Source organism: Tachypleus tridentatus, chromosome 9 (genome assembly GCF_004210375.1).
Source record: "Tachypleus tridentatus isolate NWPU-2018 chromosome 9, ASM421037v1, whole genome shotgun sequence".
In the NCBI taxonomy this organism is placed as follows: domain Eukaryota; kingdom Metazoa; phylum Arthropoda; class Merostomata; order Xiphosura; family Limulidae; genus Tachypleus; species Tachypleus tridentatus.
The window spans coordinates 18,547,548-18,619,636 of record NC_134833.1 but is presented as its reverse complement, the minus strand read 5'-3'; the positions used below and the strand labels follow the sequence as shown (position 1 = coordinate 18,619,636).

General features: G+C 36.8%; 1 pseudogene across 1 annotated transcript; it reads right to left on the bottom strand.

The window, feature by feature from the left end:
- Positions 1-22,208: 22,208 nt before the first annotated feature.
- Positions 22,209-64,356, bottom strand: LOC143227293 (uncharacterized; annotated as a pseudogene). The gene is made up of 6 exons (XR_013014985.1): positions 63,120-64,356; positions 30,561-30,745; positions 30,213-30,233; positions 27,348-27,450; positions 25,588-25,777; positions 22,209-25,160 (listed from the first exon to the last, which is right to left on the bottom strand). The product of XR_013014985.1 is annotated as an uncharacterized LOC143227293 (transcript).
- Positions 64,357-72,089: the final 7,733 nt, after the last annotated feature.

The following is a 72,089-nucleotide window of genomic DNA, read 5'->3' as shown; positions in this document are numbered from 1 at the left end:
CTTTTGTTGCACAGTTCCCTTGTAGTCTGTGAGAAACGTGTTAATACACTGTGGACAACCGTCCCTTGTAGCCTGTGAGAAATGTGTTAATACACTGTGGAAACCATCCCTTGTAGTCTGAGAGAAATGTGTTAATACACTGTGGACAACCATCCCTTGTAGTCTGAGAGAAATGTGTTAATACACTGTGGACAACCGTCCCTTGTAGTCTGAGAGAAATGTGTTAATACACTGTGGACAACCGTCCCTTGTAGCCTGTGAGAAATGTGTTAATACACTGTGGAAACCATCCCTTGTAGTCTGAGAAATGTGTTAATACACTGTGGACAACCGTCCCTTGTAGCCTGTGAGAAATGTGTTAATACACTGTGGACAACCGTCCCTTGTAGTCTGAGAGAAATGTGTTAATACACTGTGGACAACCGTCCCTTGTAGCCTGTGAGAAATGTGTTAATACACTGTGGACAACCGTCCCTTGTAGCCTGTGAGAAATGTGTTAATGGACAACCGTCCCTTGTACTGTGTGACAACCGTCCCTTGTAGTCTGAGAGAAATGTGTTAATACACTGTGGACAACCGGCCCTTGTAGTCTGAGAGAAATGTGTTAATACACTGTGGACAACCGTCCCTTGTAGCCTGTGAGAAATGTGTTAATACACTGTGGACAACCGTCCCTTGTAGTCTGAGAGAAATGTGTTAATACACTGTGGACAACCGGCCCTTGTAGTCTGAGAGAAATGTGTTAATACACTGTGGACAACCGTCCCTTGTAGTCTGAGAGAAATGTGTTAATACACTGTGGACAACCGTCCCTTGTAGTCTGAGAGAAATGTGTTAATACACTGTGGACAACCGGAGCTTCGAATCATACTTTTATCATTAAATGATACATTGTTCTAATTTAAGTTTTGAACAATAAACATGAGTTCCTCGTATTGCTCTGATATCTTTGTGCCGGTTCGTACCGGCCTACATTGGCTAGGTGGTTAGGACGCGTAACTCGTAATCTGAGGGTCGAGGGTTCGAATCCCCGTCGCACCAAACATGCTCGCTCTTTCAGTCGTGGGGGCGTTATAATGTAACGGTCAATCTCAGTATTCACTACTAGAAGAATATCCCAAGATTTGGCAGTGAGTGGTGATGACTAGCTTCCTTCCCTCTAATCTTACACTGCTAAATTAGGGACCGCTAGCGCAGATAGTCCTCGTGTAGCTTTGAACAAAAATTCAAAAAACAACCAGGATCTCTTTCGACCACCAGAGAAACTCATTTCAGTTTAATAATTTAAATCTGACGAGAAAAGGGGCGGGGTGATTGGAGACCTCCCTTCCACACCCTACAGCTGTCCTGCTCACTTCTATTAACCACCTTCCTCACCCATGAATGTAATAATATAGTGTCAGTCGCTCGTTCTTTGACGCAGGAAAAAAAATCAGGCTAGGTCCTAAACTTTGACGGTTTAATAAAGACACCAGCAATTTGACACATGGTCGAAACTTCCTCTCTCCGACCATTCTGACCAGCAGTCTTCGTTAGTGGGTGGGAACTTCGCATTTCATAACCACTAGACTAATTAGAGTCAACGATGTTTCCATCTGTTAGAGGACAAGTAGACCAAATCCAGATTTTTTTGCTGTAAAACAGTGATTGTTGTTGTTGTTCTTTCGTTTTGAGCACCCTTAAAAGTAGAAGAGCGAACAACGAAACCATATACTGGTTACCCATTGGTCGGATCAGTGCAGCGTAAGTTAAAGGCTAAGAAAATCATTGGGAATTAGTTTTATTATTCAATAGACGTATGTAAGACAAATATAATACGTTATAGTTAGCTACTTTGCTCACTGCACTTGTTAATACGTGTACATAAGACAAGAGATGAACGGCACTACTTTGTTGTGCTTGTTTATACGCGAACATAAGATAATAGATGAACGGTACTTCTTTGTTGTACTTGTTTATACGCGTACATAAGATAATAGATGAACGGCACTACTTTGTTGTGCTTGTTTATTCAAACGTACATAAGATAATAGATGAAGGTTACACTACTTTGTTGTGCTTGTTTATCTTTCTTTGTACATAAGATAATAGATGAAGGGCACTACTTTGTTGTGCTTGTTTATATTGTTGCGTTTTACATAAGATAATAGATGAACGGCACTTCTTTGTTGTACTTGTTTATACGCGTACATAAGATAATAGATGACCGGCACTACTTTGTTGTGCTTGTTTATACGCGTACATAAGACAAAAGATGAACGGCACTACTTTGTTGTGCTTGTTTATACGCGTACATAAGATAATAGATGAACGGCACTACTTTGTTGTGCTTGTTTATACGCGTACATAAGATAATAGATGAAGGGCACTACTTTGTTGTACTTGTTTATACGCGTACATAAGATAATAGATGAACGGCAATACTTTGTTGTACTTGTTTATACGCGTACATAAGACATAAAGATGAACGGCACTACTTTGTTGTGCTTGTTTATACTTGTTTATACATAAGATAATAGATGAACAGCAATTCTTTGTTGTACTTGTTTATACGCGTACATAAGATAAGAGATGAACGGCACTTCTTTGTTGTACTTGTTTATACGCGTACATAAGATAATAGATGAACGGCACTACTTTGTTGTGCTTGTTTATACGCGTACATAAGATAATAGATGAAGGGCACTACTTTGTTGTACTTGTTTATACGCGTACATAAGATAATAGATGAACGGCAATACTTTGTTGTACTTGTTTATACGCGTACATAAGACTAAAGATGAACGGCACTACTTTGTTGTGCTTGTTTATACGCGTACATAAGATAATAGATGAACGGCAATACTTTGTTGTACTTGTTTATACGCGTACATAAGATAAGAGATGAACGGCACTTCTTTGTTGTACTTGTTTATACGCGTACATAAGATAATAGATGAATGGTACTTATTTGTTGTACTTGTTTATACGCGTACATAAGATAATAGATGAATGGCACTTCTTTGTTGTACTTGTTTATACGCGTACATAAGATAATAGATGGACGGCAGGAACAACACTTGCAGTGAGAAACATGGTCATAATGTTTTCTAACAGAATATTTTCCAATGGTGAGCCAAACTTTAGAAGTTAGGCTTTACAAGTTGAAGTTTACGATGAGAACAGTCTCGTTTTCTTTCCATACCAACTCGCCAGAGTTGTGGATAAACACTCCAGCAGTGTTTGAAATAAAAACTCTATGGGCGATGCAGTTGTCGTTTTAAGAATAACTTTCTGCCACGTGACAGTCACGTGTATGAATACTCTGGCAGGTGATTAAGTCTATTATTGCGACACAAATTTATGCTTGAAACTGACGTGGGAGTTTTCAAAAGAAACTATGAGATAGCTGTACATGGCTAGAGGTGTGGTGAGTTTTATTTGTTCGTAAGTAAGCACAAAGCTACACGATGTGCTAGCTATCTGTGCTCTGCTGAACATAGGTGTCGAAACTCAGGTTTTTAGCGAAAAATCGAGTTTGTTTTTTTCAAGGGACGTCACTAGATAAAGCTGAATGAGAAAATAAACTAAATTAGCACAACAAACAGTGTGTTAAAATTATTCTTATATTAAAGATATATATATATGTTAACACAGTTTAGATTATAATACATATGCTAGGTTTTAACAGCCCTATGAAACACACGTTATTATAACCACTTAACTTGTGAATGACATTATTAATTTCGAAACAAAGTTTCAACTCGGAGAAATAAGCACCTATAGATCAAAGGTAACACCAGAAAAGATTGGTTTATAATCATGTTTTTCCCACAGCTCAGTGGTAAGTCTAAAGGCTTATAAGATTGAGTTTCTATAATCGTTATGGGCACAGCATAGATAACCACCCCATTGTGTAGCTTTTTAGCTTCACAATAAGTAAATAAAAACAACTTGTAATCGTCTGAACAAACGTTTTTTTAGCATCTCATTATTTTCGATGCAAGATGTACAAGAACTATTATTCAATCGTTCTGAACATATGAAATGCATGCTTCACCTTTAAACAAGACTTAATTTTGACCGAACTTGTTTAGGCTAAACTGAAGTGTATATTGCAGCATGTCTAATTAATAGTGCAAGAGTAAGTCATGAAGTCAAGTGCGTCAAAGAGTAAGTCATGAAGTCAAGTACGTCAAGGAGTAAGTCATGAAGTCAAGTGCGTCAAGGAGTCAAGTCATGAAGTCAAGTGCGTCAAGGAGTCAAGTCATGAAGTCAAGTCATGAAGTCAAGGAGTCAAGTCATGAAGTTAAGTACGTCAAGGAGTAAGTCATGAAGTCAAGGAACCAAGTCCTGCTCGCTGTGAAGACTAACCTTCAGTCAGAAAGAGTTTGAAACGACAATAAATAAACAAACATAAAATTCCACGTAAGATAACAACTGTATTATTGACTATTGACTTCCAGGGCAGCTGATAAATGGAAGTGTATTCTATACTGAAAACTATCGACAAGTCCATTGTAAATCACGGTATGTGCGCCAGCTGCGTGTAGGTCCAGAATAATCAAGGGATGTGCATCAGCTGCGTGTAGGCCCAGGATAATCACGGGATTGTTACCATCTGCGTATAGGTCCAGGATAATCAAGGGATGTGCATCAGCTGCGTGTAGGCCCAGGATAATCACGGGATTGTTACCATCTGCGTATAGGTCCAGGATAATCAAGGGATGTGCATCAGCTGCGTGTAGGTCCAGGATAATCAAGGGATGTGCACCAGCTGCGTGTAGGCCCAGGATAATCACGGAATGCCCGCCAAGACTGGACGAGTGGAACTTGAAAGAGCCCTAGCTGTAGACAAAACTGGTTTTCACAATGATTTGACAGATGTGTTTGATATCTGAGATCATTGTGAAAGCTGATTTTGTTGTCCCGTCATCTTACGGTTCACAGAAGCCTCTGAAAGTGGAAAGTTGTAATTTCTGTTAACGAACTGGAATAACAACATACAAATATTAAACGAAGTCAGGACCTTTCAAACAGAGGTAAGTCCAACTAATCCTTGTTTTTACTTTGTTATTTATGCTGTAACATATATGGTTGCCTTAGAGATCTTTACGCGAAGTATCAAACGTTTTTTTTTTTTATGAGTATCAGCATTTGTTCTGAAATATTTGTAATCAAATCTTTGACGTGGGTTTTTTTAGTTTGGACAGCATTTTTACGAACCTCAGGCTAAATACTGACTTTTGTTTTTGTATTTATTGATTCTATTTTAACTCACAATTGTCTCTTTTTTTTAGTCTCAATCCTATCAACTTCAGAACTTCGCTTCTGGACAGTTATTTTTTAAATATTTTTTTATAAATTACCATTAAAAATGAAACGTTTTTTACTTGGTAAAATTACAAACCACCTCCTGTATTTCTGGCTACTAAGGATTCATTTTAAAGTGAAGGATAAAACATAACGTGCCTTTTTGTGATTTTTTTTTACGCTAAAGATACGCAGAAAATGTAAGTGATGTACATGTTAAAACAGTAGGGACTGGTTGTAAACAGAGACGTAAATAAGGCGGGGAAGTTGCCCCGGGCGCAAAACAACGAGGGGCGGCAAAATGAGCAAAATTGCTTTCTCACAAGGAGGGCGCAAATATCAGGGTTTGCCGTGGGCTTTACATTGCTTAACTACGGTTCGAAGTTGTTATATATATATATATATTCATTATATAGATAATGCTTTGAGAATTTCAGACATCAGCGAAAGAAACAACACGAAACATCAGTTATGCCACTCTAATGTTCTACATAGTTAGGAAGGATACATTAGTGTAAACTCTTTAAATATTATTCAGTAGGCTTTTACACGAATTATTTCTTATTACATTTCATAATAACCTATTTGTTTTAAATGTAAACCGTCCTAATATTATGATTATTTTAGTTTTATCATCAAAATTATGAATTTTCGACGAGAAAGAAACATGGCGAGTAATGGACAAGCCATCGTATCCATAAACCAGAAATCACGTGTAAAAAAAAAAGGCCTAGTCTTACTGCTCTCCGGTTTTCACTTATCCAGGGTTACAAGTTAGCAATGAAATTTACCAAACTCAGTTGAAGGCAGTGAATTCGAGAATAAACATTTCTCACGTTTCCTTCTTTCTCGATTAAGTTCGCCCTCTGGTGTTACAGTTGTAAGTCTGAAAGCTTATAACGCTAAAATCCAGTTTTGATTTTCTCGGTGGGCACAGCATAGGTAGTCCATTGTGTAACATTGCGCTCAACAAGAAACAAAGAGAAACTCGCATAAGTTCACAGTTTTGGATTCTAGAATAAAAATATGTTATCTTGTCCGCTGATGAGTTCATAGGAACAAGGAAGTAGCATTCTTGTTACTTGTTCGTTAAAGATGTGTACAAATTTGTTTTCACGTAATAAGTGAAAGACATCTAAATACAGGATCTCAGATTCGTCCATATTAAGTTTGATTGCAACAATTTAAATACGTAACAAATCTAGTAGTATGAATAAACGAGGATTCCACTGTTTATTGGAACTTGTATACAAAGATTCCGTTAAGAATTTCGGTACATTCACACATTCACGTGTCCTCATTAATCAGATGGCTTTTTACAGTTTCTGTGGTGTGTGTGTGTTTTCTTATAGCTGAGCCACAGTAGGCTATCTGCTTTGTTCACCGAAGGGAATCGAACCTTTGATTGTAGCATTATTAATCCGAAGATTTACCACTGTTTCACCGATGAGGGTCTTCTGGGGGTGAAATGTGATCCCTAATTTTTTTATTATGATAAACGACTTGTAGATTTTAGTTTAATTGTAACTGATACACGTTGTATTGTGTACTCATCCCTAGTACACCGAGGAATCAGGTTGACAGGTACGTTGTATTGTGTACTCATCCCTAGTACACCGAGGAATCAGGTTGACAGGTACGTTGTATTGTGTACGCATCGCTAATACACCGAGGAATCAGGTTGACAGGTACGCTGTATTGTGTACTCATCCCTAGTACGCCGAGGAATTAGGTTGACAGGTACGTTGTATTGTGTACTCATCGCTAATACACCGAGGAATCAGGTTGACAGGTACGTTGTATTGTGTACTCATCCCTAGTACACCGAGGAATCAGGTTGACAGGTACGTTGTATTGTGTACTCATCCCTAGTACACCGAGGAATCAGGTTGACAGGTACGTTGTATTGTGTACTCATCCCTAGTACACCGAGGAATCAGGTTGACAGGTACGTTGTATTGTGTACTCATCCCTAGTACACCGAGGAATCAGGTTGACAGGTACGTTGTATTGTGTACTCATCCCTAGTACACCGAGGAATCAGGTTGACAGGTACGTTGTATTGTGTACTCATCCCTAGTACACCGAGGAATCAGGTTGACAGGTACGCTGTATTGTGTACTCATCCCTAGTACACCGAGGAATCAGGTTGACAGGTACGTTGTATTGTGTACTCATCCCTAGTACACCGAGGAATCAGGTTGACAGGTACGTTGTATTGTGTACTCATCCCTAGTACACCGAGGAATCAGGTTGACAGGTACGTTGTATTGTGTACTCATCCCTAGTACACCGAGGAATCAGGTTGACAGGTACGCTGTATTGTGTACTCATCCCTAGTACACCGAGGAATCAGGTTGACAGGTACGTTGTATTGTGTACTCATCCCTAGTACACCGAGGAATCAGGTTGACAGATACGTTGTATTGTGTACTCATCCCTAGTACACCGAGGAATCAGGTTGACAGGTACATTGTATTGTGTACTCATCGCTAGTACACCGAGGAATCAGGTTGACAGGTACGTTGTATTGTGTACTCTTCCCAGTACACCGAGGAATCAGGTTGACAGGTACGTTGTATTGTGTACTCATCCCTAGTACACCGAGGAATCAGGTTGACAGGTACGCTGTATTGTGTACTCATCCCTAGTACACCGAGGAATCAGGTTGACAGGTACGTTGTATTGTGTACGCATCGCTAATACACCGAGGAATCAGGTTGACAGGTACGCTGTATTGTGTACTCATCCCTAGTACGCCGAGGAATTAGGTTGACAGGTACGTTGTATTGTGTACTCATCGCTAATACACCGAGGAATCAGGTTGACAGGTACGTTGTATTGTGTACTCATCCCTAGTACACCGAGGAATCAGGTTGACAGGTACATTGTATTGTGTACTCATCGCTAGTACACCGAGGAATCAGGTTGACAGGTACGTTGTATTGTGTACTCTTCCCCAGTACACCGAGGAATCAGGTTGACAGGTACGTTGTATTGTGTACTCATCCCTAGTACACCGAGGAATCAGGTTGACAGGTACGTTGTATTGTGTACTCATCCCTAGTACACCGAGGAATCAGGTTGACAGGTACGTTGTATTGTGTACTCTTCCCTAGTACACCGAGGAATCAGGTTGACAGGTACGTTGTATTGTATACTCATCCCTAGTACACCGAGGAATCAGGTTGACAGGTACGTTGTATTGTGTACTCTTCCCCAGTACACCGAGGAATCAGGTTGACAGGTACGTTGTATTGTGTACTCATCCCTAGTACACCGAGGAATCAGGTTGACAGGTACGTTGTATTGTGTACTCATCCCTAGTACACCGAGGAATCAGGTTGACAGGTACGTTGTATTGTGTACTCATCCCTAGTACACCGAGGAATCAGGTTGACAGGTACGTTGTATTGTGTACTCATCCCTAGTACACCGAGGAATCAGGTTGACAGGTGCGCTGTATTGTGTACTCATCCCTAGTACACCGAGGAATCAGGTTGACAGGTACGTTGTATTGTGTACTCTTCCCTAGTACACCGAGGAATCAGGTTGACAGGTACGTTGTATTGTATACTCATCCCTAGTACACCGAGGAATCAGGTTGACAGGTACGTTGTATTGTGTACTCATCCCTAGTACACCGAGGAATCAGGTTGACAGGTACGCTGTATTGTGTACTCATCGCTAGTACACCGAGGAATCAGGTTGACAGGTACGTTGTATTGTGTACTCTTCCCCAGTACACCGAGGAATCAGGTTGACAGGTACGTTGTATTGTGTACTCATCCCTAGTACACCGAGGAATCAGGTTGACAGGTACGTTGTATTGTGTACTCATCCCTAGTACACCGAGGAATCAGGTTGACAGGTACGTTGTATTGTGTACTCATCCCTAGTACACCGAGGAATCAGGTTGACAGGTACGTTGTATTGTGTACTCTTCCCTAGTACACCGAGGAATCAGGTTGACAGGTACGTTGTATTGTATACTCATCCCTAGTACACCGAGGAATCAGGTTGACAGGTACGTTGTAGTGTGTACTCATCCCTAGTACACCGAGGAATCAGGTTGACAGGTACGCTGTATTGTGTACTCATCGCTAGTACACCGAGGAATCAGGTTGACAGGTACGCTGTATTGTGTACTCATCCCTAGTACACCGAGGAATCAGGTTGACAGGTACATTGTATTGTGTACTCATCGCTAGTACACCGAGGAATCAGGTTGACAGGTACGTTGTATTGTGTACTCTTCCCCAGTACACCGAGGAATCAGGTTGACAGGTACGTTGTATTGTGTACTCATCCCTAGTACACCGAGGAATCAGGTTGACAGGTACGCTGTATTGTGTACTCATCCCTAGTACACCGAGGAATCAGGTTGACAGGTACGTTGTATTGTGTACTGGTCCCTAGTACACCGAGGAATCAGGTTGACAGGTACGTTGTATTGTGTACTCTTCCCCAGTACACCGAGGAATCAGGTTGACAGGTACGCTGTATTGTGTACTCATCCCTAGTACACCGAGGAATCAGGTTGACAGGTACGTTGTATTGTGTACTCATCGCTAGTACACCGAGGAATCAGGTTGACAGGTACGTTGTATTGTGTCTTCATCCCTAGTACACCGAGGAATCAGGTTCACAGGTACGTTGTATTGTGTACTCATCGCTAGTACACCGAGGAATCAGGTTGACAGGTACGTTGTATTGTGTACTCATCCCTAGTACACCGAGGAATCAGGTTGACAGGTACGTTGTATTGTGTACTCATCGCTAGTACACCGAGGAATCAGGTTGACAGGTACGTTGTATTGTGTACTCATCCCTAGTACACCGAGGAATCAGGTTGACAGGTACGCTGTATTGTGTACTCATCCCTAGTACACCGAGGAATCAGGTTGACAGGTACGTTGTATTGTGACTCATCGCTAGTACACCGAGGAATCAGGTTGACAGGTACGCTGTATTGTGTACTCATCCCTAATACACCGAGGAATCAGGTTGACAGGTACGTTGTATTGTGTACTCATCCCTAGTACACCGAGGAATCAGGTTGACAGGTACGTTGTATTGTGTACTCATCGCTAGTACACCGAGGAATCAGGTTGACAGGTACGTTGTATTGTGTACTCATCCCTAGTACACCGAGGAATCAGGTTGACAGGTACGTTGTATTGTGTACTTATCCCTAGTACACCGAGGAATCAGGTTGACAGGTACGTTGTATTGTGTACTTATCCCTAGTACACTGAGGAATCAGGTTGACAGGTACGTTGTATTGTGTACTCATCGATAGTACACCGAGGAATCAGGTTGACAGGTTAAATACCGAGATTCACTCTTTTTATGTCAATCATTCATGATGACAGATATTTATATTGATATATAAGGAACGGATGGTGTTTTGGTATGATGACATCAGCACATTTACTATTTCTCTATACGCACGATAGATGAAGTCATTATTCGTTGTAATTTAACACACAGTAACTTTTTAATACTATGGAGACGATTCAGAGTAAATGCAGTCAAACTTTGTAATGAACGTAATTTATAGGTTACCTTTGAAGCTTTGCAATGGCATAATTAGAGGTTACCTTTGAAGCTTTGCAATGGACATAACACTATGTAACACAAATCTTGTTCCTGGATAGTATGTGTTATTTCCTAATTGCTAATGTTGTAAAAGTACAGAAAATGACCATTATTCCCTTCAAATTTTGCTTTTTTGACCTTGATAATGAAATTTAGAAATTAACCTATTTACTATGTAAAAACGGACAAATTTCCACATTTTCATTTACATAAGGTCTGAATAAAACAACATACGAATCAAGATTTACATGTATTTATACTAAAGTTATACAAACATGAACAAAAATGTTTAGAAGTGAGTAGTTTTTTGAGATTTGCAACAGTAATGTGAATCACTTTCACGTATCAACCCCCAAATATAGTCTCCAATCATGGTTTCGTTATACGCCCCTTGGTAAGAGCATTCAAAGTCCAGTATATCTTGGTGGAAGTGCTCGCCTTGCTCCTCTGAGCATGCTCCCATGTTCTCCTTGAATTTATCAAGATGAGCGTCAAGGATATGGACTTTCAGGGACATCCTGCAGCCCATTTTGCCATAGTTCTTCACCAGAGCCTCAACCAGTTCCACATAATTTTCGGCCTTGTGATTGTTCAAGAAGCCTCGAACCACTGCGACAAAGCTACCCCAAGCTCTTTTCCTTTCCCACTGAGCTTCTTGGAGAATTATGTGCACTCGAGGATCTTTTTGATTTGTGGTCCAACGAAGACACTAGCTTTCTTTGCCTCAGACAGCTTAGGGAAGAAGTCACAAAAGTACTTGAAGGCTGCACACACCTTATCAAGAGCTATGACAAGTTGTTTCATAAGACCTAGTTTTATGTGCAATGGTGGGAACAACACTTTCTGGAGGTCCATTAATGGCTCTCATTTGACATTGTGCCTCCCTACAGAGAACTCGGTCCGTTGTGGCCAGTGCTTCCTGTTGTAGTGCGCTGCGGTGTCCCTGCTGTCCCAAAGGCAAAGATAACAGGGAAACTTGGTAAAGTCTCCTTGGAGACCCATCAGGAATGTTACCATTTGAAGTCTTTGATAACCTCCCAGCCATAATCATCATACTTTTAGACAGATGCTGTCACAGAGTACTTTTTCGCTGTTGTCTTGATAAATTGGCCACATACATAGCAGGATGCGTCTGGAGAATGCTTGCAGTTTCTTGATGCCATCTTTGATAAAATCAGATAGGTCTACGTGTTTACTTAGGCAGCTAGAACTAAATTGAAGTGGTGAGTGGTGAGCCTCTGTATTTATATATTACTATGGAAACTTCTAGAAAATTCTAAAAGGTTTTTGAAAATTCTCGTAAGTTCTACAACATTCTAGAAAGTTCTTGTAAGTTCGAAAAAATTCTCTATAAGCTACTCAGCACTGAATCTACCTGGAATGTTCTGGAAAATGGGTAAATTTGAAAATATCATTACCCAGGTCACAAAAACAAAGTTTGAAGAGAAAAATAGGTCTTTTCTATTTATTTTAGGCATAAGCAAGTGGGAAATAACTCTTTCTGCCGAGGAACAAGAAAAAGTAAACATTTTGTTACATAGTGTAATTTAGAGGTTACCTTTGAAGCTTTGCAATGGGCATAACTTAGAGGTTATCTTTCTATACCCCCTCTCACAGTTACGGTTTAGTCACATGTTCCCAAACTCTAACTCCTATCAATCTACTGTACAGGAGGTGTGAATACATCTAAAGCTCGTACTGTATACGTATGTTCTTGATGTTTAATCATGAGTGACAGTCATTATGAATTACCAGATACTGGTTTCCCACTTTTCATTAATACCTCTTTTGTTTTATTCGATTGACCTGTAAAGAAAACCAATCAAGGGAATTACACTGGGTTAAATATCTTTATTATCAGTATTCCGTCAGTGAATATGATTCTATAATTATTGCTCTCCGGACTTTTGGGGCTGTAGGTGCGGTTTAAAAGTTGTAGCTAAATTCCGCTATTCGACTATGAAGAAGTTACACAAGTGTTGGCGGTGGGTGTTGTTGACTAGCTGCCCCCCCCGCTAGTACAGCGGTAACTCTCCGGATTTACAACGCTAATATCAGGGGTTCGATTCTCCTCGGTGGGCTCAGCAGATAGCCCAATGTGGCTTTGCTATAAGAAAACACACAACGACTAGCTGCGTTCCTTCTAGCCAATCACCTCAAAATTAAGGACAGTTATCTGCAGAGATCCCATTGTGTAGCGAAAATTCTAGAACAAACAGTTGTCCATAATTTGTTTCTTTCGAATCAGTACGAAGCCCGACATGGCCAAGCGTGTTAAGGCGTGCGACTCATAATCTGAGGCTCGCGGATTCGCATTCCCGTCGCGCCAAACATGCTCGCCCTTTCAGTCGTGGGGGCGTCATAATATGACGGCCAATCCCACTATTCGTTGATAAAAGAGTAGCCCAAGAGTTGGCGGTGGGTGGTAATGACTAGCTGCCTTCCCTCTAATCTTACACTGCTAAATTAGGGACGGCTAGCACAGATAGCCCTAGAGTAGCTTTGTGCGAAATTCAAAAACAAACAAACAAGAATCACTACGGTACGGGTTTTCTGGGTTTGTTAATGTTAGAAAAGACCAAGAAACGGAAACGGTGAACGTAAATAAAAGAATTTTTAACTATGCGTCGATAAGTAGAAAAGTACAGACAGATGAATGTCACTTAGATAGTTTCTGAGGTTATGTTATATGAGATTGTGCTTTTTGCTACTTACATTACTAACAGTCTAATACTGCACATTGCTTTTCCAAATTCCCCCTAGTGGCACAGCGGTATATCTGCAGACTTACAACGCTTGATACCAGTGGTGAGAAGAACATAGATAGTCCATTGTATAATTTAGGACCAACTTCAAACAAAAATGAAATTAATAACAGAACCTCAATACTCAAATTCGATTAACTTGTTAAAAGTTTGTTTGTTTGTTTGTTTTTGAATTTCGCACAAAGCTACTCGAGGGCTATCTGTGCTAGCCGTCCCTAATTTAGCAGTGTAAGACTAGAGGGAAGCAGCTAGTCATCACCACCCACCGCCAACTCTTGGGCTACTCTTTTACTAATGAATAGTTGGATTGACCGTTACATTATAACGCCCCCACGGCTGGGAGGGCGAGCATGTTTGGCGCGACGGGGACTTGTTGAAAGCTACTTCCAGAAATTCAGATACGATTAGTTTGGTACTAAGATTTCTAAAATGAAAAGAAAATAAACTAAGTGGATCTGGTTCACACTTAGATTCCAACAAACAGGATCTGGTTCACACTTAAACTCCAACAAACAGTGCTAATTTTACTTTAAAACGTTTTACGTTTTATCACCTCAAACCAATCATCTCTGTTTTTCACTGTTTTGGTTCGACAAACTCGAGTTATAAATTAATATGTAAGCATTCTAAGCCACATATTTCAGTAGTGTAAGTGTAGGAAGACCTTCCACTTTTGAATCTGTCCCACTAAACATGCATCAAAATTATGAAAATTATTCCCGGGAAACGTAGGGAAATACATGAAATTTAATTCAAAACTCAACATCTTCCAAGGCTCTAATGCGTAAAGGATTCCCCAGGGACGTAAGTTCCCTCGCTTTGCTCCGTCAAATAAACCTTGCCCACTTTTAATATGCGTCTTATACCTCCGCATTCTATTCTATGTCTTCCACGATTATCTTTTTTTTTCCTTTTTTTCTAGCGTTGTATGCCTTCATATTTACCATTGAACCGTTGAGAGGCGTTTCGAATATAGTTTAACTGGGAAACTCAAAACTGATAAGTTATTACGGGGTGGCCCAGCATGACCAGGTGGTTAGGACGCTGACTCGCAATCTGAAGATCACGGATTCGAATCCCTATCACACCAAACATGCTCGCCCTTTCAGCTGTGGGGGCGTTATTATGTAACGCTCAGTCTCACTATTCGTTGGTAAGAGGGTGGCCCAAAAGTTGGCGGTGATGACTCGCTGCCTTTCCTTTAATGTTACACTACTAAATTATAGACGGCTAGCGTAGACAGCTGTCGTGTAGCTTTACGCGAAATTTAAAACAAACAAAAAATATTATGAGACATTAACAAACAATTAGGAATGTATCACACACGCTTCTTAACTCCAGAATGTAAGTTTTCAATCGTGGTCAGGGAAGGTTACAAATCATAACTTTTGTGAATGGAAAGTAATTAGTATCTGAACAAAACAGGTCACGTTTATTGTCAAATCTGGATGTTGCTGAGAGGTCTCGATGAGCTCTTTTCTGCTTAATTTTTCTTCCTCTAAGATTATTACCTACTTATCCAAACTTATGACATCTATCAGTTGTATATAATCTTATGATTGTTTCTTGGTTGTGAAAATACACACGTTATGTTTATAAAATTAATAACTCTAAGGCGTGAATACTTATAGGGATGTTTTATATGTAACGAAACATGTTTGTTTATTGCCCTACTTATGTATATGTGTATATATAAATAGGCCTGAAGTCCAGTGGTTAGCGTGGCGAGCTGTGTATCAGCGGATGGTTCAAGGATATGTGTATATATAAATAGGCCTGTTTTAGTCCAGTGGTTAGCGTGGCGAGCTGTGTATCAGCGAATGGTTCAAGGATATGTGTATATATAAATAGGCCTGTTTCAGTCCAGTGGTTAGCGTGGCGAGCTGTGTATCAGCGGATGGTTCAAGGATATGTGTATATATAAATAGGCCTGTTTTAGTCCAGTGGTTAGCGTGGCGAGCTGTGTATCAGCGGATGGTTCAAGGATATGTGTATATATAAATAGGCCTGTTTCAGTCCAGTGGTTAGCGTGGCGAGCTGTGTATCAGCGAATGGTTCAAGGATATGTGTATATATAAATAGGCCTGTTTTAGTCCAGTGGTTAGCGTGGCGAGCTGTGTATCAGCGGATGGTTCAAGGATATGTGTATATATAAATAGGCCTGTTTCAGTCCAGTGGTTAGCGTGGCGAGCTGTGTATCAGCGAATGGTTCAAGGATATGTGTATATATAAATAGGCCTGTTTTAGTCCAGTGGTTAGCGTGGCGAGCTGTGTATCAGCGAATGGTTCAAGGATATGTGTATATATAAATAGGCCTGTTTCAGTCCAGTGGTTAGCGTGGCGAGCTGTGTATCAGCGGATGGTTCAAGGTTCTAGGCTAATATGCAGCTAAACACTCTCCATCTTTCCAGCCACGTTGGCGAATGATGTTGTTGAATAGTTTCCTTTCCTTGGACAAAAAATGTTAAATCAGGAGCGGCTGTTTCTGAACTTGTTATATCTGAAGAACGCATAACAACACTGTTCAACTTACTGTTTAATCTGTAACTTTAAATAATAAATTTTATCGTTAATTAAAAATTTGTCTGCTTGTAAATTTAGCGCAAAGCTACACGAGGGCTATCATTAGGGCTAGCCGTCCCTAATTTAGCAGTATAATTCCTAGGGGGAAGGCAGCTAGTCATCAAACATCCACCTTCAACTTTTGGGCTTTCCTTTTACCAACGAATAATGGGATTGACCGCGACATTATAATGACCCAACGGCTGAAAGGGCGAGCATTTTTGGTGTGACGGGGATTCGAATCCGCGATCCTCATATTGCGAGTCGAATGCCTTAACCACTTATAAAACTCGTGAATGGTTTCTACTTCAAAATGCCAAAGTTATTTGACTAGATTTATCAAGAGTAGAAGAAACGTTTAACTATTGTCGTTCTTTCCTTGTAAAATTAAACACGTGCGATTATCTGATGCATCGTCTAAAGTCGTAAATGGTCCTTTGCTAAAACTGGATAAACACTTGAAGCTTGGCTACGATTAAGAGCAAAAGAAACAAGTATCACTAAGCCTAATTTAAATAAACATTCTCAGAAATCTGCTTGCTTGAAATTCCTGTCTCACGGAAATAGCAGCTCATTGTGACGTCAAAATTGACAGCTGTTTGAAATAAGAATTATCAATTTACATACATATGACAGATTCATTAAACTAACCAAACCACATTTTTTAATATTAAATAATTTGTTTTGTTTTTGTTTTTGTTGTTGGGTTTTTGGAAAATCTCGGTGATTGGTTTGTTTCGAATTTCGCGCAAAAGCTACACGAGGGCTATCTGCGCCAGCTGTTCCTAATTTTGCAGTGTAAGACTTATGGGTAGGCAGCTAGTCATCACTACCCACTGACAACTCTTGGACTATTCTTTTTACCAACGAGTAGCCCAAGAGTTAGTGGTGGGTGGTGATGACTAGCTGCCTTCCCTCTAGTCTTACACTGCTAAATAGGTGACGGCTAGCGCAGATAGCTCCTCGTGTAGCTTTTTGCGCGAAATCAAAACAAACAAACAAACCAAAGTGTGAATAATTGACCGAAGTTATTATATTACAATTTTCATTTTCTAAGTAAAATACACAAGAAATCCCAATAGTTAATAGGGTTTATTCCAGAATTAATAGTATTTTACTCGCGTATTAGGGACCCTTTAATTAACGAATTGTTGTTTCCGTATTTGGTGCATGAAAAGCTTATGAAATTGTTAAAAACACCAAAAAACACCATGAGATGTCACTGAATAATTGTAAAGTTAATTTTCTTGTGCATGAGAGAAACTTTACCAATATCTGATAAAACGCTAATATTGAAAGTGAACGTTTTACAATCAGTTTGTTTTTAAACTTTAGTATAATGACACTTGTACTTAGAACGGCTTTGATTTTCATGATTCTACATATTGTAACAGTTCTTTTTGTCTGTTGATAGTGAACACTCTGATATGTTCCGGAAATAAGTTAGAATCGAACAACGTTCACAGCTAAGGAATTGGTACAATAAATCCATTCTTCCACAATCAGCATAAAACAGATTCTTAAAATGAAATAAGTGGTTTTAAGACAATGGTTAATTACACAACATAATAAACCATTGATTGATAAGGTTGTCCAAAGTCTACAGAGTAACGTTGACTACAGCATTAATGTTTTTTTCATCCTTTGTTTTTAACGTCTGTAATTCGAATTAAAGAACAGACGAGGATTCCGAGATAAGCTAAGGGGTTATACTGATAGTCTCCATAAAATGGTTAAATTGTAAACTAGATAAACTAAGGAATTATAATGATAATCTTTATAAAATGGTTAATATGTAAACGATTGCTTTGTTTGTACTCTTTGAGAATGGCTATTGGTCAGTGTGTTGATAAACTTTTAGAAAAGTGGGTGATCTTTGTATAATGATGTTTACTCAGTGTACTTGTAAAACGTTAGAGGTTGTAACTCAGTGTACTGGTAAAGCTTTAGAGGTTGTAACTCAGTGTACTGGTAAAGCTTTAGAGGTTGTAACTCAGTGTACTGGTAAAGCTTTAGAGGTTGTAACTCAGTGTACTGGTAAAGCTTTAGAGGTTGTAACTCAGTGTACTGGTAAAGCTTTAGAGGTTGTAACTCAGTGTACTGGTAAAGCTTTAGAGGTTGTAACTCAGTGTACTGGTAAAGCTTTAGAGGTTGTAACTCAGTGTACTGGTAAAGCTTTAGAGGTTGTAACTCAGTGTACTGGTAAAGCTTTAGAGGTTGTAACTCAGTGTACTGGTAAAACGTTAGAGGTTGTAACTCAGTGTACTGGTAAAGCTTTAGAGGTTGTAACTCAGTGTACTGGTAAAACGTTAGAGGTTGTAACTCAGTGTACTGGTAAAGCTTTAGAGGTTGTAACTCAGTGTACTGGTAAAGCTTTAGAGGTTGTAACTCAGTGTACTGGTAAAACGTTAGAGGTTGTAACTCAGTGTACTGGTAAAGCTTTAGAGGTTGTAACTCAGTGTACTGGTAAAACGTTAGAGGTTGTAACTCAGTGTACTGGTAAAGCTTTAGAGGTTGTAACTCAGTGTACTGGTAAAACGTTAGAGGTTGTAACTCAGTGTACTGGTAAAGCTTTAGAGGTTGTAACTCAGTGTACTGGTAAAGCTTTAGAGGTTGTAACTCAGTGTACTGGTAAAGCTTTAGAGGTTGTAACTCAGTGTACTGGTAAAGCTTTAGAGGTTGTAACTCAGTGTACTGGTAAAGCTTTAGAGGTTGTATCTCAGTGTACTGGTAAAGCTTTAGAGGTTGTAACTCAGTGTACTGGTAAAGCTTTAGAGGTTGTAACTCAGTGTACTGGTAAAGCTTTAGAGATTGTAACTCAGTGTACTGGTAAAGCTTTAGAGGTTGTAACTCAGTGTACTGGTAAAGCTTTAGAGGTTGTAACTCAGTGTACTGGTAAAGCTTTAGAGGTTGTAACTCAGTGTACTGGTAAAGCTTTAGAGGTTGTAACTCAGTGTACTGGTAAAGCTTTAGAGGTTGTAACTCAGTGTACTGGTAAAGCTTTAGAGATTGTAACTCAGTGTACTGGTAAAGCTTTAGAGGTTGTAACTCAGTGTACTGGTAAAGCTTTAGAGGTTGTAACTCAGTGTACTGGTAAAGCTTTAGAGGTTGTAACTCAGTGTACTGGTAAAGCTTTAGAGGTTGTAACTCAGTGTACTGGTAAAGCTTTAGAGGTTGTAACTCAGTGTACTGGTAAAGCTTTAGAGGTTGTAACTCAGTGTACTGGTAAAACGTTAGAGGTTGTAACTCAGTGCACTTGTAAAGCTTTAGAGGTTGTAACTCAGTGTACTGGTAAAGCTTTAGAGGTTGTAACTCAGTGTACTGGTAAAGCTTTAGAGGTTGTAACTCAGTGTACTGGTAAAGCTTTAGAGGTTGTAACTCAGTGTACTGGTAAAGCTTTAGAGGTTGTAACTCAGTGTACTGGTAAAGCTTTAGAGGTTGTAACTCAGTGCACTTGGTAAAGCTTTAGAGGTTGTAACTCAGTGTACTGGTAAAGCTTTAGAGGTTGTAACTCAGTGTACTGGTAAAGCTTTAGAGGTTGTAACTCAGTGTACTGGTAAAGCTTTTGAGGTTGTAACTCAGTGTACTGGTAAAGCTTTAGAGGTTGTAACTCAGTGTACTGGTAAAGCTTTAGAGGTTGTAACTCTGGTAAAGCTTTAGAGTGTACTGGTAAAGCTTTAGAGGTTGTAACTCAGTGTACTGGTAAAACGTTAGAGGTTGTAACTCAGTGTACTGGTAAAGCTTTAGAGGTTGTAACTCAGTGTACTGGTAAAACGTTAGAGGTTGTAACTCAGTGTACTTGTAAAGCTTTAGAGGTTGTAACTCAGTGTACTGGTAAAGCTTTAGAGGTTGTAACTCAGTGTACTGGTAAAACGTTAGAGGTTGTAACTCAGTGTACTGGTAAAGCTTTAGAGGTTGTAACTCAGTACAATAATAACATTTTGGAATGTTGATGGTTCTATGTGAGTTTGTAGAGTTTCAAAATAGTGGTACCTTCTTGTTTGTAAATGTAATGTCAGACTGACGTTGTCGGTACCTCCTTGTTTGTAAATGTAGTTCCAGAATGACGTTGTCGGTACCTCCTTGTTTGTAAATGTAGTGTCAGACTGACGTTGTCGGTACCTCCTTGTTTGTAAATGTAGTGTCAGACTGACGTTGTCGGCACCTCCTTGTTTGTAAATGTAGTGCCAGACTGACGTTGTCGGCACCTCCTTGTTTGTAAATGTAGTGTCAGACTGACGTTGTCGGCACCTCCTTGTTTGTAAATGTAATGTCAGACTGACGTTGTCGGTACCTCCTTGTTTGTAAATGTAGTTCCAGAATGACGTTGTCGGTACCTCCTTGTTTGTAAATGTAGTGTCAGACTGACGTTGTCGGTACCTCCTTGTTTGTAAATGTAGTGTCAGACTGACGTTGTCGGCACCTCCTTGTTTGTAAATGTAGTGCCAGACTGACGTTGTCGGCACCTCCTTGTTTGTAAATGTAGTGTCAGACTGACGTTGTCGGCACCTCCTTGTTTGTAAATGTAGTGCCAGACTGACGTTGTCGGTACCTCCTTGTTTGTAAATATAGTGTCAGACTGACGTTGTCGGTATCTCCTTGTTTGTAAATGAAATGTCAGACTGACATTGTCAATTCATAGACATATTTTGAGTACAAGTATGCTTGCAACACTTCTGACGTTTTTTGTACAACAGGCTTGTATATTTGACCAGAAGATTATTATATTTCATATACACAACGCTTTTTAAATTCAAAATTATAGTCAACATTTCTTCTCCATCCGGATCGGTCAATTGGACCGAACCTCGTGCTCAGTCGGTTAATATTTCATATCAACGAGCTAGAGAAAGAAGGCTACTAGACACAATTTATGACAATCAGTGTTTATCTGTATAACCGGATTCACAAAACCCTAACGCACTACTTTTCACCTAATAGAGAAAGAATACTTTATCAGAAGCAGTTCTTGATAAGATTGAGGGTACACAACTGTATATCACAATAAGTTCTCCCAGACTGTGTTAGCTGTTCATACAATCTGGAAAATAGGGAGATTAAGGCCTCCAGGTGTTTCTCAGCCTGTGCCCAGCTTATGTTATTAGTGTACATCCTAATGTCGAAACCAGCGACACCTCCCGTGGGAATGTTTCACACAATGACTTTTCTGTGTGAATACATAAAGCTTTAGAATAGCAACAGCTCCGTGTGTTACCAGAAGTAATGTTAACTCGAATAGCGTTAGGGTAGTAAGATTAGTTTTGATTAGACTTTTAAGATATTTGCCTCTGTTTTGTGAGATTGAAATACGTGTGTATGTATTATATCATACGTGTGTATGTATTATGTCATACGTGTGTATATATTATGTTATTTAGCAAAGAATGAGCAAGGTCGAATTTATATCAAAAGTGAAGAACCAGCTATGTATTTTTGTAACACTTTATTTACAAGTTAAACGTTACAAGGATGCAGTTACAATAGCTAATCACATCTATAACGCCATAGAGCAAATAATATTTTAAGACTAAATCTAAATAATCTCTCTTCAAATATACTTTTTCTAACTACATTTACAAAATAATAAAGTACCCGATTAACTCCATCTGAAAAGGCCCATAAAATAATAATGTTAGTTCGCTTTATTTAATCTTTTATGACTAACTGTTTTCATATTTTGTTATTACACAATGCATACTTTTTTTTACTCTGGTTTGAGAGTATAGTGTTTCGTGTTTGTTCCTTCCTCTTGCAATACGAACAGTGATGTTTACTGGAAGGATTCTTAACATTTTCCTTGATCCTTTAAATTGGTTGAATCCCAGTGAGGCATAATAACAGTAAAAAAATTAAAATAATTATAATCTGACTTTGGAAATTACGCTGGGTTCGAGTGTAAAGAACATCTGAATGTTTAGTTTTTGCCAAAGATCTGACATTATTAAAACTACGGTGTCATAATTAAAAAACAACAACATTCCAAACTGACATTCTTTGTATTTTTTATTCTTCTGACGAACTGACTGCAAAATTACATCTGTAAGATTTAAACACAATAGAATCATTCAAATAATTATACAAAATGCAATCAATAGTTGAGCAATGCCTAATATTAATGCAAGTATTTCTTCTGCCTTAGACAACATTATAGTAAAAGTAAGTAGAAGGGTTATTAATATACAGATTGAAAAACCGATTTAAATCAAATATTCATTACGAGAAAGTAATGTTACAGAAAAAAGACACAATATTATTAACATCAAATATACAAACAGTGTACTAAACTTTCTGTTTCTCTATTATTTTTAAAAAAGACAATTATTACATTAGTGCAAAACTATTCTGTTCACCGCGAGGAATCTAATCTCGGATTTTAGTGTTTTAAGTTCGTAAACATACCGATGACCCACCCGCCGTAGAACTAGAAAAGACAGCACAACTCTGAGCAGCTAGATATGGACAGTAACTCGTTTTGATTGGCTAATAATACATGAAACAGTGACTGCGTAAATTCACTAACACTGTTGCCTTACAATAATAGAAGAGAAAAAATATATAATTATATATTCTTCAATACCTTTAAGTAACAAAAACAAAACGTAACAGTTTCTTCTGCTTTATATTTTTGTTCTAGTGAGTAGCATACATGAAATGAGTTGACCTTATGAAGGAGCTCTCACAAACTTTGTGAATGGAACTTAAAATACACACACACACAAATCCTATACATCACCAGTAAAACTCTGTATCGGGAAATATTGAACATCAAACTATAAACTTATCATATGAATCTTTTAAAATTGTGTTCCTCTTACTGCTTATTCTCACTGAAATAGTTGTAAATAGTTATAAATAGTTGTAAATAGTTGTGCATGTAGAAATATGAAAATGACAACAATACATTTTCAATTTAAATTATTTAGTTTTCTACAGTCTTCAGAAATAGATTTTTTTTTACATTTAAATATATTTTGAAATTTTAACAGTAACCACAACCTTGAACGTAAGAAAATGTTCATATATATATATATGTCAGAATTATGTTTAGTATTAATAGGGTTGACGCCAGTTTCTTCCCATAAAGTGGGATGTGATTGGATAGACAAGAAACTAAGGAAGCTAGCTCTACAACTTGTGGACAATTACAACGTAGTGTTTAGGAAATGAAACAAAAATCACTTTTGAACTTTTCGCTGGATGCAAAGGTCACAGGAAAGGCTAAGGCACGTATTTAGATGGCTTTACCCTCGGGGACCCCCACCCTTGAGCAATAACACAGTTGTCTGTAGAACATCATGATTGGACGTAATTCTGTAAAAAGCAGTTTTAGACATATAAGGGTATCTGAAAAAAAAAGAAACAGATCAGAAAACACCTTCTTAAATTAATTATTATTTCTCAGGATTGTTCGAAGTCTCGCTCACTGGATTTAAGGGATTATATATGTTAATCTTTCAAGCCATTTCACGTATTGCATCTCATTTTGATGCAATGTTTTAAATAATCCGAAATTACTCAAGGAATCTGGACTGTATACAGAAAAAAATGAATACCGTAACGAAAAGGGAAGGATAGAATTCTGGACTATATACAGACAGACACGAGTAAATACTTAAAGAAAAGGGAAGGATAGAATTCTGGACTATACAGACAGACACGAGTAAATACTTAACGAAAAGGGAAGGATAGAATTCTGGACTATATACAGACAGACACGAGTAAATACTTAAAGAAAAGGACCACTTGGGATAAACATTGGATTACTTTAGTTACTATTACACATTTCATTGATAAGAGAGAGAAAAATACATTTGATTTCCAGTAATAAAAATTATTGCACAAATTATTATATTTATAACACTGTTCATTCTAGCCAAACTATCTAAGGCGCACGCGTTTATCTACATACACAATGTTAACCAATCTAAAGTAATATTTCGCACGTGACAAGTATTTCTTCTCACTCTAACGGCGCCACTGACTCTTGTTTTTATATCAATAAAATCACTAAACGTTAAATATAGTTTTTAAACTGCAATTGTTTAAGTGGTATAAGATAAAAAACAGAACCAGATTTAAAAATACAATAAACAACATTTGTATTGGGCAGCAAAATGTGCAAAACATCTTGAATAGTTTTTAATGAATTTTATATTCAAGCATAGGTTGACCACATTTCCTCAGAGATGCCCATACCTCTGTAATTGGACTTGGCTCCAGATGGAGAAGGAAACTGATAAGAGGGCGCCACGGATTCTTGTTCGTTGCTGTAATAACCATAGAGGGAAGTGTTTATTGGAGCGAGTGGTGGAATGCTGCCATAGCCAGTGTGGGATGTATTAAAAGGATTGTTTTCTGCAAAGCTGGAATGAGTGTTCATATTTTGGAAATCAACAGGATTACCCATGATGATGGAAGTGGAGGTTCGGTTACTTGGTTTAACAACTGGAGTGAGTTCTTGGAACTTGACAGAATCCTCTTGGCCCCCACTACTGCTGTTACTGCTGCTATCTGCATACGAGCATCCTCCTAGTGACTTGGTAGACTGGCGATTGGTGAGGGTGTTACGACCTGGAAGTGAGGTCACGGCCCTTTCTTTGGTGCACGCACCAGCGGTACTTGCAGATGTTGAGTCGACAGCTTGTTGACTTAAACTATTTGAGGGGATGTTAGGCTGAGCTCTGAAGTTTCCAGCTTCCATTGCAGAAGATGTTAATATGGAAGGCAAAAACTTAGGAACCCAAGTAGAGCTGTAGGTATTGGTGGAACCACTTACTGTAGAAGAGTTAAGATTAGACAGATTGTCCTTCAATGATGGAAGCCCATTCTGGAGAGGAAGATATTGATCGAGTTCGGACTCATCAAAATTACCAATGGCCTCAGTCGAAAGCTGACCTACGTCCACGTTGCTGAAATCGATTGGCTGGCCCTCTTGTTGACCTGAAAGACACCCATTAATGTCAAACTGTTACGAGTAAATTCGTATTGCTTTGGGTTAATTCAAAACAGCTTTAGATTTCTGTCTTTTTTTCTTTTTTTTTACTTACACCTTTAATGAAACGTAAATTTCTTACACCTTTAATAAAACGTAAAACGGGTGTCATTTTATTCCTCATTTACATCTGGATCTACAAACTACACAAACTTTTATTTCTATAAGGTCACGAACTACAACGTAGCCAAGATGTTTAAGTCCATTTTCCATCAGGGAGGCAATCAGAAAAATATGATGAGAGTCAGACTATGGTACCTGGAATTTTCTGTTACCATTTTAATAAGGTTTAAACACTTCCTAAGTAATTAAAAATTATTGTACAATGGATAATCAAGTTATGTTATAAATTAATAGGAAAACATAGAAAGATACCTTGTCTTGGAAAGTTGACGGTTCGTCGATTTCCAAATATTCCTCTTTCTCCAACAGCAGTTTGCCCTTGATTTGGTGTAGTGGGTGGAGTTGGTGGTCCCTGAGTGGAGGAAGGTGAAGGAGTTTGCTGGGGACTAGAAGCTGTTGGACTTCGACCACTGGTGGGACTTTCTTTTCTGGTTTCATGGACCTATTAAAATGTTTTGTATATAAAATAAAGTGGCATATTATGAAAACGAAACGTCGACTGTAATAGTGACTAAACATAACTATTCCTTGGTTAAAAGAGTAGCCCAAGAATTGGCGGTGGCTGGTTTGAATTTCGCGCAAAGCCACACGAGGGCTACCTGCACTAACCGCCAATAAATTAGCGGTAAAACAAGATGGAAGGCAGCTAGTCATCACCACTCCCGGCAGTCCAGGCATCACCAGGTGACTAAGGCACTTGACTCGTAATCCGAGGGTCGTGGGTTCTAATCTCCGTCACATCAAACATGCTCGCCCTCCCAGCCGTGGGGGCGTTATAATGTTACGGTCAATCCCACTATTCGTTGGTACAAGAGTAGCCCAAGAGTTGGCGGTGGGTGGTGATGACTAGCTGTCTTCCCTCTAGTCTTACACTGCTAAATTAGGGACGGCTAGCACAGATAGCCCTCGAGTAGCTTTATGCGAAATTCAAAAACAAACAAACAAATCTTTTTACTTAATGTTTTATCTATTTCTATTCTTACTGATCGCGGGTGCTATTCAACAACAGTTTATCTCTCTCACAGTTTATTTATTTAAATCGAAAGCTAATATTCTGTGAAAATACATTTCCAACTCTTTAGCGAATTGAACAGTAATTTCCTAATGGCTGTAAAGGAATTTCAGACAAAATGCTCTAATTTTGGTAAGTTTCTAACTGAAATGAAGGATGGAAACTTAAGTTATATAAAGAACAAAACGAATTACTCACAATGACCGCTATCAAAATTATATCTTTGTCAAGGAAAATCAGTTTTTATACAATCAACAGTATGGCCTTGTGACATCTGGAATATAACTACTTTTGGACTATAAGGAAAGCAGCTAGTCAACACCACGCACTGCCAACTGTTTTACCAACAAACACTGGGTTTGGCCGATACATTATAACGCACTTGTCGAGCATGTTCAGTGGTGGGAATTTGAACCCATAAATGGCGACTCTATCGCCCCCTAACCAAAAAGTAAGTAATTACGAGTAATAAGAAAGTCCTTACTTCCATTTTTAATTATATAATTTTTTTTGGATATTGAAAACGAACAAAAATTGAAATTTCACAAAAGAACCAAAACTACAAACACACTATATTAAAATCAAATACCATATACAGGGAAACTTGTTTCATCTTGAAGATTGACTTGACGGAATAATTAGAAATACAACATTAACGGAGTTACATTAATAGAAAAGGTAACATATCTTGTCTCCCGCTGATACAGTAGTAAATATATAGATTAACAACGCTAAAATCAGGGGTTCGATTCCCCCCGTTGACTCTGCAGATAGCCCGATGTGGCTTTGCTATAACAAAACACACACAACACGACTAAATGTTTAATCACGAAGGTCTCTTTCTATTCCGTAACCTGAGGGATCGTCGAGGCGTCCCAAGACTTGTTTATGTAAGCGAAAAATCCGCATAATAATTAATGTGAAGAATTGTTGCGATATTAATATTTGTTTTATATATAACGCGGTTTTTTATACATCCTACATTTTGTACTCGTAATACCTCTGTCAAATGACACGTGAACTGCATGATACTTGGCAACATTATACCACACACTTGGGAGATTAAACGAACTGCGAATGACATGTTCAATGTGTCCTCCTCACTGTGAAATCACGTGACGTATCATTGCACACAACACTGTGAATTGTGTCCAATGAAATTTCATACAGCACTCGAGTCAGTTTAAGCTCCTGTGTAGGGTTTGGGTTACTTTCGAATAGTCCCAAGAAAGAAAGGCACTAAGGCTCAGACCAGGTGGCACTAAGATAACCCACAACTACATATGTCAGGGAACTTGTCAAAGTTCATTTCTTCTTCTTTTCACAAAGCGTGGTGAAAAAAAACAGAATGAGTGGTTTTTATTTACTATACTGCTATCTGTCTCAGCTGTATATCCCAAAATATGTTGCGTAGTGCCAAAGCTTGTATTGGATTTACTATAAACATATGTATATATGTATCACCCTATATAAAAATACACGTACTGAAAAAGACTAAACGAGGCCTATAGGAATGACATATGAGCTTGCTTGGACAACAACATTTATATGAAATGTCAGGGTATTTTCGTAGCCACCACCTCGAACAAACTAACCAGCTAGCACCCTCTGGTGACTAACCTTTGGGCTGATGGAACATGGCAAAGTTGAGTATTGCCGATATGAGACGTTTACGTTCGCATCTGGTCTTTTTCATTCACGGGATGTCGCTTTTGTTTCTGCTTTCTTTATAATATTTTTTAGCCCTGACTCTACTGGGTCACACATCCGGCGGACCCCAGCTAGTAAAATCTGTCGGTGGTGATTAGTTTTTGCGGCAAATGAAAGAAAGGTATGGTTTATATTTGAAACTGACGTGAATACTGCCTCGCCTCGTCCGTTTCATGTTCAGTGCAGACGGCGTGTTTAAAAAGTCACCAAATTTATGTTTTGGCGTAAATTGGGGTGCGTTATGTCTTCAACAGTGGTTCGTAATATACTATACATTTTGCCATCGAATATAATATTCTTTTACGAAATTTACAATCGTAAGTAAACCCCGAATAATGCCCTCTGAGAAGTAACCTTAAAATACTTAAAGGTGTTTATTGAGGAGATAAAACTTTAAGTTAAGACATAAGTTAAAAAGAAACGGTACGTTGCTATAGTAACGTCGAACTATAATTGCTAATAAATCGACTATTTGGAAAATTGCAAAATGGTCAAGTTTCGTACTCGTGACGAATATGTAGGCACCTGTGGACATATAAACCAACCTTCGTCAGCAAAATATCATTAAGAAACGGGGATTCGAACCCGCGACCCTCAGGTTACGAGTCAAGCGCTTAACCACCTTGGTAAAAGAGTAGTCCAAGAGTTGGTGGTGGGTGATGATAACAACTTGCCTTTCCTCTAGTTTTACACTTCTAACTTAGGGACGGCTAACGCAGATGGTCCTTGTGTGGCTTTGCACGAAATTCAAAAACAAACAAACAACAAGAGTAGAAACTATTTGTTCGTAAACGAAACGTATATACACATATATTTGCTTCTTTTAGGCTATTTATGGGCAGTAACTCGAAACCTGTCTATTAATGAAAGTCATATTCATTAACTACTAGAAAAGTTTCTGACAATTCCTGAGGGGTTACATCTCTTTTTCTTTTTTTTTTTTTTGGTGGGAGTAGAGAGGTCCAAAAGCTATTGTTTGTGGGGGGTAGAGAACTCCAAGAGCTATTGTTGTGGGGGTAGAGAAGTCCAAGAGCTATTGTTTGTGGGGGTAGAGAAGCCCAAAAGCTATTGTTTATTAAGTTCTTGTGCATTCTTCTCAGTTTGGTTTAACAATACAAAACAAACTATGTATATATATTTTTCCCGCCTGATCTTGTCCATCTGTCAGTTGGCAGAGTGTAAAATGTTCTCTGGAAAACAAAAATAAAGTACGTTAGTCGGCTGTATAGTGAAAGCATTACTCATATAAATAGGGGTGAGTAGATATATCTTCACAACAATTGCAAGCCGTAACAGCACTTCAAAGTATAGATAGTTAATTTGTTTTCCAGTGTCGCTTGTGTGAATCTAAAGTGACCCATTTGTCGCTTCAAGCGCACTGATGTCGTACCACTTAAGTGTCTCTTGTCAAATCGTATCCACAAGTTCCTCTGGAGAGGCGGGGACAGCGGTACTTTTAAGAAATGACAACGTTAAAATCCGAGGTTCGTCTCTCCGTGGTGGACACAGTAGATATCCCAGTGTGGATTTTTTTTAATACGTACAAGCAGTCTTACGCAAAATATGTTGAAACACTTAACGGACTTACATTACGATATTATGATGTCTTGTTGTTTCATAAAAAAAAAACTTTATTGGAATTTGAGTTGGCAATATTTGTTTTTACTGAAACATGCTCAGGTGGTTAAGGCACTCGACTCGTAATCCGAGGGTCGCGGGTTCGAATCGCCGTCACACCAAACATGCTCATCCTTTCAGCCGTGGGGCGTTATAATTTGACGGTCAATCCCACCATTCGATGGTAAAAGAGTAGCCCAAACGTTGGCGGTGAGTGGTGATGACTAGCTGTATTCCCTCTAGTCTTACACTACTAAATTAGGAACGGCTAGCGCAGATAGACCTCGTGTAGCTTTGCGCGAAATTCAAAGCAAACCAAACCACTGAAACATAGTAAATAAAAAATAATATAATATTTCGTATTACACTAAATCACGTTATGAATTTTACTTCAAGTGCCAGGTTCTATTTCAATGTCAAGTCATTTTTATTGTTTGTTTATTTATTTTTGAGCAAAACCACAGTAGGCTGGCTATTTACAGAGTTCACCACAGGGATTCGAACCATGGATTGTAGCTCAGTAAGTCCGTAAACTTACCTCTGTATTACCCGGACATATCTGGACGTAAAAATAGAAAATTACGTCTTGAATACGCAAAAAAAAAAAAAAGATGGGACGCTTGACTCGCAATCTGGGGTTCGCAGGTTCGCATCCTTGTCTCACCATTCATGCTCGCCTTTTCAGCGAGAAGGCGTTTTGTGTGACGTTCAGTTCCACTATTCGTCAGTAAAGAGTAGCCCAAAGGTTGGCGGTGGGTGGTGATGACTAGCCGCCTTCCCTTTGGTCTTTCACTGCTGAATTCGGGACGACCGGTGCAGATAGTCTTCTTGTAGCTTTGCGCGAAATTTGTAAGAAACCAAGCCAAAAAAATAAAAAAATCCTCACCTGAACATGACAGTGGCACCTTGGACTCCCGCGACAGACTCCACCCCAGTGTTGTTAACGTGGATACCCTTCATCGTTTTGCGCCGTCTGGGTTGATATTTATAATCTGGATGCTCCTTCTTGTGAATGACTCTCAGTCTTTCGGCTTCCTCAACAAAGGACGCTTCTCTTCATCACTAAGCAATCTTTAAAAAAAAAAGCTTTGATGAGCTAAGTAATTCGAATAATATAAATGATACGAGTGCGTAATTCTATAGTCAAAAACGAAATACTGAAGTGAGCTAAAAGATGTCATCTTTTCTTATTATTTTATGTACGAATACCCCCCTCTTCCAGAGTGGCACAGCGGTATGTGTGGCGACTTACGATGCTAAAGTCGGGTTTCGATACCCGTCGTGGGCAGAGCCCAGACAGCCCATTGTGTGGCTTTGCCCTTAAATTCAGATAAGAACCACCTACGAATCACAGAGAACATACATAACTATCCGGTTCGATATGGTATGCTATTCCCGTTTTGTCCCTGTTTTTTATTTGTTTTTTTTCTGGGAGGGCGTAATATAGAGATGTTTTTGATCAAAGTGACACAAAGACATATTTCTATATACTAACATCATTCTTTGCCATTCAAGATTTTATTTATACACAACAATAGTGATAATACCAATAAGTAACTTCTTTAAGATAACTTTGCTTTGATTTAACGGTTTACGACTTAGACTGATCAGCAGTATCTTAATTTATTGACCTTACTCTACTGTTACCGGCACAGCGGTATTTGTGCGGGCTTACAACGCTTGAATCCGGATTTCGTTAACCGTAATGGGCAGAGCACAGATAGCTATTTGTGTTGCTTTGTGCTTGACTTCAAACAATCTTAAATTATTAAACCCGATTTTGAAAATAAAATTGATGTACGTCTATATAATTTAGCAAAGATGATTAATTAAACAATTAGTCAAAACAAAAACTTTTAACCGAAAGTAGTCAATGCTTTCATTAAGAGTAGATTGGTATCTCTTGACCAAGAGAGTTAGTTTGTAATTGATTAATGAGTAGCCAACAAAATAAGCTTCATCACAGTCTTTCAGTTAAACAAACACGATAAACAACTCTGTACAAACAATAACATAATTGGTACGATAAGGTTTGTCAAGCCATGACATCTATAGTTTGAATAAGTATGAGAAAATAATATGATTTTAGGTTCTAGACATTTAGAAAATAATATGATATTAGGTTCTAGACATTTAGAAAATAATATGATATTAGGTTCTAGACATTTAGAAAATAATATGATATTAGGTTCTAGACATTTAGAAAATAATATGATATTAGGTTCTAGACATTTAGAAAATAATATGATATTAGGTTCTAGACATTTAGAAAATAATATGATTTTAGGTTCTAGACATTTAGAAAATAATATGATATTAGGTTCTAGACATTTAGAAAGAGAGAATGTAAGTTTCTTACACTTAGATTAAGTGAAACGTGTAGATTCTGGTTGCTTACAACAACAAAATGTATTGTGAACATTTAGATTCTGGACAAATAGAACAAGTAAAACATTTATATTTGGGACACCTAGAAATATAAAAACATTAAGTTCTCGACATATACAAAAAATTTTAAAAATCGATTCCTGAAACAAATAAGACATTTATATTCTACAAATATAGAACTAGAACAACATATAAAACAAGTAAAATATTTAGAACAAAGAAATAATTTATTAAGTTAGAAGGACGATTGAAGGAAACTTTGAAGTCGTTTCGGTCTTTAGTGTTACGTTGTAGGTAGACTATTCAAACATTAGTATCAACAACATGGGCGCCATGTCCCAAGTTATTTATCACCGACTTGAAGAAGGCTGGAACGTTAAAAAGTAAACTGTGATACAGTTAAGAAATAAATGTTACTCAGTTACCGTTAAACTACAGCGTAAGTGATTACTATGTTATTTGGTTACCGTTAAACTACAGCGTGATTGAATACTATGTTACTAGTTTACTGTTAAACTACAGCGTGATTGAATACTATGTTACTGGTTTACTGTTAAACTACAGCGTGATTGAATACTATGTTACTGGTTTACCATTAAACTACAGCGTGATTGAATACTATATTACTGGTTTACCATTAAACTACAGCGTGATTGAATACTATGTTACTGGTTTACTGTTAAACTACAGTGTGATTGAATACTATATTACTGGTTTACTGTTAAACTACAGCGTGATTGAATACTATGTTACTGGTTTACTGTTAAACTACAGCGTGATTGAATACTATATTACTGGTTTACTGTTAAACTACAGCGTGATTGAAAGTATGTTACTGGTTTACTGTTAAACTACAGCGTGATTGAATACTATGTTACTCAGCTACCGTTACACTTCAGCGTGACTATAGTACAAATATATTTACCACGACACTTCCTGATGAACAACCAGAAAGATACGTCTCAAAATATAGACCGTGGAAACCCGCCATCTTTACTGTACAATCAGAGTTTAATAGACAACACAAGGACTAGAAAAAGGAGACAAATATAGGCAGAGTAAATCTAAAGAAAAGCAAACTGTTACGTCTCTGACAAAGATTAAAGGAACTAGGATCTTGTTCTTACTGTTATTATAAGTTCAATCTCTCTTGAAGAAATATGTAACATTTATTCGTATGCAGTGTGATAAGGAGACTTGTAAGTGTCAATACGAAGTAATACAAATGATACGTGTCAGTATACAGGGAGAGATAAAGTCGAACGTTCGTGTTTACGATTTCTGTTAGCAAAGTAATATAGATAGTGGTGAGAAAATTTATGTCAGAAATGTCATTGTCGTGTTAACGAACGTATTAAACAAACTGACGTAAAACGGACACGTGCAAGTTCAGCGAAGAATAATTCTGTAGTTTTGTTGTTGTTGTTTCTTTTTTAAGTACAGTACGAACTGAATACGTAAAACATGTACGCCATGGTGTTTAATACCATAAGGGAAACTGTCAGCAGACTGTGTAATATTTTATGATCAGTGCTGGGGTGAAGAACCATGTTGCCTTGATGTAAAATACCGAATCACGTTAAACCAATAACGTATCATAGGAGTTGTTTTTTTAGCTAGTCTCTTCTATTTTTATGGAAAAAATGCGAAAAGAGACACTGCAATTTTGGACAAATTTCTTCTGTAAACTGAATTAAAACAAACAAAGAATGTGGTAAACAAATGACCCTGAAGAAGCTGACAACAAGAAGCGAGTCAGAGAACACGCTTTATGCATACGCACACGTGCACGTGCATATATATATATATATATCGTTTAGATCTTTAACTTCACTCTAATGTAGTCGAAACCACTACAGTCAAGCAAAGGACCTGAAAACCTAACATGGAAATATCATGCTTTTAATGGTAGTATTTAAAGGCACGTTGCATGATCGCGGGTTTCTAAAACAAATAATTCCCAGTCCAATTGATTATAGTTTGTAAAAACCATCTCAGATGTGAGTATCACTCTAGTATTTATCTACACTAATGTTGTACTGATATTTTAACGAAGCCTTAAATACACTTCTTACGTACCAAGTGACCTTTGAAAAAAGTTGGTTCCATTTTTCCGCTAACTCTGATAACTCAGGACTGATAAACGTGTAAATATAGTCTGCGTATTGTTTTAAAACCTAGCAACAAAACTCGTCAAATGATGAGCAATAGAAGATATAAAACCAGAATCTGGAAGATGGAGATGAAAACCAGTAGATTAAACAATCGTAGGCCTGTCAGACAAGCAAGCTACCGTGTGATCTAGAACGGAAAATAAGCTGAAACGAACGGGGAATGACACCGAATCGAAATATCTACTACGTTCGGTAAGCTAGGCTAGACTGCTCTACGTGCCTGATGTGCTCTGATAAGATAAAACCTAAAAAAACGTGTGTGTAGGTATTCTTTTGACAGAATAAAACACCTGTTTCATTAATCTGAGAGAGAAATCGCTGTTGTCAAATCGTGTTTCCTGACGGCCATAAAATGAAAAACACAGCATCAAATGTTTACGTCCGCATCACGGTTAGACAAATTTGAAAAAAAAATATTCCGAGTTTCTGTTGTCGAGATTACGCTGATTAATAATCAGATTACTATTAAATGATTGTGTGTACCTTGTTGGTTAACCATTGTTTCAGGCCTGTACAGAGGAATGTAAGAATGATACCGTTTTAGGTTTGGTTTGGTTTCGAATTTCGTACAAAGCTATCTGCGCTAGCCGTCCCTAATTTTGCAGTGTAAGACTAGATGGAAGGCAGCTAGTCATCACCACCTGCCGCCAGCTCTTGGGCTACTCTTTTACCAACGAATAGTGGGATTGACTGTCATATTATAACGCTCTCACGGTTGAAAGGGCGAGCATGTTTGGTGTGATGGGGATTCGGGGATTAATGACAAAATACCGTAGTATAAAGGTATGTTAGGCTATCTGCTGTACCCACCGCGGTAATTCGATCCCCGGATTTCAGCGTTTTAAACCCCTGAACTCATCGCTGTGCCACCCGGGGGACTTAAACATAGATACCCGAGTTTACGGGTATCGTATGAAAAATTTGTAAAATACAGGCAGTGGTGTACAAATCACGGTACACATAAGAATATATAAGTAGAATATATCCAGTGGGACAGTAGTGAAAGTTTTCGTATTTGAAACGCTCGAATCAGGAGTTCGATTTCATTCGGTGAATACAACAGATAGCCCGATGTGGCTTTGCCGTGAGAAAACATTCGCACGAAACGTATGAGAGTTTTGCTCCAGTAGTTTGTTCTCCCTACTTAGAAAAAGGTTTTAAACAACAAATATGTTCAGAGACTAAGCAATTTCATCACACTATTGCCTGTAAATAATACGTTTTTGCCATTTAACCTTGGGAAATTATAATATTTTAACGTAAAAACGTTACTTTTAGTTAACATACACAAAGTATAGTAAAAGGACAGTGTAAGTGTACTCTACCGTATTTGGCCTGGCATGGCAGTGGGGTTAACGCGCTCGGGATCGAATGTTCGAACCCCTTCACCGAATGTATTTGTCCTTTCATCCGTAGAGGCGTTATATTGTAACTGTCAATTCCACTATTTATTGGGAAACTAATCCAAGAGTTGACGGTGGGTAATGAAGACTCGCCGCCTTCTCTTTACTCTATCACTTCTGAGCTGGGAACGGCTAGCGCAGGTAGCCCTCTATTAGCCTTGAGAGAAATTAAACAAACAGCTCAGTCGTTTTAAAAGATTCTAGTCGCTGGGAATTTGGGAATCCACGGTAATATTTGTTTCCAACAATAGACTACTCCGAACGGATAAGAGATAGGATTTAACAGTCACTCTTATAACCCACCCAGGGCTCGAGAAGTACAAACGCAAATGACCCTTGAACTTACGCTTCGTTACAGTAACCAAAGGTCAAGTTGACTTACTGGCGATGCTCAGATAAATATTTTTACTTCTCGTGGTGCCACATAAGTGTTGGTAACACTTTAACTTCAATTTACAACTTTACAAGATACCAAATTTCAGCTTCACTTTAATTATAATTACAATAGAGGGTTTGGTAATGGATAATAGAAACGAATCGAATATGAGGCCAGTCCTTGAAATTTAGAAAGTGATGCGAATTTATTTGACAAACATTAATTCACAAACATACTCGAAAATATACAAAGATATTTCTCGGATATGCTGAATCCGTAAATCGCGACGTGAGAGCCTTATGGATCGTTTTAAAACCCAAACATAAAAAGACACAGTGATAAAAAAATGTCCACTGTGATAAACGAAATAATAATTTGATTTAAGTACGACTTTTACCTTCTCAATTTATAAAAACTTCTTAAGTGATAGAAAAAATAATAATATTATTTTCAAAATCCGTGTGGTTAAATTGTGGAAAATCCGTTATTAAAATCAATACAACGTTTACGAACTTTAAATTCTTAAGCCTGGGTAACAAAAACTATTTTAAGGATAATAATCATTATATATATATATACTACACTAAGTTTTCTTTGAAGTATATTTTTTATTGAAAATTACTAGCACAGCTTAGACGTTTTCATTACATTATTTAAAAGATCCCTAAGAGAAAAATAGGTTCTTTATCAGACAATAAATGACTCTGTGTGGGGCCCGGCATGGCCAAGCGTGTAAAGACGTTCGACTCGTAATCCGAGGGTCGTGGGTTCGAATCTCTGTCACACCAAACACGCTCGCCCTTTCAGCCGTGGGGCGTTATAATGTTACGGTCAATCCCACTATTTGTTGGTAAAAGAGTTGGCGGTGGGTGGTGATGACTAGCTGCCTTCCCTCTAGTCTTACACTACTAAATTAGGGACGGCTAGCACAGATAGCTCTCGAGTAGCTTTATGCGAAATTCAAAACCAAACAGAATTTTTGAAATTAAAATGTTATTACATTGAAACAGTAGTCACTGTGCAAATTTCTAAGAACCTATATTAGAAAGTATGGACATGTAATTAGTAAGAAATGATGTCATATTTGTTTTGTTGAACCGTGTAGAACAACTTTGGTTAAAACCAGATAGAAGTAGATACGGTGAACTTGCATACAACATGAAGGGAGAGGCAGTAATTTGTCTTCCATGTTTTTACTAGGTAAACATTATGTCTAGACAAAGCCGAGCATCTTGCATCCAGATGATATACTAGACAAATACATACACATAGGACAAAAAAAAATAATAATATTAGAATTTTCCTGAAGAAACTTTTCGCCTCCAGGTGGTGTGTATGATCAACGATTTTAGCAGAACGCCTACTTTTAAAATAACAATATTAAAAAACTTGTCACATCACGCTATAAATTTAATATCTCTTAACTATGCCCCATCAACGATCACTAGTGATATAAAACACTGTAAACACATCAACGCTGGGTTTTGTTTTTACAAAATAAGAAACAAGACAATGTATTCCTGCATGTTATTTATCTGCCTTTGAATTTAAAACATTTTCTTTATATATAGGGCATGAAAATAAACACAAATATTATACTTATGATGTAATTAAAGATCACTTTTCAATATAACTATTAATTTGTCTGTTTTATTAAGACAAACAACTCATTAAATAAAGTACTGTAATTATCATATGTAATGTAACAGTAAGTTTTGATAAGTATTATTTTACTTGCACTATTTTCCTTGTTTTTTTTTTACCTCCCTTTCGGTTATGTTTCTTGGTATTCAACGGTAAAAATGAGGACTACAATTCAGGGTTCGCTTCTTGCAGTAACAACAGGATAATAGTTCATTATAGCTTTGTATATATCAACAAAAGCAATCAGTTTCTGGGATATAGCTTTATAGATTCCTGAAACAGTTCTCTGAGAAACGTAACCGTAAGTTATTTAACCTATTACTATCATCCGTTAGGTTGTTGTTTTTTTTTTAAATTAAGCACAAAGCTACACAAGGGGCTATCTGTGCTCTGCCCACCACGGGTATCGAAACCCGGATTTTAGCGTTGTAAGTCCGCAGACATACCGCTGAGGAATCAATCTCTTAGCATCACACCTTTGGAATGTATAAGGTATGGTGTTATTGTTGTTTTTTGTAGTGCGTTACCTGGACTCTGTTAACCGGAGGAAATCGAACTGAGTATATTTCTTACTTTATAATAAGTTACCACACAAAAATCGTGTGACTGACTATATAACAGAAACGACACTATTAGGTTCACGAAATTAATAAAGAAATTGTGTCAATAAATTTTACGACACCTAATGATAAGCGTATCTATAGTTCATCTACTAACAAAATATATAGTAATACGCCACTGTGTGCCAATTATATAAATAAATAATTACGCGCGTCTAAATTAACGGTAGTATTTTACATTACGTTTCATATTATTACAAAAGCGTATTCAAACTGTCCAGTTCAACAGTGAAAAATATACAACATTTGGCTTCATCGACGTAATTTATTTGAATATTTTGTTTTTATAATATAACACGAAACTAGGCAGAGCTTTAGAGTTAGCATCTAAAACTATAAGCCCTAAGGTTCATGGTTCGCGTCCTGTTTCTACGGCAGTAACTGCGTTTTGCTTGTTGAGTTGAGTATGTCGAACAATAAACCACCAATGGCTTGAAGCGTTGATTGATTAATTGGAATTACGCACACCGCTACACAAGGGGCCATCTGTTTTCTGCCCACCACGGGTATCGAAACTCGGTTTTTAGCGGTGTGAGTCCACAAGCATACCGCTGTACCACTGGGGGGGCGTCTTTAGGAGTAATTGTGCCTCTCTCTTCGGTTTAGACGGCGAACATTTAAATATACACTACATACACACACAAGCACATATTTTTGTGTGTATAATCAAAGAATCAGTTAGGTGTGTATATATTTTTATATAAAAACCACGTTGGGCTATCTGCTATGTCCACCGCGAGAAATCGAACCCAGGTTTCCGGCGTTGTAAGCCCATAAAGTTACCATTGTCCCACAGGAGGACAGTTTTGTTTGTCTGTTTTAAAACAAATTCAGACTGGGCTATCTGTTCACCGTGGGGTGTCGAACCCCGGATTTTAGCGTCGTAAGTAGGAAAACCCACGGATAATCGAAAAAGTAATACACTTTAAGTGAGGTTCTATACGTCTCTTTGGTATTAATGAATAACTTTTTTTTTATAGATTAAAAATATTTTCTTTACTTTTCGTTATTTATTTTAATGTTCTTATTTTTTAATCCCATGAATTATTTCTTTAATATTTTTAAATTGCTCATATTCAAGTGTATTTTGTATATTTGGTGTAGTTTTTAAAATCGTATTTTTATTTCCTTATCACTATTTGTTATATTGTCATTGATGTGCTGTCTAAATCTCGTGTTTTTATTTCACGTTACACATTTTTACTCAAGTATTGCATTCCGTTAAGAACATCCTGTAGTGGTTTCTCTTTTTTCTCAAGTATTGCATTGCTTTCAGAACATCCTGTAGTGGTTTCTTTTTTTTTTCTCACGTATGACATTCCTTTCAGAACGTCCTGTAGAGTTTTCTCTTTTTTCCTCAAGTATCGCATTCCTTTCAGAACATCCTGTAGTGGTTTCTCTTTTTTTTCAAGTATCGCATTTCTTTCAGAACATTCTGTAGTGGTTTCTCTTTTTTCTCATGTATCGCATTGCTTTAAAAACATCCTGTAGTGGTTTCTCTTTTTTCCCATATATCGCATTCCTTTCAGAACATCCTATAGTGGTTTCACTTTTCCTTCAAGTATGGCATTCCTTTCAGAACGTCCTATTGTGGTTTCTCTTTTTCATCATGTATCGCATTCCTTTCAGAACATCCTATAGTGGTTTCTCATATAGGACATTCCTTTCAGAAAGCCTGTAGTGGTTTCTCTTTTTTCTCAGGTATGACATTCCTTTCAGAACATCCTGTAGTGGTTTCTTTTTTTCTCATGTATGACATTCCTTTCAGAACATCCTATAGTGGATTCCCTTTTTTCTCATGTATGACATTCCTTTCAGAACATCCTGTAGTGGTTTCTCTTTTTTCTCATGTATCGCATTCCTTTCAGAACATCCTGTAGTGGTTTCTCTTTTTTCTCATGTATCGCATGCCTATGAGAACATCATGTAATGATTTCTCTTTTTTCTCATGTATGACATTCCTTTCACAACGTCCTGTAGTGGTTTCTCTTTTTTCTCACGTATGACATTCCTTTCAGAACGTCCTCTAGTGGTTTCTCTTTTTTCTCACATATCACATTCCTTTCAGAACGTCCTGTAGTGGTTTCTCTTTTTTCTCATATATGACATTCCTTTCAGAACGTTCTGTAGAGGTTTCTCTTTTTTCCTTAAGTATCGCATTCCTTTTAGAGCATCCTGTAGTGGTTTCTCTTTTTCCTCAAGTATCACATTCCTTTCAGAACATCCTGTAGTGGTTTCTCTTTCTCCTCAAGTATTGCATTCCTTTCAGAACATCCTGTAGTGGTTTCTCTTTTTTCTCATGTATCGCATTCCTTTCAGAACATCCTGTAGTGGTTTTTCTTTTTTCTCATGTGTCGCATTCCTTTCAGAACATCCTGTAGTGGTTTCTCTTTTTTCTCAAGTATCACATTCCTTTCAGAACATCCTGTAGTGGTTTCTATTCTTTCTCAAGTATCACATTCCGTTCAGAATGTCCTATAGTGGTTTCTCTTTTTTCTCATGTAGCGCATTCCTTTCAAAACATCCTGTAGTGGTTTCTTTTCTTTTTTCCTCAAGTATCGCATTCCTTTCAGAAAATCCTGTAGTGGTTTTTTTTTTCCTCAAGTATCGCATTTTTTTCAGAACATCCTGTAGTGGTTTCCTTTTTTTCTCATGTATGACATTCTTTTCAGAACATCCTGTAGTGGTTTTTTTTTTTCTCATGCAAGACATTCCTTTCAGAACGTTTTGTAGTGGTTTCTCTTTTTTCTCACGTATGACATTCCTTTCAGAACAATTTGTAGTGGTTTCTCTTTTTTCTCATGTATCGCATTCCTTTCAGAACATCCTGTAGTGGTTTCTCTTTTTTCTCATGTATCGCATTCCTTTCAGAACATCCTCTAGTGGTTTCTCTTTTTTCTCATGTATCGCATTTCTTTCAGAACATCTTGTAGTGTTTCTCTTTTCTCTCGCATTTTTCAGAACATCTATATCATGTATCGCATTCCTTTCAGAACATCCTGTATGTATCGCATTCCTTTCAGAACATCCTGTAGTGGTTTTTCTTTTTTCTCATGTATAACATTCCTTTCAGATCTTCCTGTAGTGGTTTCTCTTTTTTCTCATGTATGACATTCCTTTCAGAACATCCTGTAGTGGTTTCTCTTTTTCTCACGTATGACATTCCTTTCAGAACAATTTGTAGTGGTTTCTCTTTTTTCTCATATATGACATTCCTTTCAGAACGTTCTGTAGTGGTTTCTCTTTTTTTTTTTTTCCTTAAGTATCGCATTCCTTTTACAGCATCCTGTAGTGGTTTCTCTTTTTCCTCAAGTATCACATTCCTTTCAGAACATCCTGTAGTGGTTTCTCTTTCTCCTCAAGTATTGCATTCCTTTCAGAGCATCCTGTAATGGTTTCTCTTTTTTCTCATGTATCGCATTCCTTTCAGAACATCCTGTAGTGGTTTTTCTTTTTTCTCATGTGTCGCATTCCTTTCAGAACATCCTGCAGTGATTTCTCTTTTTTCTCAAGTATCACATTCCTTTCAGAACATCCTGTAGTGGTTTCTATTCTTTCTCAAGTATCACATTCCGTTCAGAACGTCCTATAGTGGTTTCTCTTTTTTCTCATGTAGCGCATTCCTTTCAAAACATCCTGTAGTGGTTTCTCTTTTTTCCTCAAGTATCGCATTCCTTTCAGAACATCCTGTAGTGGTTTCTTTTTTTCCTCAAGTATCGCATTCCTTTCAGAACATCCTGTACTGGATTCCATTTTTTCTCATGTATGACATTCTTTTCAGAACATCCTGTAGTGGTTTCTTTTTTTTTCTCATGTAAGACATTCCTTTCAGAACGTTTTGTAGTGGTTTCTCTTTTTTCTCACGTATGACATTCCTATCAGAACAATTTGTAGTGGTTTCTTTTTTTTCTCATGTATCGCATTCCTTTCAGAACATCCTGTAATGGTTTCTCTTTTTTCTCATGTATCGCATTCCTTTCAGAACGTCCTCTAGTGGTTTCTCTTTATTCTCATGTATCGCATTTCTTTGAGAACATCTTGTAGTGGTTTTTCTTTTTTCTCATGTATAACATTCCTTTCATATCTTCCTGTAGTGGTTTCTCTTTTTTCTCATGTATGACATTCCTTTCAGAACATCCTGTAGTGGTTTCTCTTTTTTCTCATGTATGACATTCCTTTCAGAACATTTGTAGTGGTTTCTCTTTTTTCTCATGTATCGCATTCCTTTCAGAACATCCTGTAATGGTTTCTCTTTTTTCTCATGTATCGCATTCCTTTCAGAACGTCCTCTAGTGGTTTCTCTTTATTCTCATGTATCGCATTTCTTTCAGAACGTCCTGTAGTGGTTTTTCTTTTTTCTCATGTATGACATTCCTTTCAGAACATCCTGTAGTGGTTTCTCTTTTTTTCTCATGTATGACATTCCTTTCAGAACATCCTATAGTGGATTCCCTTTTTTCTCATGTAGGACATTCCTTTCAGAACATCCTGTAGTGGTTTCTCTTTTTTCTCATGTATCGCATTGCTTTCAGAACATCCTGTAGTGGTTTCTCTTTTTTCTCATGTATCGCATTCCTATGAGAACATCATGTAATGGTTTCTCTTTTTTCTCATGTATGACATTCCTTTCACAACGTTCTGTAGTGGTTTCTCTTTTTTCTCATTATGACATTCCTTTCAGAACATCCTGTAGTGGTTTCTCTTTTTTCTCATGTATGACATTCCTTTCAGATCTTCCTGTAGTGGTTTCTCTTTTTTCTCATGTATGACATTCCTTTCAGAACGTCCTGTAGTGGTTTCTCTTTTTTCTCACGTATGACATTCCTTTCAGAACGTCCTGTAGTGGTTTCTCTTTTTTCTTCATGTATCGCATTCCTTTCAGAACATCGTTTTGTGGTTTCTCTTTTTTCCTCAAGTATCGCATTCCTTTTGGAACATCCTGTAGTGGTTTCTCTTTTTCCTCAAGTATCACATTCCTTTCAGAACAATCTGTAGTGGTTTCTCTTTCTCCTCAAGTATTGCATTCCTTTCAGAACATCCTGTAATGGTTTCTCTTTTTTCTCATTTATAACATTCCTTTCAGATCTTCCTGTAGTGATTTCTCTTTTTTCTGAAGTATCGCATTCCTTTCAGAACAATCTGTAGTGGTTTCTCTTTCTCCTCAAGTATTGCATTCCTTTCAGAACATCCTGTAATGGTTTCTCTTTTTTCTCATGTATAACATTCCTTTCAGATCTTCCTGTAGTGGTTTCTCTTTTTCCTCAAGTATCACATTCCTTTCAGAACATCCTGTAGTGGTTTCTCTTTTTTCTCAAGTATCACATTCCGTTCAGAACGTCCTCCAGTGGTTTCTCTTTTTTCTCATGTATCGCATTCCTTTCAAAACATCCTGTAGTGGTTTCTCATTTTTCCTCAAGTATCGCATTTTTTTCAGAACATCCTGTAGTGGTTTCTATTTTTCTCATATATAACATTCCTTTCAGAACATTTTGTACTGGATTCCATTTTTTCTCATGTATGACATTCTTTTCAGAACATCCTGTAGAGGTTTTTTTTTTCTCATGTATCGCATTCCTTTCAGAACATCGTGTAGTGATGTCTCTTTTTTCCTCAAGTATCGCATTCCTTTCAGAACATCTTATAGTGGTTTCTCTTTTTTCTCATGTATTGCATTCCTTTCAAAACGTTTTGTAGTGGTTTCTCTTTTTTCTCACGTATGACATTCCTTTCAGAACATCCTGTAGTGGTTTCTCTTTTTTCTCATGTATGACATTCCTTTCAGAACTTCCTGTAGTGGTTTCTCTTTTTCTCAAGTATGACATTCCTTGCAGAACATCCTGCAGTGGTTTCTTTTTTTTCTCATGTATGACATTCCTCTCAGAACATCCTGTAGTGGTTTCTCTTTTTTCTCATGTATAGCATTCCTTTCAAAACATCCTATAGTAGTTTCTCTTTTTTCTCATGTATCGCATTCCTTTCAGAACATCCTGTAGTGATGTCTCTTTTTTCCTCAAGTATCGCATTCCTTTCAGAACATCCTGTAGTGGTTTCTCTTTTTTCTCATGTATCTCATTCCTTTCAGAACATCCTATAGTGGTTTCTCTTTTTTCTCATGTATGACATCTCTTTCACAACGTCCTGTAGTGGTTGCTCTTTTTTCTCATGTATGACATTCCTTTCAGAACCTCCTGTTGTGGTTTCTCTTTTTTCTCACGTATGACATTCCTTTCAGAACATCCTGTAGTGGTTTCTCTTTTTCTCAACTATGACATTCCTTTCAAAACATCCTGCAGTGGTTTCTTTTTTTCTCATGTATGAAATTTTTCTCAGAACATCCTGTAGTGGTTGCTCTTTTTTCTCATGTATGACATTCCTTTCAGAACATCCTGTAGTGGTTTCTCTTTTTTCTCATGTATCGCATTTCTTTCAGAACATCCTGTAGTGGTGTCTCTTTTTTTCTCATGTATCGCATTCCTTTCAGAACATCCTGTAGTGGTTTCTCTTTTTTCTCATGTATCGCATTCCTTTCAGAACGTTTTGTTGTGGTTTCTCTTTTTTCTCACATATGACATTCCTTTCAGAACAATCTGTAGTGGTTTCTCTTTTTTCTCATTATGACATTCCTTTCAGAACATCCTGTAGTGGTTTCTCTTTTTTCTCATGTATCGCATTCCTTTCAGAACATCCTGTAGTGGTTTCTCTTTTTTTTCATGTATGACATTCCTTTCAGATCTTCCTGTAGTGGTTTCTCTTTTTTCTCAAGTATGACATTTTTTCAGAACATCCTGTAGTGGTTTTTCTTTTTTCTCATGTGTCGCATTCCTTTCAGAACATCCTGTAGTGGTTTCTCTTTTTTCTCATGTATCACATTCCTTTCAGAACATCCTGTAGTGGTTTCTCTCAAGTTTTCCTTTCAGAACGTCCTGTATGACATTCCTTTCAGAACATCCTGTAGTGGTTTTTCTGTAGTGGTTTTTTTTTTCTCATGTATGACATTCCTTTCAGAACAATTTGTAGTGGTTTCTCTTTTTTCTCATGTATCGCATTCTTTTCAGAACATCCTGTAGTCGTTTCTCTTTTTTCTCATGTATGACATTCCTTTCAGAACATCCTGTAGTGGTTTCTCTTTTTTCTCATGTATCGCATTCCTTTCAGAACATCCTGTAGTGGTTTCTTTTTTTTTCTCATGTATGACATTCCTTTCAGAACATCCTGTAGTGGTTTCTCTTTTTTCTCATGTATGACATTCCTTTCAGAACATCCTGTAGTGGTTTTCTTTTTTTTCTCATGTATCGCATTCCTTTCAGAACATCCTGTAGTGGTTTCTCTTTTTTTTCATGTATGACATTCCTTTCAGAACATCCTGTAGTGGTTTCTCTTTTTTCTCGTGTATCGCATTTCTTTCAGAACATCCTGTAGTGGTTTCTCTTTTTTCTCACGTATGACATTCCTTTCAGAACAACCTGTAGTGGTTTCTCTTTTTTCTCATGTATCGCATTCCTTTCAGAACATCCTGTAGTGGTTTCTCTTTTTTCTCATGTATAACATTTTTTCAGAACATCCTGTAGTGGTTTCTCTTTTTTCTCATGTATAACATTTCTTTCAGAACATCCTGTACTAGATTCCATTTTTTCTCACGTATGACATTCCTCTCAGAACATCCTGTAGTAGTTTCTCTTTTTTCTCAAGTATCACATTCCTTTCAGAACATCCTGTAGTGGTTTCTCTTTTTTTCTCATGTATCGCATTTTTTTCAGAACATCCTGTAGTGGTTTTTGTTTGTTTCATGTATGACATTCCTTTCAGAACATCCTGTAGTGGTTTCTTTTTTTCTCATGTATCGCATTCCTTTCAGAACATTTTGTAGTGGTTTCTCTTTTTTCTCATGTATGACATTCCTTTCAGAACATCCTGTAGTGGTTTCTCTTTTTTCTCATGTATCGCATTCCTTTCAGAACATCCTGTAGTGGTTTCTCTTTTTTTTCTCATGTATGACATTCCTTTCAGAACATCCTGTAGTGGTTTCTCTTTTTTCTCATGTATCGCATTCCTTTCAGAACATCCTGTAGTGGTTTTCTTTTTTCTCATGTATGACATTCCTTTCAGAACATCCTGTAGTGGTTTCTCTTTTTTCCTCAAGTATCGCATTCCTTTCAGAACATCCTGTAGTGGTTTCTCTTTTTTCTCATGTATTGCATTCCTTTCAGAACATCCTGTAGTGGTTTCTCTTTTTTCTCATGTATCACATTCCTTTCAGAACATCCTGTAGTGGTTTCTCTTTTTTCTCAAGTATGACATTCCTTTCAGAACATCCTGTAGTGGTTTCTCTTTTTTCTCATGTATCGCATTCCTTTCAGAACATCCTGTAGTGGTTTTTCTTTTTTCCTCAAGTATTGCATTCCTTTCAGAAAATCCTATAGTGGTTTCTTTTTTCCCTCAAGTATCGCATTTTTTTCACAACATCCTGTAGTTGTTTCTATTTTTCTGATGTATGACATTCCTTTCAGAACATCCTGTAGTGGTTTTCTTTTTGACATTCCTCATGTCATGTATTTTCCTGTAGTGGTTTCTCTTTTTTTTTCTCATGTATGATATTCTTTTCAGAACATCCTGTAGTGGTTTCTTTTTTTTTCTCATGTATTGCATTCCTTTCAGAACATCCTGTAGTGGATTCCATTTTTTCTCATGTATGACATTCCTTTCAAAACATCCTGTAGTGGTTTCTCTTTTTTCTCATGTATCGTCTTCTTTTCAGAACATCCTATAGTGGTTTTTCTTTTTATTCATGTATGACATTCCTTTCAACACATCCTGTAGTGGTTTCTCTTTTTTCTCGTGTATCGCATTCCTTTCTGAACGTTTTGTAGTGGTTTCTCATGTATCATTCCTTTTTTTTTCTCACGTATGACATTCCTTTCAGAACATCCTGTAGTGGTTTCTATTTTTCTCATATATAACATTCCTTTCAGAACATTTTGTACTGGATTCCATTTTTTCTCATGTATGACATTCTTTTCAGAACATCCTGTAGTGGTTTTTTTTTTTCTCATGTATGACATTCCTTTCAGAACATCCTGTAGTGGATTCTCTTTTTTCTCATGTATGACATTCCTTTCACATCTTCTTGTAGTGGTTTCTCTTTTTTCTCATGTATGACATTACTTTCAGAACGTCCTATAATGGTTTTTCTTTTTTCTTATGTATGACATTCCTTTCAGAACGTCGTGTAGTTGTTTGTCGTTAACCTATAGTGTTTTTTCTGGCTTCAAAAATAACGTTTTCTCCTAACTTAGTCAAGAAAAGATAGTATAAAACCAATTATTATGTTCTAAAGACCTAATTTCTTCACCATTTTTGCGTTTAAGTGTTTCATTTATAAAGCCTCGTGGAGGATTTTTTCTTAATGTATTTTTCGTGTAATTTATCGAAGGATGTCAAATCATACATTTACGGATGTATTTCGAAATTTACACCAAGCATAGGTGCAACAAAGATGCCACAAGGCGTAGATGTTTAGAACTATAAGGTGGTGAATTGGATTTAAGGTTGTGTTGACCAAAGGGTTAATAATTTTTGTGGGCCCCACATCCCATATAATTTTACACAAAATAAAATTATCAATGGGCCCACATTAAGACCATAGGCCCTGGGGCTGAGCTCCTTTTAGGCCCTACCTAAATACGCCATTAAGAACAATAAATAAATAACTGCGTAACAGTTGTGATTTGCATAACTTCTCTTCAATACAATAAAAGCTGATTAATTCGTAGGCCCAAGCATAACAGTGACCAACTGAGCCGTTTCGATATTTTGGTGAATCTAGAAAACTGTACTGAAATGAAAATTAACGAATCGTATTTCCAGCAATTGAATCGTTCGTGTTTAAATCTGTTAGCAAAACTTGGCAATGGTTCAGAAATGAACAAGTGTCCAAAATGTGCAGTTTATTTGAAGTTTGCTTTTTTGTTATATGCGAATGGAACTGACGTATTAAAATTTATCACGTTCAAGTTTATCAGTCCGGATATGACTGCATCCTTTCTAAGTTTTCAAGCAAAGCAGATTAGAAAACAAAGTAAATAATTTTGAGCATGCATCGTTGTGATATTATCCAGATGAACTCGTCATATGAGCATCAAGGATAAGTAAATTATAATAGAATGGTCTTCAACTTTAATGACGCATTAACTCTTTAACAACTTGGCTTTAAATAATAACAAATGAAATAAATAAAACTGGATATTTAGAAAAGTATAAAATTCGCAGACTTCCCTAATTAATTGTGTGATTTATCAGGATTTAATATGTTTTCTATTGTGTTTATTATTCGCCACTAGTTTTGTTTGTGTCCCTATTCTAATGTGTTTTTCTCCGTTATTTTAGTTATGTCCCCTACTAATGTTTTATGTTTTCTACTAGTATTTACTTCGCGTCCACTAATAACATTACGTGTTCCTTTTTGCCTTTGTTTTTGTATTATACTAATTATGGTTGTGTGTTCTCTAGCTGTGTTTGTTTGTGTCCTTAATAGAGATTTGTTTGTGTTGAACAACCTTAGGCTTTGTAAAAGATTCTCTGAAGTTTAACCTTTTGTTATGTTGTATGTATTTGACTTGCAGTGTTCGAAAACGTGTCAAATAAACTGCAAGTCAAATAAACACAACATAACCATAGAAAACACTCAAATACTAAATAAAGAAACAAACATAAACAAACGCAAAATTAAAGAAGCCTTACTTATACAACAACTCAAGCCCAAAATAAACCAATACAAAGGAACACCTTTATACCTATATTAAAATAATATAATAAATAATAATAATAATAAAATAAACAATTATATATTCAAACATCCAAGCACGCCCTCTACATTCCGACACTCAGTTACACAACCCCTTTCAAACATGTGGTCAGCTTCCGATCAGTTACCTCTCTCTTTCTTTGTGAACCCGACGATGACCGAAGAAGGTCGAAACGTTGTTCGCTCCTCTACGTAAAAACTTTTCTCAACCCAAACGAGCCGTTTTTACATATATATTTTTCTCTACAAGTGGGGTTTTTCGACATCACTGATTAATAAATTAATTTACTCTAATCCTGCCTAAAAGAATTTCAAGTGCCGCAGCTATTTAGAATTCCATCTTGTTTCAGCATGGTGTGAAATCCTGGAATGTTGGTGGTTTATTAATGGTTTTTAGTTTCAAATCACTTTCCAATGTGTTTAGACTTTTTAGTGTGAGTATGACCCAGTGTAGTAAAACATTTTTCAGACCGGTGTGATAATTGTTTAGTTTAATTATTACTTTTTAATTTGGGGCCCTGCATGGCCTAGCGCGTTAAGGCGTTCGCTTCGTAACCTTAGGGTCGCGGGTTCGCGCCCGAGTCGCGCCAAACATGCTCGCCCTCCCAGCCGTGGGGGCGTTATAATGTGACAGTTAATCCCACTTTTCGTTGGTAAAAGAGTAGCCCAAGAGTTGGCGGTGGGTGGTGATGGCTAGCTGCCTTCCCTCTAGTTTTACACTGCTAAATTAGGGACGGCTAGCACAGATAGCCCTCGAGTAGCTTTGTGCGAAATTCCAATACAAACAAGCAAACAATACTTTCTAATTTAGTTGCAGTTTATAATTTTGTGGTGACTTTCGGATATGTTGGATACTTTTTAGCTTTTTGGTGACTTTCCAGATGGGTGGTGAGTTTTTAATATAATGGTGTATGAATCTTCAGATGAAACATTCTACAGTCAATGTTGGTAATCACACTCGTGTGATATGTATGAATCTCCAGATGAAACATTCTACAGTCAATGTTGGTAATGACACTCATGTGATATGTATGAATCTCCAGTTGAAACATTCCACAGTCAATGTTGGTAATGACACTCATGTGATATGTATGAATCTCCAGATGAAACATTCTACAGTCAATGTTGGTAATCACACTCGTGTGATATGTATGAATCTCCAGTTGAAACATTCCACAGTCAATGTTGGTAATGACACTCATGTGATATGTATGAATCTCCAGTTGAAACATTCTACAGTCAATGTTGGTAATGACACTCATGTGATATGTATGAATCTCCAGTTGAAACATTCCACAGTCAATGTTAGTAATGACACTCATGTGATATGTATGAATCTCCAGATGAAACATTCCACAGTCAATGTTGGTAATGACACTCATGTGATATGTATGAATCTCCAGTTGAAACATTCCACAGTCAATGTTGGTAATGATACTCATGTGATGTGTATGAATCTTCAGTTGAAACATTCTAAATTTTAATGTGGTTAGTACCAATGTTAAATGAATGACTACACGAGGTGTAGACAGGAAGGTCAAAGAATATAAAACAAACAAAGTAATAAAACGTTTGTATTCACAATGTACAAACGATACATACATAATACTTAGAAATGCAATGACCGGAGTCCTTGGAATTGTGTATTTATTCTTAATTATATCCACTATATCTCTTATTCATTTTTGAAAAGCATTTTCTTTAAGATAATTAAAAGAATCCTGTTTTCCCGGTATTCCAAGAATGCGATGTCTTACAAATGAGACTAGTGAGCTTAAATGGAGGATATTATATGTCCAATTATTAACTTTAAATTGTTATCAAAGTGTCATTTTAGTCTTTAAGTACTTTACTTGACATACGTAAATTCAATTCTGATTTTAAATCATATTACATACGTACGAATACGTATATTATTGTACAAATACTCACATGTGGTCGTAGTGTTGAAAATATTTAACTAGGCCTTGTTTATCGATACTGTAAGAACTTGAGAAACCAAAACGATTTTTACCGATATGGTAAGAATCTACAAAAGCGCTCTTAAAATTCTAAAAAAAAAAATGTAGAAGCAGAGAGAAAAAATCTTGCTTTTATATATGTACATATAATATACTATAATATAATATAATATAATATAATATAATATAATATAATATAATATAATATAATATAATATAATATAATATAATATAATATAATATAATATAATGTAATGTAATATATAATTGCGACCATCTTATTTCTTATGAGTCTATCTGAATGCTTTCAAGAAAAAAATTTTACTGTTTCTTTCAGGGCGATTTATATAATATAATATAACATAACATAACATAACATAATATAATATAATATAACATAACATAACATAATATAATATAACATAATATAACATAACATGACAGTCGTCAAACACAGGCGACTTTACAGAATGACAATACTTAACCTGAAATGCGAAAATGAACAAATGAACCGTAAAAAATGAACACTGAGGCTAGTTGAATTTCGGACCATGGGTTTAAGTTAGATGTATATTTCTAATCTATGTCACCTCGTTTTCTTGTCCTAGGGATGAATATTTTTAGAGTGATATATTTTCATACGCTGGGATAAATCTTTCAGTGAGGACAAAGGAGGGAACATACTAAAACATAACGTGAGCTAGGTAATGGTGAAGAGTTAGGGTTACCATTTTGAAAACAGAGAGAAGCTAGAAGTTGGAGGCATGATAATAAACTTAATGTTGATACATTGAGACATTTTGTTATGAATAGTTGATGTTAAGTGGAAGAGTTATGAAAGTTGAAATTTATTGTTATTGTGTTTTCAAGAGTTATGTAGAGACTTACTATTCAACAAGTTTCTTGTTTAACATTTTTCATGTCTAAATCGACAGATTTAACGGACAAAATACAGCTAAATGAATATATTACAGAACGTGTGTACTTGAATATATGTATATACACACAGTTGACTGTTTAATTATGGATTGTTCTCAAACAAACAATACATTTTTGTTCTCATGTTATGTAATAAAGTGCGTCTTCCAGTTCCTATGTTGCTTTTTTATATAAAATATAAGTCAAAATATAAACATAATTGATTCTAATGGTCCTGTTTAGGTGAGCACAAAGTCTCTAAGTAACGTAGAAGTTCAGAAACTTGCATGTTAAAATTACCTCGATCTCGATGTGTCTCGAGTCTATTGCAAAAGACACGTGTCTGTCTCTTGGACTGACGGCACCACCAAGTCTATTTCTTCAAAGACGCGATGTCAGTAGTTTCTTGATTAATAATAGGGGTTTGTTCGTCAAGAGCAGGTTTCGTTTGTAACTCTTTTAAAACTGTAGTATCAATGTACTAAACAGCTGTTTGTTTTTTTACGGCTTTAAAACCTTAACAAATTTACGTTGTTACGCTTGGGAGTGTTTATACAAACGAAGTTAAAAAAACAAAATATTGGGATTTCTAACACGTAACATACAGAGAAAAGTTTAGGATTTCTAACATGTAACTTGGAGATAAAATATTGGGATTCATAACATGTAACGTGCAGAGAAAATATTGGGATTCATAACATGTAATCTGCAGTGTTTGTTTGCTGTTTTAAACGTACAGTGACAATCATTTTAAGTCTGAAATGCCCACTTTTATCTTAATCGCATAAGCTGTTTTTTTCATATTTGTGTATGGAAATCATAATACTACTACGATATTGAATGTATTGTTATGCTTTAATAGGTGTTCTACCAGCGTTACTACAATGAAGAAAATATTGCTCTATATTTGTATGAATTACTGACAAGAAATCAAAGTTAAGCCAACTACGAGTTCAGTTTTCTAATATATATATGTACTGATTAATACCTAGAGTTCATATTGTTTTTGTCCATTGCTACTTGTAAGCTTAATGTTTATATATACAATTAGATACTTTCTGAAGATTTGAAAATATAGGCCAAGTAGGATATGAGCCCTCAACTCTACTATCGGACAGCTCTAAGTTATACCACTCCATTTGTTATTAGGCCTAGCATGGCCAGGTGGGTTAAGGCTTTCGACTCGTAATCTGAGGGTCGCGGATTCGAATCCCAGTCGCACGAAACATGCTCGCTATTTCAGCCGTGGAGGCGTTATAATGTGACGGTCAATCCCACTATTCGTTAGTGAAAGAGTATCCCAAGAGTTGGCGGTAGGTGGTGATGACTAGCTGCCTTCCCTCTAGTCTTACACTGCTAAATTAGGGACGGCTAACGTAGATAGCCCTCGTGTAGCTTTGCGCGAAATTCAAAAACAAATAAAAACAACATTTTTTTCTTGTTTCTTTTTGTCCGTTTTTTTGTTCAGCATCCGAACGTTCTTTTAATCTATTTTCTCTCCCCAATTAAACCACAATTCTAACTCAATCGTTTAACATTTAAATCAGGACTGCGGTAAAATTTACAAAAATAAGAGAGTGTTATTTCAAAGAAAACGAATTGCATCAGGTTTGCTACATCACATCTGAAGAGGCGTAGAATTAAAACCGTGTGTCATTGTGTAATTAACCGACAAGACAAAACTAAAAAGCAGTTAGAAACACCGAATAGCTGTAATTAGAAACTCACGAGCTCTTCCGTTTCTTCGTTTCTTATTCTTGTTTTAAAAACGTGAACGTTTTTGTTTAACTAAAGGAGCAGATGTTAAGCCTCGCGTATTGTTTGATAACTTGACATAAATATACACTCAGACGCCCACAATAATCACACAGAGTTTCAAATAATAAAGAAATGAGAAAAACTAGTGGTGTTTTATGACCGTGATGTCCTCGTTTTGTCTAACGATGACAGTATTGATGAAATCCATACACTTATAAGAACATAAGTGTGAGACCACCACACTGTTGGTTAGGGCTTCATAGCGAAACAAGAGCGGAAGACCCGGGCTTGTAGCCCATACTTCCAGTGTAGGCTTTCAACAATTCAAGTTTAAGTGCATTTTGGTTTTTGAATCAAGGTGACGAGAATTTTCTATGGAGAAACCTAACGAGAGATGACATGTTCTGAGACGAGTTCTTGATCAAACTTGTGGCTAAATGTATCATTTGTAAAAATAACACTTCTGTCAGAGAATAAATAAATAAAAGAAAAATAGAGGCGCCAGCAGTCTTTAAAATATACTTACTTATTCATGCATAACTATAGGATAATTGGACAAAACAATAAAAGTATAAGTGATTCAACTGTACGTCCATACATATATTTTTAGAGGTTGTTCTCATAAGTAAATAAACGTTATAAAAAAAAGAAAAGTGAAGAAGATCTAACCATGGAATTATGTTATTACTATTAACGCTTTACGTAGCCATGATTCGCCATTGGTCAACTATTGTGGGCGTTTTCAAATTCAGAGATTTGGATGTCAACTTTTTACCTTAAGATAATTCAGTGATCATGACGGGCGTTTATTGTTTGTTTGTTTGTTTTGAATTTCGCGCAAAGCTACTCGAGGGTTATCTGTGCTAGCCGTCCCTAATTTAGCAGTGTAAGACTAGAGGGAAGTCAGCTAGTCATCACCACCACCGCCAACTCTTGGGCTACTCTTTTACCAACGAACAGTGGAATTGACCGTTCGATTCGTAATCTGAGGGTCGCGGGTTTGAATCCCCGTCGTACCAAACATGCTCGCCCTTTCAGCCGTGGGGGCGTTATATTGTGACGGTCAATCCCACTATTCGTTGGCAAAAGAGTAGCCCAAGAGTTGGCGGTGGGTGGTGATGACTAGCTGCCTTCCCTCTAGTCTTACACTGCTAAATTAGGGACGGCTAGTGCAGATAGCCCTCGTGTAGCTTTGCGCGAAATTAAGTAAACAAACAAAAAAAGGCAAACAAATCCAACAATTTAAAAGGTGAAAGGTCAGATTATTTAAAATGAAAAAAATAAATATACATTGTTTATTTACCCATGTATTTTTCTGTCTATTAGAACCTACAAAAGTAAAAATAAGGCAAAGTCGTTGAAACGTACTTGTTGATACTGAACTTTGATGACATTAAAATAAGTTTCCTGGAACTTCCTCTTACAGAATTTTATCTTTACTCAAAATAATAAAATGAATGGCTCTCTAACAGCACAAATTGCGCTAGCTCTTGAGATATATTTGAACCCAGTTGATTTTTGCAGCCCAGCTGAGTAGGTTAATGAAAGTGATACAGTTCGAAATTCGGGCCCTCTGTAGATTGACCTGTAAATTATAAATCTACATCGGTCTTTTGGAGTGAATGCTTCGTGTTTTCACTTTATCAAACATTATCAACAGAAACATGAAGGAAGATAAAAAAGGATTTTTATCAAAACTGGACGATCTTTCTAATTAGCTGGACATGATCGTGAACTGGTTATAGACAGATTATAAAAGAAACACACAGATGAAAAGAAGTTGACAGACACGCAGTGAGCTGGATAAACTGGGGACAGAAAAATGAATGGACATACAATTGCAGAGATATGTAAATGAATTTTAAAAAAGCACTCAAAACTGGAGCGATTTCGAATAGTTGACCAGTTAAAGAAGAATAGTCAACTATTTCTGATATATATATATATTGTCGTTGAAAGCGCTTGAATTTTTGGTATTCATTTCAAATCCACTACACCTTTTATGTATGGTACTATGTGTTAAGTTTTATCAGAACAAATACTGTGCGCTAAGTTTTATCAGAACAGATACTGTGCACTAAGTTTTATCAGAACAGGTACTGTGTGTTAAGTTTTATCAGAACAGATACTGTGCGCTAAGTTTTAACAAAACAGATACTGTGCGCTAAGTTTTATCAGAACAGATACTGTGTGCTAAGTGTTATCAGAATAGATACTGTGCGCTAAGTTTTAATAGAACAGATACTGTGCGCTAAGTGTTATCAGAACAGATACTGTGCGCTAAGTTTTATCAGAACAAATACTGTGCACTAAGTTTTATGAGAACAGATAGGTGGATGTAATGTTTAATTCAGTCTCAACAGTTTCAAAATAGTTTTCATGTTGTAAGACTTAGGTTGTTTGTTTGTTTTTGAGTTTTACGCAAAGCTACACAAGGGCTACCCGCGTTAGCCATCCCTAATTTAGCAGTATAAGACTAGAGGGAAGGCAGCTAGCCACCGTTACCCGCCGCTAACCCTTGAGCTACTCGTTTATCAACGAATAATGGGATTGGCCGTCACATTATATAACCCTCAAGACCGTAAAGGTGAACATGTTTGGTGAGACAGGGATTCTATCTCGCGACATTCAGATTGCGAGTCGAGCGCCCCTACCGGGCCATCAAGATTTCGGACACACGTAGATACTAAAGGGTTCATACCATTCCAACTACTATGACTGTGGTAGTTCCACCGTTTAGAGACACGGTCGATTGTAAACCATTTTGTTGTTTCTTATAAAACAAATTTTTAACAGTTATGAATGTTTTTATTTACATTAGATGGCTGAGTGAAAAAAAAAAGAGATTCGAAAATAAAAAAATAAAAAAAAACCAAAAAGAAACATATTTAGTTTAACAATGGTTAGCAGAAACTAACAATATATATAAGAAACATATTTAGTTTAACAATGATTAGCAGAAACTAACAATATATATAAGAAACATATTTAGTTTAACAATGATTAGCAGAAACTAACAATATATATAAGAAACATATTTAGTTTAACAATGATTAGCAGAAACTAACAATATATATAAGAAACATATTTAGATTAACAATGATTAGCAGAAACTAACAATATATATAAGAAACATATTTAGTTTAACAATGATTAGCAGAAACTAACAATATATATAAGAAACATATTTAGATTAACAATGATTAGCAGAAACTAACAATATATATAAGAAACATATTTAGTTTAACAATGATTAGCAGAAACTAACAATATATATAAGAAACATATTTAGATTAACAATGATTAGCAGAAACTAACAATATATATAAGAAACATATTTAGTTTAACAATGATTAGCAGAAACTAACAATATATATAAGAAACATATTTAGTTTAACAATGATTAGCAGAAACTAACAATATATATAAGAAACATATTTAGATTAACAATGATTAGCAGAAAGAAACGTGGTTAATTTAACAATGATTAGTAAAAACTAACAGGAAGATAAATATTTAGTTTAACAATGATTAGCAGAAACTAGCAATATATATAAGAAACATATTTAGATTAACAATGATTAGTAGAAACTAACGGGAAGTAACGTGTTTAGTTTAACAATGATTAGCAGAAGCTTACAACATATATATTTAAGAAAGAATTTAACAATAACTAAGAGGAATTTAGCAGGTATTATCGTTCAAAAATAGCCTCCCGCTAGAACAGCGGTAAGTCTACGGAGTTGCAACGCTAATATCAGGGGGGTTCGATTCCCCTCGATGGGCTTAGCAGATTGCCCGATGTGGCTTTGCTGTAAGAAAACACACTCTAGAATATCACTTGTAATCGCTGTTTATTTGTCTTCAGAAATTAGGCAGAACAGTCTATTTCTTGCAGTTCCTGAGGCTCTAGGCAGAACAGTCTATTTCTTGCAGTTCCTGAGGCTCGGCTTAACGTTACTTTCAGTTCACATGTTGGTATCTTTCTATATTAACCATGAGTTTCCGTGACCTCATGCAACATTTTATTGTTCGAATCGTTTACTGACAAATTCAAAATTGCATACAACGGTTGTATTTATTGGACATTAATTGTCTCTATACCAGGTTTTCTTAGTTACGGAGCAGATGAGACACATATTGGGAGTAATAAGGCTAATACATAACATTAGTTAGTGGGACATTTCAACACCCCCCCCCCCACTACCTCTGACCCTGAAAGTCACCACTCCAAAATATTCATTCTCAATCTTTCAAACTTCCTTCTTTGCTGTTTGATGTTAGATCAATATCAAGTGCTGACAGTCGAAGAATGAACATCCTGAACAACATAGATTAATTTCTCTGTAATTCTGTAATACTCTATTTATATAGATTAATTTCTCTGTAATTCTGTAATACTCTATTTAGATAGATTAATTTCTCTGTAATTTTGTAATACTCTTTTTATAAAGATTAATTTCTCTGTAATTCTGTAATACTCTATTTATATAGATTAATTTCTCTGTAATTCTGTAATACTCTTTATATAGATTAATTTCTCTGTAATTCTGTAATACTCTATTTATACTTAATACTGTGGTACTTTCTCTCTTTCGTTTCTTACAGGGCCTAATATCAGTCACGATAAAATTTTGTCATAAAACGTATGTACGTATGACCTTTTTTTTATTTAAAGAACGGAGTTTTTACGTCATATATCTTATTTTGAAGATATTAAATGTTTGTCTGTTTGTTTCAAAATTTAATGGCAAAGCTACACAAAGAGGCGCCTGCGTACAGCCATCCTTCATTTTGAACTAATAGTCCAGAAGACAGACATAACATCTTAGGCCTCATATGTTTAGGGCGCTCGACTCTCAAGTTACCAATAAGTAGCCCAACAGTTGGCGGAGGGTGATGGTGACAAGCTACCTTCCCTCTAGTCTTACACTGCTAACTTATGGACGGCTAGCGCAGATAGCTGTCGTTTATTATTGCGAGAAAGTGAAAACAAAACAAACACGATTCTTGAATCACTGGATTCGCAATTCAAACACGCTTGTCATTTGAACACACTAGGCCCGACTCTTATAGAATAAAGATCTTGGAATTGGGTTACATAGTATATAGACAGTGAGAAATAATACACCTTAGAAACATCTTATACAGTTTGACAGTTAATTCAAGAAAACTTAAAGAAATATGTGAATTCCAGAATGGTATAAATAGTATATGCACAGGATGCCAATGTAATGCGTTATATAATTTGATATAAACCACTTCTGTTTGGCCTTAAATGTCAAAGTTTCACTATTTCAAAATATTTTAATTTTAGAGACTTCGTCTATTTTTGCAGACCTTTGCTGTTTATATGTATACGAAACCGTGCTCCAAATGCATTATCACTAAAAAAATCTTATTTTTTTTTATAGACAAATCAGTTCAGAAGAACTAAAACTACTGTAGCGTAAACTAATATCCACTTCAGAGGTTCTTGTGACCCCATATTTTCCTCTCCCTGCACTGTTTTTTTTTTTTTTTTTCACATGAAGCGAGTGTGCTGAAGTTTATCGCGGCGTTTAGATGAAGGACGAGTATTGTGTTTGTGTTTTCTTACAGCAAAGCTACATCAGGCTGGGTCCACCGAGGGGAAGATGGAAGAGTGTTAGATTTCAACCTCCAGTAAAGCACATGTGTAGCCACACTATACTCACGTAAGTGAACAAATAAACTGCACGATCTGTCACAAAGAGACTGCACGAGGAGTAAATCGCCAGGTAATAGACTTGGAAGCTTTAAGAAGATGGAGTGACACTGAGAACATCCTAACCCTAATCTAAGAGTATCTGGTGTTCGTGTCCCTTGCCATTTCTAATGACGTCATATCACTTTCCACCATTGGAACCATATTCCTCCCCAGGGAAACATCTTGTTGAGATCTGTTTGTTTTCAATGGATGTAGTGGTTCCCTGATGGTTTATTGTGACTAATTTTTGAGGTCAAAGTCACATTTGGTTGGTGTCAAAGTTGTAACGTGTATTTAAAAATAATCCCTGACCACGATACTGTTCTTCGATGACCTTACAGACCAAGTGCATTTTGTTGGCTTTTATGTGACGATTGATATATATTACTATTATTGTGTTACTTTGTACGAAGTTTCTCTCACAATGTATCACAAGACAGATTGAACCTGAAATAGATGAACGAAAACTGTTTTGGTTAAAAAATATATTCTACATACAGTAGATATGCATTGTTATTTTTTTTGAAGGTCGATTACCTCTTTGTTTAATGGCGAGGTGGTTAAGACACTCGACTCGTAATCTGAGGGTCGCAGGTTCGCATCCCTGTCATACCAAACATGCTCGCCCTTTTCATTTGTGGGGGTGTTATAAAGTGACAGTCAATCCCACTATTCGTTGGTAAAAGAGTGGCCCTAAAAGTTGACGGTGGGCGGTAATGACTAGTTGCCTTTCCTCTAGTCTTACACTGCTAAATGAGGGAAGGCTAGCGCAGATAGCCTTCGGGTAGTCTTTGCGCGAAATTCAGAACAAACCAAACCTTTTCGCTTAGACATTGAACTTGCCTTACGCTATACTCAGGGAAACGAAAAATTACTAAAGTATAGGTTTCTAGAACACATCATAACATTGGGAAAGTGTGCTAAACCCACAATATTAAAGTATAGGTTTATAGAACACATCATAACATTGGAAAAGTGTGCTGAACCCACAATATTAAAGTATTTCATAAAACAAAGTTATTACACGCCGGAAAAGAAACATCCTAACGACTCGAGGATGGACGTAAGACCTTAAAATAAATGTAGCAGTTCGTATTAAATAAATATTCAAACATTTGTTCATGTTGTTGTTTAATTTTGTTCATGTTAACATCAATCAGGTGTCGCACAAACTGCACTGGCATAAACAATAATTAGATTTAAACTTAAATTCGTTTTTAAGATGTTTGATATGAAAGCATACCTTCTTAGAAAACGTACATAACTTACATTTGTGGCTAGTATATTAGTAGACCCTATTGAGCCTACTAGTTCAACATCAAAGGTAGTTAATGAAGGCGATTCTTCTGTAGTTCTGTATTAATTTCCGAAGCAAAATCTAGTTAATAATAATTAAAGTATGTAAACAGCTACTGTTATTATTTTGGCAGAAAATACAATACTTTTAGACAGCAGCACTTTTCTGAAGGGTACACAGCTTTAACAGCATGTGTACCTCAAGAGAACAAAATTGTTGACAGTACTTTTATCTTTGGAGGTACGTGAAGTTTAACAGATAAAAATGTTAACCATTAACACTTGTGCCCCGCGGGACAGCCGTAAGACTGTGGACTTACAATGCTAAAATGAAGGGTTCAATTCCCCCTCCGGGGCCACTGCAGATAGCCAGTTGTGCTTTCCTAACGTTTTTCTTCTAAAGTAGTGAGAAAACAGCATCGTCTGTCTATTAGCACTATTGCAAGTTCAGCCATTCTATTTTCGCTCCTGTTTCTTGTAACGGAAAATGGCATAACATAGGTCAAACTATCAAATCCCAACTTTTATATATCTACGCCCCCTCTCTTCTTCTTAAGTGACTGTAAAAGTGAATTAAAAGAATAAATATAATATAAGGATATATATTAAAATGTGTTGCAGTAATTACTTGTCATTCTCGTTAATAAAAGACGTAGTAATATGTTTAAGCTCGCATTATTATACTATTGCCTATACTCTATTCGCTCGTTCCCCAAGATATATTTTGCGCCGCCTACACTTTGGGAAATGCTAGGACTTATGAGATCGTTACATTTTCTTCCTAGGTTGTTAGTATTATCTTTGAACACCATCGCTAAATTCCAGGGTTTGATTCCATGCGGTGGACAGAACGCGGACAGCCTATGCTGGCTGGAGCTATGTGCTAAACTAACAAAATAAAAACACGTCCTAATGGAAAACTTGCTTTGTCTTCACAAAGCTGACCGGAGTAAATAAAATCTACAACTAGTATTTATCTTCTTAAAGAATAGCTAGAATGAGGGAGTATAAGGTTAGCTTTATTTATTCAGTAGTATTTGCACAATTCTAACCCTAATTCGTATAATTTAAAACTGCCGCTGATACATTTTTCAAATTCTGTTTCTTTCAACCGTGAGATAAAATATAATATTTTTGTTTTACCTTATTTCCACCTTCGACATTCATATACACAACATCAGATGGCCCGGCATGGCCAGGTGGGTTAAGGCATTCGACTCGTAATCCGACGGTCGCGGGTTCGAACCCCATCGCACCAAACGTGCTCGCCCTTTCAGTCGTGGGGGCGTTATAATGTGTCGGTCAATCCAACTATTCGTTAATAAAAGATTAGCACCAGAGTTGGCGGTGGGTGGTGATGACTAGCTGCCTTCCATCTTGTCTTACACTGCTAAATTACGGACGGTTAGCGCAGATAGCCCTCGTGCAGCTTTGTGCGAAATTCAAAAAACGAAACAAAAACATCAGGTTTTCGCTGAAGATTTTTTTTACCGTGTAAAATAAAATTACGTAGCAAATTCTGTGATTGCGACCATTTTTGAAATTTAAGAATTAACAGATGCATAATAATATCCATCATTCTATTTGCTGCGGTTTTTAAAACATTTTATAAACTATAATTTCTAGGTAGTTTGAAAATATTTTAATATCCTCGAATTCCTAGTTTTTGCAAAGCAAATGTGTGCTACATACAAGGCAATTTCTAAGATTATATAAAAGCAAAGCTGTGATTTGTCTGTAATTTCAGATGTCGTGTAAAAAAAATTAATTGGCTCTTTCTTCTCTGTTTTTTATTTGCCCGTTGAGCGCTAGGCCTTTTTTTTCTACTTTCTTGTTCAAACCGCCCGTGCAAGGCCATCTGCCGACAAAAAGGTTTTTCAGCATTTGTAAAAGTAATGAAGTTCTTGTCAGAAGGTTTAAAGTGGATTCAGTGTTAAACCAAAAGTATTTTGTTCATATAAGCCGATTGAAATGTACTTAAAACACTATTTTTTATTTTAGCTATAAAATTACTTTAATATTAATAAAATCAACAGATTTATTATTCTAGTGACGTGAATTAAGAAAGATAAGATATTTTAAAGTTACCGTACTAAAAATGATGCATTTTCGAATATACTTACAAGAAAACTGTTGTTGTTTTCTACCATTAAACATTTTAATTACCAAACTTTGATATGTAGAGAAAACGTAGAAATTAATAAATATAATTGTTGGCTACAAAGTGATTTCAAATGTTGTAGTCCAGTTTCTCGGTTTTTAACAGCATTAAAGGTACTGTACGACAGTAGTGACTAAGTTAAAAAAAAGTCATATAAATAATATAATAAATCATTGTAAGACTGTCTCCCACAAAACTGTACATTCATGTAACTTACCTCCACAATTTACCCAGGGTCTTGCTGAGCTCGGCGTTATGTAGATGTGGGTACTGGTCTGCCAGCTTCCGTCTAGCGGCCTGAGCCCATACCATAAAGGCGTTCATCGGCCGCTTCACGTGAGGTTTCCTTTTGTCTGAACTGCTTGGACGGGCAGGGGTCGGTACAAGTGTCCAGTGGTACCCTTGAAAAACGCGACTCACAGCATCACGAATAGACTGTGGAAAACGTCCACTTTCGCTACCCGAATCCTGTCCACTGTCTTCTGTTTCTTCAGCATCCATCACAGAGTGGTCATTGTCTGAATCGATCTGATCGTGTTCATTGACCTCAGCTTGAACAGTAAGAGTGGTCGGCTGTGACATGGTCGTGTGGTCATACTTGTCGGAGGCCAGAATTTTAGACATTTCTTCCCCTTGAGTCCGATAATATGAAACAAAGCTAAAAAAACGGTCGTTGACTCTTTAGACTAATAGTTTATGATTCGTAAACGTACTAATGTCTATAATGAAAAAAACCAAAACAAAAAACACACACACGATAAATACGTAGTGTAGGCAAACCGGTAGGCCTAATTAGGTCCACGCCTCCCTACACGCAACCTGTTGACTCTAAACCCGGTCATCCGCACCCGACAAGAGCTTTTGCAAGTTTGTCTGCCTCGGCGTCGGTTGTTCGCGAGATTTTCACTTTAGGTCCCGCCTTGTCTGCAGAAAGCCTGCGTCTTACCGAATGCGTCACCAGCAGGGATCTCAGAGTGAACACCGTTGTGGGAATGACCCCTGTTCTCCGCCCCACTAGTTTGTTCCGTAAGACAAATGTCAATCGTGCTTTGCCACGCCCACGCTTAGAACATGCACATCGTACGAGTAGCGATGTTACTTTGCAGTGATAAAAAAACTCGTGCACGACTGTCAAATCAGGAAACAAAAACGAATTAAACCTGAAAATAAATAAAACTGTATGGGTCGCAAGAAAGGAACTGGTTATAGACAAACACTTCCGCCGTTGTGTGTATATATTTTAGACAAGAGTTTGTCTTACAGCCGGCAGATAAAACTGTCATCGCCTGAGTCTATATCAATGTGGCTGAGAAACGAAACAAAGCGAACACTGCCAAAAGGGAACGTGGGCGTCTCTGTGTAAAACTGTGGCGAGACACCACGTAAGATACGCAAAAGGTTAACAGTAACCAGTTTCTATAATATGCAGCATCTTCTTCATGGAACAATTATTAGATAAACCGCCTTGTCACATCGCTTTACTGCGTGTAATCCGTTATACGTCTGGCGTATCGTATTTTTAAGTGACGTGTTCCCTGCAGTGTTTTAAAAAGTACGAATTTCACTTGTAAACCAGAGACTAAAAAGAAAAATAAGAAAATCAAACAAGACATACAGTGTATGTTAACAGATCTCCAGTTTCTTATATCCTGCGATGTAAGTGCTTGATATTTTAACAGGAGGTAAATACGGTCAGTAAGATACTCGAACACATATAAAACTAAGTTACACATCATCTCGGTGTTGAGAAACATTGTAATACCGTGAATTGTTTAGCTCGTGATGTTAAGCTACAGTGTTTGGATTTCCATAATTGTAGATAGTTGGTAAGTGCTGTAGTGACAAGTGCACGTCACTTTTAAATGAAGTACAAACACGGATTTATTATTTGCTATTTCCTGCAGACACTTGCAAAGTTCGCTTTTCGTCAGTATAATATTGGAAGTGGACTTTGTATTACATGCGATGTAACGAACGAAATGTTTACTTGACGAAAAACATTCGGCATTTTTACCACGTCATCAAAGCTGCCACGGTGCAGAAATTATGATGACAACAATAAAGCTTCCAGTAACTTTATTTAGTTTCACTATTTTATCTGTTTTAAACTCAAAATGTAAGCGTACTTAAGAAACTAACCGTACTGGGTAAGCTATAATACAGAGCACTTACGTCAGACTAAATCACTTTCAGTGGTGGATTACACGTGAAGTTATTTGACAAACCGATTGAAGTTCGTGGTTACTTCTTGTAACTTAGGATACGCTACGGCTATCTGTCGTTAGATCATACTAGAGGTATTGTTTGAAGAATGACTTTGCTTGGGGTTACAGAATCAATTAGAAGTTTACCGTGAAAATTATTCTCACAATACTTGGTTAGAAAGACACACATACTGACTAAAATAATGGCGTCTTATCCAGTTAACTACTTAGATTTTTGTTGTTATCCCTAAAACAAGCATAGCTAACTATGTTTCTCTTCGCTGTTAAAATCCTCAATATTTCATAACGATTCAGTCAAACAGATGAAGAAACAAGGTACATTCTACATCACACATTTAAGATCCGCGTCTGAAATTAGTTTTAAATATCGGTGGAGAAGCACATTAAATAGAAAGTTTGTACCGCTTGTGAAATCTATGGTCAGTGTTAGCAGCCAAATGTGTACCGCGTGTGAAAACTATGTTCACTGTTAGAAGCCAAATGTGTACCGCGTGTGAAATCTATGGTCACTGTTAGCAGCCAAATGTGTACCGCGTGTGAAATCTATGGTCACTGTTAGCAGCCAAATGTGTACCGCGTGTGAAATCTATGGTGTTAGCAGCCAAACGTGTACCGCGTGTGAAATCTATGGTCACTGTTAGCAGCCAAATGTGTACCGCGTGTGAAATCTATGGTAAGTGTTAGCAGCCAAATGTGTACCGCTTGTGAAATCTATGGTCAGTGTTAGCAGTCAAATGTGTACCGCGTGTGAAAACTATGGTCACTGTTAGAAGCCAAATGTGTACCGCGTGTGAAATCTATGGTCACTGTTAGCAGCCAAATGTGTACCGCGTGTGAAATCTATGGTCACTGTTAGCAGCCAAATGTGTACCGCGTGTGAAATCTATGGTGTTAGCAGCCAAACGTGTACCGCGTGTGAAATCTATTGTCACTGTTAGCAGCCAAATGTGTACCGCGTGTGAAATCTATGGTCACTGTTAGCAGCCAAATGTGTACCGCGTGTGAAAACTATGGTAAGTGTTAGCAGCCAAATGTGTACCGCGTGTGAAATCTATGGTCACTGTTAGCAGCCAAATGTATACCGCGTGTGAAATCTATGGTAAGTGTTAGCAGTCAAATGTGTACCGTATGTGAAAACTATGATCACTGTCAACAGCCAAATGTGTACCGCGTGTGAAATCCATGGTCACTGTTAGCAGCCAAATGTGTACCGTATGTGAAAACTATGATCACTGTCAACAGCCAAATGTGTACCGCGTGTGAAATCCATGGTCACTGTTAGCAGTCAAATGTGTACCGTATGTGAAAACTATGATCACTGTCAGCAGCCAAATGTGTACCGTATGTGAAAACTATGATCACTGTCAGCAGCCAAATGTGTACCGCGTGTGAAATCTATGGTCACTGTTAACAGCCAAAACACGTACAGTGTGTGATCACGATTTAAAACCGTTATATTCGGGTATTTGTTTTGTTTTTAAAAGAAAAGATTATTGTTTTGGTTATCTTTGGTGTTATGTAGAAAGACAAAGGTTTATAAATGAGTTCAGTGCATTAAAATGAATTAAAGACTATAAATTAATTGTCATTAAAACTTATTTCAATGCAACAGTGAATGAAGTTTAATAGTTATCACTTTTGTAAAATTAATTGTAAACAAAGGCACTGTTTACACGAACGTCTCACAATAGTGCTTTATTCACATACTTAAGTGACTTTTATATTTAGATGAATGTTATGCTTACGGAATTACAATTGTTTATCCATTTAACATACTCTAATGAGTTACATAGTTCAGAGAGTGTAATTACTGAAATAGAAAAGTCATAGGTCAGGCCTACGTATTGTATACCTCATAGAAAAGCTTATGTTTACAGCAACGAATATCTACATTTTTAACTGTTTCCTCAAACTCACAAGACAACTACAGAAACGTGAACTAATTCTCATTGAAGAAAGCAATGTAAGAAATGAAGTCAGTTTTTGTAACCTGTGTGTGAACAGATAAAATAGAAGTACGAAAAGAGTGCAGTCAGTCCCTGGTTTTTGGAATTTCGCACAAAGCTACTCGAGGGCTATCTGTGCTAGCCGTCCCTAATTTAGCAGTGTAAGACTAGAGGAAGGCAGCTAGTCATCACCACCCACCGCCAACTCTTGGGCTACTTTTTTACCAACGAATAGTTGGATTGACCGAACGGCTGGGAGGGCGAGCATGTTTGGCGCGACTCGGGCGCGAACCCGCGACCCTCAGATTACGAAGCGCACGCCTTAACGCGCTAGGCCATGCCAGGCCCATACAGTCAGTCCCACCGTTTGAAAAAAAATAATTGAAAAGAAACTGTTCCAAATGTAAGCTTATAAAAGTGCACTATTTCTATAATGTCTGTTTTCTTATGCCCTTTTAGAATCGTCTTTCATAAAAAATGCAAAACATCTGATTAGCTATAAATATCTAAATATTAATTTTCTTTCTATACAGAAACAGTATCAGTAAATTTACTTATTTGTTCTAATACATCTGCTGATTTAATTTCCGAACATCCTAACTGTTTGTCCAAATTTTAAAATACTCATATTGAAGGTCAAAATGTAAATTTTTCCAACAACAGATTGTGTTTTAATTAAAACAATACTGTTTCATGTTTCATATTTATTACCCTTTTGTTTGACAACCGGTATTTTTCAACAATAGTTTTAATGAATTAAAACACTATTGTTTCGTATTTCATATTTATTATCCTTGTGTTTGACAACCGGTATTTTTCAACAATAGTTTTAATGAATTAAAACAATATTGTTTCGTATTTCATATTTATTATCATTGTGTTTGACAACCGGTATTTTTCAATAATACTTTTAATGAATTAAAACAATATTGTTTCATGTTTCATATTTATTATCCTTGTGTTTGACAACAGGTATTTTTCAACAATAGTTTTAATGAATTAAAACAATATTGTTTCGTATTTCATATTTATTATCCTTGTGTTTGACAACAGGTATTTTTCAACAATAGTTTTAATGAATTAAAACAATATTGTTTCGTATTTCATATTTATTACCCTTTTGTTTGACAACCGGTATTTTTCAACAATAGTTTTAATGAATTAAAAAATATTGTTTCATATTTATTATCCTTGTGTTTGACAACCGGTATTTTTCAATAATAGTTTTAATGAATTAAAACAGTATTGTTTCGTATTTCATATTTATTATCCTTGTGTTTGACAACCGGTATTTTTCAACAATAGTTTTAATGAATTAAAACAATATTGTTTCGTATTTCATAATTATTACCCTTTTGTTTGACAACCGGTAGTTTTCAACAATAGCTTGTGTATATTAAAAAAAATATTGTTTTGCGTTTCATATTTATTATTCTTGTATTTGACAACCTGCATTTTGCAACAATAAAACAATTTAACTGTTTTAGAACAATTTTGTTTAATTTTTATCGCGAAAGTAATCTCGCTTGAGAGAGTTCCATGAATATACTCTTGTGTTTGATAACTGACTTTTTTTAAAACAATAGCTTATCTGTTTTCAAACAGTTTTGTTTAATCTTTTATCTTTATCGCAAAAGTAATCTATCTTGAGAAAGTTCTAAGAATATATACTCGTGTTTGGAGGCGGTATTTTTTAGAACAGTTATTCAATATTCTTGTTTCGAGATTCCTATATAAACAAACATAAATGTTAAAGTTATTGTCTTTCACTTGTTTAGTTTGTGTTTTAAAAAGAATTGTACTGTCTTATAACTGACTTTAGAACTTATCAGACTAGATAGTTTTATAACATTTAGATTATACATATAGTGAATGAACATAATTCAGCACAGATGGATTCGAAAGCAATAATTTATCATAGTTTATGTATAGTTAGTAATGACAGTGCTTTGTTTGCAACCAATAGTTTAATAAAAAGTTTAGTGGTTAATGAACTGAAACTACATTTAAGTTATTTGCATATATGACTTATATGACTTATTTGCATATTATTAATAAGAATAACCTTTGACCGGTTTCTCTGGTACAATCATTCCTCATTAACGTTACTTCACGCTTTGACTTGAAGAGATGTGTAGTTTCTAACTTTGTGAATTTTATTGTTTTATCGTCAGTTGTAGAATTATAGGACAGAAGTGAAAAGGTTGTGTTAAGTCGTTTGTAATGCGTTATCTCACTCCGAGGTTAGGTTTGTCCGTAATATACTGTACCATTCTACAGGAATGTGCGGAGTGAATAGATAGATGGCTGTTTTTGATTTGAGACCACGAGAGAGCCTCAAGTATCATATAATCTGGCTTATCGTTCACCTATCTTCCCGCCCCCACCCCTCAGACCGAACGGCTCTGGGTCTCGTTAGAGTGACGAAATTCCGTCTGGAGATTATACCCGTTACGAAGGGTGAGATTTTTTATAAGGCCAACAGATCAAAACTCCTACGAATAAACTGGAGGTACATTTGTACACAAGGTTTGTGTACATACACGTTTTTTTTTCTACACTGGTTTTTCTGATGTTTAATGTGTGTTATTGCCGTCTCCCATCTCTGCTGCTTTTATTTCTACAAGATATATAGTGTTGCCGTGCCTTCAGACTTACACACATGTGTTTTTATGTGGTTGAACAAACTGGCAAAGCGTCCATGTGTGTGTGAGTGCTTGTGTTGTACATAATAATTACTTGTTTACGTATCTCCACGCACGCGTACAAACTACGTAAGTAGAGATAAACGCGTATAACAACAACCTGTTATCATATCGTCAAGATAATTATTCGTACTGGTGATTTTAATCGTTTCGATATATTGTCCATAAACATTCGAAACAACTCTAGACAAAATAGCATTACTACTCTTCTGATTATAAAAGCATGAGATTACACTGTTCACGGCAAAAGTTACACATTGTTCTCAGCAAAGTTACCCACTGTTCTTTGAAAAAGTTACACGTTATTCTAGGCGAAAGTTACACGTTGATTTCGGCAAAAGTTACCCACTGTTCTTTGAAAAAGTTACACGTTATTCTAGGCGAAAGTTACACGTTGTTTTCGGCAAAAGTTACCCACTGTTCTTTGAAAAAGTTACACGTTATTCTAGGCGAAAGTTACACATTGTTTTCGGCAAAAGTTACCCACTGTTCTCGACAAAAGTTACCCACTGTTCTTTGAAAAAGTTACACGTTATTCTAGACGAAAGTTACATATTTTTCTATCCCTAATGAAAGTATATTCTTTCCCACGGGTCTAACAACTCTTCTATAAATTAAGTTGTTACTTTGTTACATCAAACTGATGTCATAACGGAAGTGAATCCAATTTCTAGACTGAATACAGTTTGAAAATGTTCTTTATTTTATACCCTATCGACAATATTTTGAAGTATACTAACTAGTACAACCTCTTTTACTCTAGTCCTCAGTAAATGTTACATGAATATGTAACTGATTAAATGTCATTTAAATGTGGATGTGTTCGTATGATAAAAAGAAACTCGCAGGTTGAGGTACCTCGTTAAAATATTAGGTTTTATTAAGCCGCCAACTTTCCAGCTCTTTAACGCCACCTGACAGAGAGTTTTTAAAATTTCTTTTCATGTGAATAGATTTACCTATATTGTATTTGTATCGTACGCGTGCTTATGATTGGCTAATACGTTAAGAACTTCGTTGTTATTTTTCGAAACTGCCATTACTTGGTGGTTAGGACGCTCCACTCACAATCTACGGGTTGCAGGATTGAAACCTGTCGTCAAACACGCTTATCCTTTCAGCCGTGGGTCGTTATAATGTTACGATCAGTTCGACTATTCATCGGTAAAAGAGTAGCATAAGAAATAACGATGAACTGACTATGTGTTTTCCCTCTAGTTTCTTACTTCAATGTTAGGAACGGCTATCGCAGGTAGCCCTCATGTAGCTTTGCTCTTAATTCAACAAATAAACTCGAAATAGTCGTTCGAAATATTTGTTATTATAATTAATTTTGCTCACATGCATATACATAGAAGAATAAAACAGGAAATATTGATCCAAAAAACTGTATCGTCTAGTGTGGGATAAACACATGATTATTTGTAATTGTTGGATTAACACCAAACGAACTCGGTACCTCAATTCTCCCTTATAGAACGAGGTATCTAGTACAAAAACATTTAAGCACAGGAACACATTTCAAAACTTATCCTGGGTCTACGATATTTCTCTGTCATCAGAATGCTTTCCAAACATCCATTAACGGAATCCGCAATATGTGTCATTACGTCATCGTTAACATAAAGTGTCTTCCTCTCTTGGCCAAACTAGTTACGTAAACCATGTTTGACATTGTAAATGTTGCGAACATTCGCTGCATTCCTAGCTAGTATGTATAATTGTCGATAAAAACGTTGGAAGAAAAGCTTATGTTTCTGTTTTAACCTATATATGTGTGATTCGATATAACACATGCCATGACTGATGTTAAAATGAAAATAGTTTCAGTCAATTTTGTCCGGCATTTTTCGTAGGACTATGCTAACACAAGGCCCAGCATGGCCAGGTGGGTTGCGGGTTCGAATCCTTGTCACACCAAACTTGCTTGTCCTTTCAGCTGTGGGGGCGTTACACTGACGGTAATCACCACTATTCGTTGGTAGAAGAGTAGCCAAGAGTCGGCGGTGGGTGATGATGGCGAGCTGCCTTCCCTCTAGTCTTACACTGCTATATTAGGGACGGGTAACGCAGTTAGCCCTCGTGTCGCTTTGCGCGAAATTCAAAACAAAACAAACCAAACTATGCTAACACGCCTTGGTCTTACGGTGTTAACTACCACCTGTAATCTAAACACACTATAGGTTATCTCGGTTAGTCAGGTATTTATTGTCGAAGGTTTATAATGCTAATAACAACAAACAGACTTATGTTCTGAATGCACTTAGCTTTCAGTCTATTGAGACTTGTTAACTCGTTACAGAGGCTTACT